At 41.7% G+C, this 62867-nt stretch overlaps 2 protein-coding genes and 1 pseudogene across 2 annotated transcripts; all 3 read right to left on the bottom strand.

Moving 5' to 3' along the window:
* Positions 1–11784: 11784 nt before the first annotated feature.
* LOC121167614 (zinc finger protein OZF-like) lies at positions 11785–14350 on the bottom strand. Its single transcript, XM_040997154.1, has one exon. It carries the CDS (start codon positions 13625–13627, stop codon positions 11933–11935), a length of 1695 nt encoding a protein of 564 aa, XP_040853088.1. The 5' UTR covers positions 13628–14350; the 3' UTR covers positions 11785–11932.
* A 690-nt stretch (positions 14351–15040) lies between these two features.
* Positions 15041–52805, bottom strand: LOC121167615 (zinc finger protein 334-like). Its single transcript, XM_040997155.1, has 5 exons — positions 52363–52805; positions 19829–19882; positions 16085–16211; positions 15764–15856; positions 15041–15221 (listed from the first exon to the last, which is right to left on the bottom strand). The coding sequence occupies exons 2-5, from the start codon at positions 19862–19864 to the stop codon at positions 15133–15135; spliced, it is 345 nt and encodes a 114-aa protein (XP_040853089.1). The 5' UTR covers positions 19865–19882; positions 52363–52805; the 3' UTR covers positions 15041–15132.
* Positions 52806–56687: 3882 nt separating this feature from the next.
* Positions 56688–57486, bottom strand: LOC121167612 (annotated as a pseudogene).
* Between the last annotated feature and the right edge of the window lie 5381 nt (positions 57487–62867).

Genomic DNA, 62867 nt, shown 5'->3' with positions numbered 1-62867 from the left:
AAGGTGAGAGAGATGGCCCTGGTCAGTCCATATTTTGTTGGAGCTACGTGACTCCTGCCCTGGCTCATGCCCAGGGCTCTCTTCTTGGCTGCCATCTTGCCTGCCAGTGAGCTGGACTTAGTCACCATCTTAGTGACTTAGTGACCTCTTTGTCCTTGAGCCCCACACTGGCCATAGAGCAGTGAGCTCTGCGGTCTTGGGATTGTGGAATTACTGCCTAGGGACATCCATGCATAAGGCTACTGTGCATGTAGGTGAGGAATGAATTCTGAGGGACATCCAATGAGACCACTGTACTAGCAGGTAAGCAAAGGAACTGAGACCTTGTGATTTGGAGGAGAGGACCAGAAGATCTGTATGGGTCATACTGATGCATCATCCCACATAAGAGTCATGAGTTGGACTTGTTAGCATGGAATATTGTTCGCCACCACAACGCAATTGACACGAAAGCTAGGACTGGGGACTTCCCTAGCAGGGCTAGATTGCAGTACCTGATTGAATGCTTGAACAAGAGATGGTCACATTAGGCATGGCCATGACACTAAACACCACATGAGAGAACCAGGTCTGGGGGTAGATTCTGTGGGGGATGTGTGGGCCAAATCTTGTGGAAATACAAGTCCTGCTGGTTAGCTCAAGAGTTGGGGTGGTGATGGACTGAGCTAGGTGTGACCATGGAACCTGCCAAAAATTACAGGAAAGTGCGAATTACCTAGGCAGATCCAGGCTGCAGCACCCACATGTGCATCCTATAAAAGGTTGTGGGGCAGGCTGGGCCCAACATTCAGCAGCTTATACAAAACAAGATGGAGGGGCAGACTATGCCAAGCAAGGGCCAAACACCCGCTGGCATGCAGGAGATCTGCATCTGGGAGTGGGCTAAGTGAGGGAATGTGGGAAACTCCCCTAGTAGGTCATAGCTCTCACTGATAAGCACATGGTCCAGGCCCCGGGGTCAGACAGATTTGGCAAGGTAGCTCCAACTGCTGGCCAATTTGTGGGTTGGTTTAGGAAGGGGGCAGACTGGGCAGGGCCAATCTGATGAGTGTGAGGGCCATAGTAGGGACTGCTGTATTTTCTGGGCTTGGTTGCAATGTCCTTCATTAAAAGTGTGGGCTGGGTGCACCAGACTAGGCTAAGCTCTAGCACCCACAGGTGCTATTGAGAACTGGGATAGGTACAGGATAGGCTTTGTGGGGCTCAGGGGCAAAGAGGTCACTAAGCCAATAAGATGGTGACTAACAGTCAAGGTCGCTGGGTACAGGTGGCAGGCAAGATAGTGGCCAAGGATAGAGTCCTGCATATGAACCAGGGCAGGGGTCATGTTGTTTCAAAGAAAAATTCATTGGTCAGGACTATTTCACTCACCCACCTCTGGCCTATGAAAGGTGGCTTCTGTAGGCATGCTCCTAGTAATTGGCTCCTAGTTTCTCCCCTCCTGGAATTCCTGGCCTGGGGCTATCCCTTACCCTATATAAGAAATTGAATTTCCCCAATAAATCAGAACTGCTTAGACAGAACCCTGATCCATCTTTTTGTCTCTCACGGACCTGGAGGCTGGGTGGTGGGCAGCAGGCTCATCCCCTCTAGCAATGGGGTACTAGGCTTGGGTAGGTTTCTGCCCCTGCTGAGCCATATGTGAGCTGTATCGGGGGTGGACCAGGTTTGGCTGGGCTGTAACACCCAACCTTACACACTAGAATGGGTTTAAACCAGTCAGAGAAAAACACTGTTTCTGCTGGGCCAAGAGATGAACTAAGAAGGGCTGGCCCATAGACTCACTGATGGGCATGGCATCTTGCATTGGAGAGGTTCTAATGGAGGAGCTTGGAGAATTCTTCTGTCTGAACACAGTCCATGCTGTTGAGAGTAAGAACCAAGAAAGAGCTGCCCAGGCCAGGCCAGGCCAGGTAATTGTACCCACAGACATACATTTTGCTCAGGTCTGGGATGAACCAGGCTGGGTCGGCTCATATTACCCAATGGCAAGTCTGAATAGCAGAATGGAGTGTCAGACAGGCAAGCTTAGGTTTCAACACAAGCCAGTACACATGAAGCCAGGATTGGGGGCTGGCAGGGCTGGGCTAAGGCTGTAGCAATAACCAGCATGAACTGGAACTGGGATTGGGCTGGGCCACGCCTGGCTACAACACACACTGCAGATGCGAACATGAGACAAGCCATGTCAGACTGGGCTACACCACTCAACCAGCACACACGGGGGGAGGTGGTGAACCAGGCAGGAAGGCTGCATGGGACTCCCATGCTGGACAACCTCTCACTGTTGAGCATGAAAGTTGGGATGGGGCCAGATCAGGCTGGGCAGAGCAATAACACCTGTGGGCCTCATGTGAGCTAGATCAAGGGAAAACCAGTCTGGGTTGACTGTTCCTACTGGTGCATGCACAAGCCAGAGTGGGATTAGGTTCATTGGGCTTTACCGCAGCATCAGTTGGCACAGGGAGCAAATCCTGTCAGGCGGAGGCTATGAACCACCTGAGAGTGCAAGAACGACCTGGACAAACAGGGTTTCGGTGGCCCATTTCCCATCTAGCTCCCTGGTTGTGGCCTAGGAAAACAGTAGAGGATGGCCCAAAGCATTGGTACCTGGCACATGTGTGGGAGACCTGGAAGAAGTGCCTGAGCTTCTTCAGAATGGCTCAGCTCCAGCCATTTCAGCCACTTTGGGAGTGAATCAGAGGATGGAAGATCTTTGTCTCTTCTTCTCTTTATATATCTGACTTGTCAATAAAAATAAATCTTAAAAAAAGAGAATTTTCATTTCCTATGGTTATTTACAACACATTATCCTGTGGTTGTTCACAACAAAGTAAACAATTCTGGGAGACAGTCTTTCTGGGCTCATGCAGGGTGATAACTGAGCTGATACACAACATTCTGATGTTAGGAAAGAGCCTTGTGGGTGTCAAGGATTCATCCCATTCAACATGGAAATTCCCTCTGAAGCCACCCTCACAGCAACCTCATGCCTTCAGGTTTCTGCTGACGTGGCCACTCACTGGGTGGTTGCATGCCTGTATCTTCAACTCTAAAGGGAACATTTAAATGCCACAATCCTTCCTTCTTGATTCTCAGTGACCACCATCTGTCCAGCACATTCTGAATTTAACAGCTATTAGATAATAGATAACTTGTTTCAATGTTATTAACCAACACTTTTTATCACCTTCAACTTTGTTCTATTTTCTCTCTTAGAGCCTAGCCTCTGTGCCACACAATACTCAACATGATATTGGGCACAGAGTAGGGACCCAATAGTTACCAACAGGACTCACCAAATCTAAATACAATCCCACCCCAAGTATTTTAGAAGCCTTAGTGTTCAGGAGAATAAAACCCTGTGAAGGCAGAAAAGATACAGAAGTAGCCAAGGAAGCCCTGAGCTGGGAAAAATATCTGATTGAAGGCCATGAGCCTTCAGAAAAAGGTATGGATGCATTCAACTGAATATAGCTTCCAGGTCCACAAAGATTTCCTTCCCAGGGCCCCTCACCCATCCTCAGAAAGACATACATTGTGACTAAAACTAAAAGGCATCCATCCCTCATCCATCCATCAAACAGCCAATGAAGACTTGGTTCCATACTAGATAATATCTTGTTTTTAGAGGTTACACCACAATTAGCACCATTCTGTTCCATTGCAGCTGTGCCAGACTTGAGGTCAGTTCATGAGCCACAACACTCTTCTCTGTCTCTATTCCTTCTTCAGGTGATATGAAGCTAATTTGTTAAACCCAGTCAGAAGTCAAACTCATTGTGACTTTTTTTTCTTTAGGTTGTTAGAGTGTAGGTAAATGTAAGAATAATAAAATGCTATGATAGTATATTAGAATGCTAGAATGGAATGTTTTTGTTGGGCAGTGTGAGATTCCTTTGTGCTGAAAAACTGCTACTTTGCTAGGCCAGGAGGCGCCTGGACTTTGGGAGGCTTCCACTCTAGCTATAAACCTGCCTGCTGCCTTGCAATTTTTTGAACCCAGGTGCAGTGGGGTAAGGGTGCAATTATTCGGTCCCAGGAACCGGAGGAAGATAAGGGTGTGAGAATGGGATGAGCTATAAAGATAGTGGGTATGGAAAAGGAACAGGCTCCCTGTGCCTGAAGATCATAAAAATTAGCATGTCTAAGGTTGTTATTTTGATGTATTTCCAAGCCCAAAAAGGCCTATATAATTTGTCTTGGGCTCATTCAGGGTCCCATCGCCCCACTTGGCTGTCCTGTGTGCCCAACTGCGGTCTGACCCCACCACGTTGGTGAAATAAACTCTGTTTGCTGTTTGCATTACCAGCGAGACTCTGTCTTTCTCTGGGGGTTGTCTGGCTCACACCTTAACTTATGGGGGCTTTAGCCCGGACTCTAACAAGGTTAACCCTGACAAATGTTCATAGCTCAAGTTTGAAGCACACACATGCAGATGTGCATGGACACATTCAAACAGGCACCCTTGTGTGCACAGACTCAGATGTCCATGCACGCCTGCCACCTGCTGCTTACATAATGTAACCACTGCTGGCTTGCATAATATACCTCTGCTGCAGTCAGCTTGCCAGCTCTCAATTATTAGTGCAGGCTTGGAGATGTAACTGCAGGGGTTGTGAACATTCTTACCTCTGCATTTACCACCCTCCCCCACCAACCAGACAAAATACAAGACACTTCATCCAGGAGCCTTGTTCCTTCTGTGACCATGAATTCTATCCCAGGTGCTGCCTATTAGTATTTGTTTCTGTGTGCTAACACTAAACACAGGAACAGGCAGCTGGCTCTAAATAGTACCTCACAATTATCTGAGAACAGATATTTTTGAGTGAATTTCCTGCCAGCAGGCCACAAGGTCACATATGGGTGAGGCAATGGTGTTCTTTAGCCACAGAACCACTGGGGACAGTCTGGTGAGCAGTCTGTTTACTACTGTAAAGCCAGTACAACTTATATAGATTAGGGAAAAGGGCTGTCTCTGACAATTCTCCCACCCAACAATGACACTGTAATTGGCTAGAAGGCATGTCTATCCCTTTAAACTCTCCAATCATATTACAAATAATGTTCTTCATGCACAGCTGGAAACTGGAACAAGTCATCGGCAGGTTAGCTAGGAGTCACGCCAACCCGGTAACAGGCAGAGATCCAGAGGTAATCTCTCACAAGCTATTCCCCCTGCCCTGGCAGCTTTGGGGACCACAATCTACAAGAATAAATTTTGGGGGTCTTATTAAGGAAATGCCTCCTGCATATCTTAGGCCACATAGTGATGTTCGCACCATAAGCATCTCATTGTTATTGATGAAGAGAATGGCACTCCAGTGAAGCACTAGCAATTATAACAGCACAAGGTTGGCTGTATTTTCAAATTTCATGCTGAAACTCTTAATACTTTGTTTTTAAGTATGTATACTCACTACAATGCAGTATAGGCACAAGACGCTTGCGCTTACTTGATTTTGTACCATGTCCCAAACAGGCTTTACTGATTCATCTAACAGATATAAACCTCACATTCTGGGAAGAAATTCCTAGCACTTGATACACAACTGAAGCATCCTGCACATTGTATGCTATCATCCCCAGTGAGTGACTCACCCATTCTGATCATATACCTGAAGTTTCCGTGTTTGAAAACAGACTCAGATGTGCAGTATTATTCATTCCACTATCATAAGCCTGGCTACACCCAAATGTTTTCTCCCTATCAAATTAATGATTTTCCTTGGAGCTCAGAACCCAACCTGACAGTCTGAACAAGATTCTATGAATCGTAAAAAATGTTACACAGCCTGAAAAATTTTTGTCTGCTGCAAAGATCATAAAAAGAACTTCAAGCTATATGATCCTACAACTTTTCCCCTGAGACAGCCATAGTCAGGCTCCCAGCAAGCCATTATGTATTTCTCTAGCATGAAATTAATTGTCTACACTGGGAGATCATTGCTATGCTTTCAGATCATTGCCCAGGCTTAGAAGAAGAAAAAAAAATCAGTGAAACCGGTGTTGTGAGAGCTCTGCTTTGAATACTAATAACTGATAGTGGAAATTTTTCCATATCACTTATTGCTTTTATTCTCTTCATGCCTTACCTGTATTTCCACATCTCACTTCCTTTCTAAACTTAATAGAAAGGTTACTATGTCTGCCATATTACATATGCCTATTTGATTATACTAGAATTTTCACGTTACATGTGGCTCAGTGAAGTTGGGAGAAACACAGACATTAGAAATTATTACATCAACTTGATTTATTGACTCCATCACTTCTAACTGTTCTCTCCGCAATTTTTGAAATTAAAACTACAGCTTGGGCCTGGCACAATAACTTAGTGACATAGTCCTCCACTAGCATGCAACAGAATCTCATATGAATGCTGATTCCTAACCCAGCTCTGCCACTTCCCTTCCAGCTCCCTGCTTGTGGCCTAGAAAAGCAGTCAAGGACAGCCAGTGGCACCATGTACCTGCACAGGATACCTTGAAGCTCCTGGATCCTGGCTTTGAATTGGCTCAGCTCCAGCCATTGTGGCTACCTGGGGAGTGAACCAGTAGATGGAAGAACATTCTCTTTCTCTCCTTCTCTCTATAAACCTGACTTTCAAATAAACAAACCTTAAAAAACAAACAAACAGAAAACAAAGGATTTTTTTTTTTACATTTACTTTCTTCTTTCTCCCCCGCCCCTTTCTTTTTCTCTCCTTTCCTTTACTAGGGAAAGCCTTGATGACCTAAACCCGAACATGGCCAGGGTCCCAGGGGTGCTTGAGACCAGAAATCCACAAGGTAAAGTAGTTGGCCTGATCTACAGTGAGGGACCAGGGCCAGGGGCCGTGTCACCTAGAAGCAGGAACACATAGAAGAGAATCCTTCCTATTCAAGCAAACCAGTTGAAGATCTCAAGTTCTTCTTGAAAATGAGAGAAGTTAATTATACCCATCACCTTTCCTGTGTTAAGGCTGTGGCACCTTCCAGCAGACAAGTTGTACTGACTTCATGATTCTATCTGGAAGCTGCTGTTCTCCAGAAGCTGACACTGATATTAAACAAAAAACCAAACAAACTGTACCTTGATTTTAGATAATTTCCACTACACCTAAGTACAGCCTCAACAGCAAGTGTCCCAGTATGTAGATGCTTTGTCTAAAGTAATCGTGGATAATCGACAGGCCCAATAATCTATTTTCACCAGAGTGGTCAGCCATGGATCTGGCTCATGTACTCTAGGCAGGCTGCACTTGTGGTATGATACCATGTCAATCTGAGAGCTGCCAGCTAGGGGGTCTAATGCTGGCATCCTACAAAATGGCTGGACCTGTACTGAGACAATTTGGGAGTGTGCAGATCTGAGGCCTCATAGGTAATAAGGAGGTGGTGTACACAGTCTCTCAAAATGTCATGAAAGTGGGCAAGCCAGAGCCTGTTGCTGGAGTTTAGCATGCTGTGGTCACTGTTATTGCATTGATCTTGAAAGGCACGGCAGGAACCTGATGGATTCTAGGTGCTCACAATTGTGTTAGGACAGCACCCAGAGAATAGAGTATGAGTGAGTAGAACCCCACTGATGGTCTTTGGCATCACAGAGGAACCTGGCCTCTCATGTCCTAGAAGCAACAGGAACTCTAGTCTCAAGGACCAAAAAATTTGGTGGAGTCTTGGCATTGGATAACACTGTGCATGTTGTGCTACTCTGCACACCAGTTGAGGTTCTTGGATGCCACTTTAAATGACAGAGCAATGCCAGTAACTTTTTTTTTTTTTTTTAGGTCAGTAACTTCTTAGAGTGACTAAGATGATATGGGGATCATAGCCACCAACAAAAGCCACATATTGTATGGCTTGTGATATACATTCATCAGATATGGAGAGATTTCTAAACCCAGGACTTGTAAGGTCTAAATCTCTAATAAACAAGAAGCAGCTGCAAAAGATTAAATGAAACTATATCTTTGAGCAACTTATATGAATAGCAGTTGGAAATCTCAGAAGGGAATGAAAAAACAGGCAGATAGCAAGCTCAGACACACTAGTTGGAGGCCATTTATCTTATATAATACAGCTTTACTACTTCTCAGCCATATACCCTTCCCCAGATTTAACTCACACTCATCAGGGATTGGAGAGTGATGTTCTGTAACTACTCCCCTTCCCAGGCTCATGAAAAGCCAGGCAAAGCAGAAGGTCAGTCCCTGTGGATACAAGAGGAAAGTAGAAACAGCTTTCTTCTACTTTTCCTCTCCTGCCTACTCTAACCCTGAAAGTTTTTTTCTGTGATTTCCTCAAATTCCAAATAAACTTGACAGAAAAAAATCAGCCAAATTCTAAAGCATTCTTTGACTTATAAATCTGAGTGGTTGTATGAGTGAGCAGTATACATTTAGTACATGTTTTCTTGTAAATCTTTAAAAGTTTCTGGCATAAACATGACTATTTTACCTCATTTGGGCTACTTTTCAACAAAACATGCATAACAATTTATTTCACTTAAATTCTGTTTATCCTATTGGTCAGTTTAATCACAGATTTAAGGTAAAATAACCGAATTCTTTTAAGTCTTTTAGAGCCCACCTTTCCCTAAGCAAATAAAACTCAATTCGGCAGAGAATACTTGAAACATGACCAAAGACACAAATTCATTGCTTAATAAAACAGTTGAAAAACCTAAGAAAATCCTTGTATAAAATATCTACCACATGACACCTTCTCTTGGGAAAATTTAAATATATTAAGAAAAATCAGAGGTAAGGAACTAGATAAGAATTGATTACAAGTTGAACAGGTGTAATTAAATTCAACGCAAAACAAAAATGCCTTAGAAAAATGATTTGAAGAATTTTTAAAAATTGATTCTCAAAGTAGTCAAATTTTAATTTATTAACTATTAACATAAAAACATGTTTAATGCTATGGCATCAAATTCTAGCTACATTGGAGTGTACCTTTGTCATTTATGATCAATTTTTAGATAATATCAAGAATGTTTTTCTAATTTCAATAAATTTAATTCCATGTAATATTCATCTTTCATAAACCTTGAAAAGCACTCTTCAGTTGTTTATTCTATACTGATCCTATTTTATTTAACCTATAGTGCATCTCCTTTGTAAAATTACTATCTATTACAATTCAGATAAAAAACATCTCTCATACCTGTCTTCAATATTCATGACATTCTCATGCATGTGGCTTCAATTACATTTCTCTCTCCACTATTCTTGGATTTTTTTATTTTACATTAAAAAAAATTAACAAAACAAAAAACTAGGACTATCAATGATGGTCTAGCAGGCTAATCCTCTGGTGCAGTGCCAGCATCTTATGACAATTGGAATCCAAGCTGCTATATTTTATGTTTAACTCCCTACTTATAACCTAAGAAAAAAGAAGATGCCTGTAATTTTTAGGCCCCTGTACATGGGAACACTGGAGGAGACACCTTGGTTTCAATCAAATCAGCTATGGCCATGGCAGCCATCTGGAGAGTGAACTGATGAATGGAATATCTCTCTGCCTCTAGTGTCAATGTATCTTTCAAAGAAAAATTTAAAAATAATGAAACACATCTAAATTAAGAAGAAAAGATTTAAAAGATTCAGAGTTGTTTCTGTAATTATTTTTAAACAATTTTTGAAGTTTGAAGGAATTAAGTGGAAAAAAAAAAACCAGGTATTTTACCCATATGGATTTCCAGTATGAAAAGCAAGGACTTTAGCATTTCATACAGGGATCCCATATGGGTGCCAGTTTGTATCCCTACTGCTCTTCTAGCGTACCAGGCCCCTGCTTGTGGCCAGGGAAAGTATTCAAGGTGGCCCAGGACCATGGAACCCTGCTCCTGGCTCCTGGCTTTGGATCGGCTCAGTCCTGGCCAGCTGTTTTGGCCACCTGGGGAGTGCAGCAGCAAATGGAAGATCTTTCTCTCTGTACATCTGATTTTCAACTTAAAAAAAAAAACCAAAAAAAAAACCCTTAATTTTACATTACATAATACCTTCTTTAGTGTTGTTACACTCAAGTACAGAGCAATGTTTTAAGATGTACAAACCCAACAGTTTGAAAAATTATTAGATAACAACAGCAATTGCACATGAGAAGACACAATAGGGAGATTTAGATTAAGTCCCTGTTGCTCATATGCAGGAGGTGGAAAGATACAGAAAGTGGATCCAATACTCTTGAAACTTGCTTCAACCCATGAATACTGAAGCAGGATCTATAACCTGAATACATAAATACTATTTTACCTGAACCCCAACAAATCCCTTCATTTTCCATATTCGGCCTTCCTAGGAGGCAATGAGAAGAATCAAAGCACATTAGAATGCTATCAGAGGGACTGGGAATGTTTGTGAAGGAAAACTGGAAAACATTAAATAAATCTCACTGTGAAATAGTCTCTCTGCGGTGTGTTCCCAAGGAAGACCTTGGCAAGGATCTCTTCAGCACCAATATCAGAGAGATCACAGCTAGGGGTTCACATGAGAATGCTGGTGGAAATCCGTTAGATATGCACAAACTTCACTCTGCAGTTTAAGGCATGGATTATATCATAAATGACACATTCTTCAGAAAAAGATGCCTCTCTTCTACTTGATGCTCAACATTTTGGAGCTTGAAAGGCTCATGCCTCTAAATAGTAAACAATAGAACTAATCAAGGCTGTCACAGATGGAAAACATGTCAATGTGCTTAATACTAAAGATTTGACTTACCTCAACTTCAGTAATGACGCCCATGCTTAAAATAATTTTTAACTTATTTAAGCATGGAATTACAATTAAGAGACAGAGGCAAAGAGGCATATTCATTCCATTAATTCAAATCCCAAATCATTCCAACAGCAGTTGCGGAGCTGGTGTGAAGCCAGAAGCCAGGAGCTAGATCAGAAGTGAATCAGCTAGGACATGAACCAGTGGTGCCCTAGGTTACCATAGCAGGGTAACCAGAAGTACACCCTATTCTTCCACAGTGCTGGATTTGATTCATCATTATAGTTGAAAGACTTTAGGCACAGGTTGGCATCCATTGGCAAGAAACTTGCTTTGGGAAGCCATTGTGCATGAAATCAGTGTGACCATGAGCAGTAGTTATGGCAGCTGATATTTAAAATCCAGTGGCAATTACCAAAATCTGATACCAGAAAATTCTGATGCCTCTTGCATATACCTTTAAAATCATACACTGAGACAAGGGCCAAAAGTGACCTACAGTTTGCCAGATGTCAATGAATCACTCCCTCCACTGAACAAAAGATCCACCGTTCAAAGCTGGGTGATTAGCATTACAATTGCCACATGCATCAGTTGATATTTGTGAGTCCCACATTAACCTGTAGTAGAACACTGGTGATTTAAACTGTAAAAATAGCTATACAATAGATAACTGTATAAATGATATATGGAATTTTAACCAATGTTTTACAAAGAACATTTATTTTGAAAATTAAAATCTGAAAACAGAACTTATTTACAACAACATGAGATCAAGTACGGAATCCATCTCAAATATTTTAGCAATGCATAGCCTTCTTTTAAAAATTTGACACTCCTCATCTTTATTGTTTGACAAATGTTGAGACGTTCAAAGTGTTTTTCACAACCTACTGCAATTTTAAAATGTGTCCTATCTGTGACCTTACTAATGCTTGTTTCAGACTTTACAAGATTTGGCTATGACAATAAGGTTGTAGTAGCTAGTTTTTCTGTTTACATACCTTTATTTTTCTGAGATTCACAGGATCTGCAGAGGATTGTCTTCAGAAAAATGATTGTTGATAGTCAATGCACTATTTTTGTTCCTTCCTGTGGGTATGCTACTGCATTGTAAATCCATGTCAGTTTTTGCTTTCTATTGCATTTGATGCTTTGTGTACTAATTTTTCAACGCTTGTTCAGGCATGAGAATTTGCTCATGTAATAGCTCTGCTAGCAAAAAGATTTTCCATACTCATCATACTGAAAAAGTTTCTCCCTTGTGTGAACTCTATGATGATTGATTAGGTCTTTTTTATGGCAAAAGGCTTTCCCACACTCAATACATTCATAAGGTTTTTCCCCTGTGTGGGTTCTCTGATGTATGTTCAGCGATGACTTTTGACAAAAAGCTTTTCCACACTCACTACATTTATAAGGTTTTTCTCCTGTGTGAATTCTCTGGTGTATGATTAAGTATGACTTTTGACAAAAAGCTTTCCCACATTCACTACACTTATAAGGTTTTTCCCCTGTGTGGATTCTCTGATGTCTAATGAGAACTGACTGTGTGCAAAACACTTTTCCACACTCATTACATTTATAAGGTTTTTCCCCTGTGTGAATTCTCTGATGTGTGATTAGGTGTGACTTGTGACAAAAAGCTTTCCCACACTCACTACATTTATAAGGTTTTTCCCCTGTGTGAATTCTCTGATGCTTAATGAGACCTGAATGCTGGTAAAAGCCTTTTCCACACTCATTACATTCATAAGCTTTTTCCCCTGTGTGGATTTTCTGGTGTATGACTAGGTATGACTTGTGACAAAAAGCTTTTGCACATTCACTACATTTATATGGTTTTTCCCCTGTGTGAATTCTCTGATGTGTGATTAGGTATGACTTATGACAAAAACCTTTTCCACATTCACTACATTTATAAGGCTTTTCCCCTGTGTGAATTCTCTGATGTACAATGAGACCTGACTGCTGGCAAAATGCTTTCCCACACTCAATACATTCATAAGCTTTTTCCCCTGTGTGGATTCTCTGATGTGCAATTAGGGATGCCTTTTGACAAAAAGCTTTTCCACACTCACTACATTTATAAGGTTTTTCCCCTGTGTGAATTCTCTGATGTACAATGAGACCTGACTGCTGGCAAAAGGCTTTCCCACACTCACTACATTCATAAGGTTTTTCCCCTGTGTGGATTCTCTGATGCATGATTAGGTGTGACTTCCGACAAAAAGCTTTTCCACACTCACTACACTTATAAGGTTTTTCTCCTGTGTGGATTCTCTGATGTATGATTAGGGATGACTTCTGACAAAAAGCTTTCCCACATTCATTACAATCATAAGGTTTTTCCCCTGTGTGAATTCTCTGATGTTTAATGAGAACTGATGGCTTGCAAAAGGCTTTTCCACACTCATTACATTTATAAGGTTTTTCCCCTGTGATAATTCTCTGATGTCTAATGAGATCTGATTGAGCACAAAAGGATTTCAAAAGTTCATTACATTCATATGGTTTGTCCTCAGTGGGAAGTATCTTATCTCTAGCGAATTCTGACTTCTGGTAAATGTTTTTTTTACATTCATTGCACACATGGAAATTTTCTCCTATATCACTTCTCTGTTTGGTGGTAAACCTAGAATTACAGCTAAAAGACTGTTTGCAGTAGCCACATATATAGTGACTTTTTGCTGTTTGGCTTATCTGATTTACTTTGACATCTGTTTTATTCATAAGAGGTTTCTCACTCTTGAAATGTTCATGAAATTTCTTTCCTGAGTGTGTTTGTTGATGCATGCCAAAATACGGATTGCTATGGAACATTTTCTTTTCAACCTGAATTGTTTCTCCTACAATGACAGGGTCATTACATGGGTCTTTGATACAAATTTTCTCACACTTAAGGAACATCTTCCTGCTGAAAGTATTTTCTTTCCTATTGTGTTCAAAAGACTGCTTACAAGTGTACTCCTTGTCATGCTGACTGAGATTTTCCCCACATTGGAGTTTGCTCTCAGGTGCATTAGAGGCATGCTGTTTCCAAATTGAAATTTCATCAGGATTCCTAGGGGAGAAAAAAAAAGACAAAACTCATTTTGAAGTAAATTATGGTGTGTTCCTCTCTCTTTTCAAGAGGCACCCCATCTTTGAGATCTTTCCTGGGGCACACTTTCAACCTCTCCACTTCTTTCTAAGTTCACCTGGCCAATTAGGAAGCAAAAATTCTGTAAGCAATTGAGTCGGAGTTTCTGCTCCTATACTAAGCTGCAGAAAGAGCCACAGAGATTTCCTGGTAACATTTTCTCTCGTGCCCAATACAGGGCATGAAAAAGTATAAGAAGTTACACCAGAGTCATGCGGCTTGACTCAGCAGAGAGAAGAATTCACAATGTTGGCATGCCTTCCCTCAAGTGGGACCGAACCTGTGAAAATGATTCTTGATACCCCATGGCTCTGCATAAACATGGACCACTTCAACCCATCCACTGGCCACCACCTTGCTCTGGCTGAAACTCTAGATGGGTTGTTTTCTTTAGGGGGATGAAGTTAGGAAGTATGGCTGTTTAGTACTTAAGAGTCTCTAATCCCCAACTAACTATTTGTTTTTTTCCTGTCACCTCAATTTCCCTTTTGGAGAAAGGCTCTGAATGCATGTTTGAAAGAAACCTGGTGGAGGACTGACAGTCCCTGTCAGAGGCTACTTTTCTGCATGACTGGAAACTCCCTAGGTGGATTCTGAATGCTGACCACCTGGCATGGTACCCAAGTGCCAACCTCCTTTTTCATGTTTCATTTTGGTTTATTCTTAGTGAAGGAGGAGTGAGATTCATGACACCCCCACAGGTATTCTGCTTGGGTTTGACCATTTGAAATGACTTACTTGGATCTTTGATGGCCCCCTCTACATTCCTGAGATGAAGTGAGAGAAGAACAATTCCTTTATTTTGTCTCCTGGCTCAATTCTATCACCATGTGGCTTGCCACATCTGAGACCTGAACAACCAAAGAATGGGAGGGGTTCATTTGGAACTACACAGTATGAGCCTTTTTCTGGTAGAGACAACCAATGGGAAATGTCTTCCCACAGGTTCCTGCTCAGACAAGGAAGAGTCATGGAACACTTAAAAACCCAAGACCCTTCTGAAAAATGTTGGTGTATCTCCTTCTCTCCACTCAACAGGTATCCCATTTCCTGCTCTCTCCCAGGTGGTCCTTTTCCATTCCCTCTGCTTTCTACATTCACCTGGTAACTCTGCAAATAAAACTTCTCTGTCTGCAAATTAAAAAAAAAAAAAAAAAGAAAGAAATTAGATTTCAATCTTCCTTTTTATAAGAATTTCCCTTTCATATCATGTTTCAATTATGGCCAGAGCTTAAACTAAGCATCTTTGGCAATGCAACTCTTTTAGAAGTTATTATACAACTTTTGTGATTACAACTTGCCTGAAGGTGGTTTCCTGATTTTCCTGATTAGTTCTAAGCAGCTCATTCTTTCTGTAAGGATCTGAAATGAGGAAAAGGAGTAACCATATCTGTGAATCACATCTAAGTATTTATTTTCAAATGCTCAAGTGAGACAATGATGTTTCTTGCCATTCTAGGTATAGCAGACTTTAACATTAGGACAATGCACATATTTATGATCATTACACTTTTTAAATTAATATATTAATATAATAAATAGGGTTTCTTTTTCCATTTTCAATTACTTGGAATTTTGTATTTTAAGTTGATGAGGGTAGAACAGAAAATATGGTACAGAAATTCAAACTATTACATCACATAACAGTTCCAGTTTGTCTTGTCTTGCTGGGATCATGTAAAAGATCAATATTAAGTTCTACATTTTTTGTTTCAGGTTGATAAATTTTAATATTTGAAGGTATTGTCAGAATTGACCTGCACATGGAGACTGTAGAGTGCCTTTGTCTCATGCATGACATAAGCTGATTTTGGAAGAAACATTTTTTTAAAAATAAGCATGAATTCCAGTGAATATTTACTGAGCTATGTATCAACCTCTCTGCTCAGTATGTACTGACCTACCTGGAAGTTGCTGGTTTACAGATTTTTCCACAGTCCATGGTACTGATTCTTGTTCCAACTTGAAGATCACATCAGGTTTTGTTATGTAGTACCCTGTTAGTTGGAAATAATAGAGACTTTGTGAAATCACTCTCTTGGAGCTTAAAGAAGAAAAGATTGGATCTAGAATCTATGTAACAAAACCGATATTATAAATGATTATAAATGATTATAAATAGTCTCAAATACTAGTCTTACTAAGTACTAAACTTTATAAACTCTTCTTTAATTTGTCAAGTATAAAGAAAGAATTCTGCCTGGGCATGACAGAATTTCACTCACCCACGGACAGCAGATTGCTATAGGTCTCAAGCATGACATCCCTGTACAGGGTCCTCTGAGTATTGTCCATGTTCTGCCATTCCTCCTGGGTAATGTCCACAGCCACATCTTCAAATGACACCAACACCTGCAACAGCACATGTCTCCTCAGTTCTGCACCATGAAATAGAAAGACCAACAGTACATTCTTCTACGTATGTTTGATTTGCAACATCTATGGATGCAGCTTAATTTATAATCTATATGGCATTATAGAGTAAAAGCAAAATAAAAATACTCATTCTGCATTACTTTTGCAATTCCAAAACTACAACAGAGTATCCCTTATTATTCTGTAGCAGATTCTTTTCTCTAATGACTCTGATTTTGAAGAAATGTTGCAGGCATTGTTAGAATAAACTCACAAGTAGAAGGTATTTCTCTCAGTTTGTCCCTGTTATTGCCACTCTGCTTTTCAATTAAATTAAGATAAATAAGCATTTAAACATTGAGCAAAAATATTAACTCAGTGCCTGTAATACTGAGTGTTTTCCAACTGGCATGTTCCCCCATATTCTCTTTTGGTAGAATTTCTTCTTATTAGAATGGTATACTGGGGGCTTCTCTACTGATTTCTCAGCTTTCAAAGGGAAAGTTTTTTGGATCACTCACTTAAGACTTAGGATTAGGAAGTGAGTCTGTTCTCTGTTGAAAACAATACATTAGAAACAGAATCTGTATCCAGGGATGTTTCATGTGCAGTCTCCTGAGGAGTGTGACTATACCCTTACCTCAGGAAAACTAAACAGAAAGATGACAAGGCATTATTCTTTGCATATTTAATTTGCAACTTCTAAACACACAGATTAACTTACAATCTATATGGCAACATAGGGTAAAAACAAAACAAATATATCTTCTATATTGCATTTGCAATTCTGAAGTTATAAAGGAATTGTTTTCTCATCCTGTAAGATTATTTTCTCTAATAATTATAAAATGAGTTCACTGTGTAATCTGTAGATATAAATATGAACATTGAGCTAAATAACATGCTAGATTAGATAAGAAAGACACATGTTTAATACTGGATAGGATAGTGAGAAAATTTTTGAATAATTCATGATATTTTTCTCAAACAAGCTGATTTTTAAAAAATCTTATAAAGTGACATTAATAAAATTCAATCTTCTTATTTTAACTTGAAAAATGAAATATTGGAAAAAAATTTTAGATTAAATTTGCACAAATGGGTGAATACTTCCTACAGCTTATTCTGTATTTAAATATATATATATATATGACTTTTTCTCTTTTTTTTTTTTGTTTTTTTACTTTGGAGTATGTATATATTAAAATCCTTTCTGCTTTCTATTTGTTTTACATTTTATGAAAAAAATATTTAAATTAAGCTAAAATTTTAAATACAGTGAACTTCAAACTTAGTAGGGAAACAAATTACAACCTTATTCCGAACTACCTTCTTGTAACAAGTAGCTAAGTCTCAGCCAGTCATAGGCTGCCAATTGTACAGAAAATATACATACAAGGCAAATGCCATGCTGTTATAAATCAACTTGCTTCTGTGCTTCGGACGCCCCTTAAAATTAGCCAGCTATCTCTTTTATTTTCCAGCTATTTATTTATTTACTTGTTTATTTTAATATAATGCTTCACCATTTGTTTGAGAAGACTGCATTTGCACCAATACTGATAAACACAGGTGTTTCTTCCTTTTGTTTTTGTTGCTTGATTCTTCAAGGTACTCTATATAATAGAATATGGGATATTTATATATCTGTAACTAGCATATTTTACTTAACCCCTTACCCTCTAGTTACACTCATTTTCATGCAATCCACAAAATTTTGTTTTCATAGCTGAATAATAGTCTATTGTACATATGCACATTTTCTTTATCCCTTCATCTAATGATGGACACCTCAGATCATTCCATATATTCTGTATTATGAACACTGCTACAGTAAACAAGATGGCTACAGATATCTCTTTTATACAATGTGTTCATAGGTTATAGGGCATACAACTAGTAGATGGCTCAATCATACACTATAATCATTTCAGAAATTTTATGAAGTGACTGAATTAATTAATAACCCCATCAACACTGTGTAAAAGTTCTCATTCTCTACATTTTCACCAGCATTTGTTACTCTTTCTTCCAAATAATATAATAATAACCATATGGACAAGGTTGAGGTGATATTTCATTGTGATTTTGATTTACATTTCCCTAATGGCAACTTTTTAAGAACTACCTACTGAGATCTCTAGCTCACTCACTCTCTTTTACATTTTCTCCATTCCCAACTCTGTATTTCAAATAAAAACCAAAACACATGCCACTGGGGTTAGCCCTTTGCTTTAGCAGATAAAGAAACTGACATACTACATGGGCATTGGTTCATATCCTGGATGCTCCACTTCTGACCCAACTCCCTGATAACAGGCCTAGAAAGGAAGTGGAGGATGGCTCAAACACTTGGGTTCCTGTAACCAAGTTGGAGACCTGGACAAAACTCCTGGCCCATGATTTAAGACTTGCTCATCTCTGGACATTCTGGTTATTTGAGGAGTGAACCAGCAGATGGGAGATCTCTCTCCACCTCTCTCTCTTTCTTAGTAGCTCTGCTTTTGAAAGAAAGAAAGAAAGAAGAAAGAAAGAAAGAAAGAAAGAAAGAAAGAAAGAAAGAAAGAAAGAAAGAAAGAAGAAAGAAAGAAAGAAAGAAAGAAAGAAAGAAAGAAAGAAAGAAAGAAAGAAAGAAAGAAAGAAAGAAAGAAAGAAAGAAAGAAAGAAAGAAAGAAAGAAAGAAAGAAAGAAAGAAAAAGAAAGAAAGAAAGAAAGAAAGAAAGAAAGAAAGAAAGAAAGAAAGAAAGAAAAGAAAGAAAGAAAGAAAGAAAGAAAGAAAGAAAGAAAGAAAGAAAGAAAGAAAGAAAGAAAGAAGAAAGAAAGAAAGAAAGAAAGAAGAAAGAAAGAAAGAAAAGAAAAGAAAAGAAAAGAAAAGAAAAGAAAAGAAAAGAAAAGAAAAGAAAAGAAAAGAAAAGAAAAAAAGAAAAGAAAAAGAAAAGAAAAAATAAAAACCACCCTGCAAAAGCAAATGGCACTGTGGCATATCAGGTTAAACTACCAAACTCCCCAATTCCAATCTAGCTTTAAGCTAGATTCTGCAGTGGAATCAGAAGATGGCTCAAGCACTAGATTCATCTAGAGACACAGTTGGACCTCCTGGTTCTTCTCTTTGACACAGTCCAGCCCTGACCACTGTGGACATTTGGAAAATCAATCAGCAGATAGCAGACATGTCTTAAATCAGTTTTTAAAATAAATAAAAACCTCCAAATGCTACTAGGCACCAAAAAAGCAAAACTGAAACCATAACAACTTTTTTTTTATATTTGGAAACTCTTACTACTCCCAAATGTTGAGTGCTTATTTTTAGGTTGGTACTGAATAATTTTCATTATATCATCTGTAAGATCAATAAACACCATTTCAAACTTGATATCCCACAATAATTAACAAATTCTTACTTTCAATTTGAATCATGTAATAAATATGTCTTGGATATTCCATCAGAAAACGTCGAGGGAAAGTTTGAATCAGATTTAACTGCTCCAGTGTCTAATTATGACAATCTTACCTTCTTTCTCTCATGCTTATTTCTTTGTCTTACTTTAAGAAAACCATAACAAAGCTCCTACAACACAATGTAAAACAAGCTGAGACATAAACATGTAACTTACTGAAAGTGTGGTTGTGTTCTCTAGACTTGGAAGCATGTAGTGGGTTTCTTCCACCTAAAAGAAAAGGTGGATAGAGGGAGTTATGAATTGGTTTTGCTTTCCCAAGTTTCCTTATTATTTCCTATTGTGTAAGTAATGTCAAGACAGGAACCAGACACAACGGCTAGAGAAACAAAGACAATCAACTTTCCTGGGCATGAATAGTGCATTACAGATGACAAGTGCCACAAAGGCTTCCTAGAAACAGCATAAACAAGTTCAATAATTGGCAGTGATTAAACTCAAGCTATTACTAGGTTAAAGCAAACATTTTATACTTACTTAAAAATAAAAAAAATATATATTACTGACTTATTTTTTTAACTATTGTCCAAATTACAGCATACCATAAAATATATATATTGTCACTAAAATTTATGCTACTCAAAAATAATTGGTGGTATTAAGTATTTCTCTATTTCTACACATGAGCTGCACAGGACTCCATATAAGGACTTCCATTAGAACATTTCTTGCTGTTAATACTAAAAACTGTTGAAGGCAGACATTTTTCAATTAGAGTAATTTTATCTGCACTTATACAGGAAAAATTGATATAATGCATATTTATTCTATTATTATATTAGTAGTAGTAAAATGGTTTATATATTTTTAAACACTTGAAAATGGGACTGGTGTGGTAGTCTAGTGGCTAAAGTCCTCACCTTACATGCGCTGGGATCCCATACTACAGCTGGTTTGTCTACTGTCCAGCCAGTTCCTGTCCCATCCAGTTTCCTGCTTGTGGCCTCAGAAAGTACCCGAGGATGGCCTAAAGCCTCAGGACCCTGTTCCTACATGGGAGAATCAGAAGAAACTCCTGTATCCTGCCTTTAAATGGGTTCATCTTCTACATTTAGGCCACTTTGGGAGTGAACTAATGGATGGAAGATCTTCCTCTGTGTCTCTCCTCTTCTCTATATCTGACTTTGTAATAAAATTAAGTTTTTAAATACTTGAAAACTGAGTCATGCTAAAATCTGAAGCACTTTTACCTGTCAGTAATGGATAACATACTAAGTAAGAAAAACTGCATTATAAATTGATTGTATTCACACAATCCAAAGTATTGAAAAAGGATTTGCAGAGAAGAGACAAAGACAAAGGTCTCGATCCCTGCTGATTCACTCTTCAAGTGGCTGCAATGGCTGGAGCTGAGCCGATCTGAAGCCAGTAGCCAGGAGTTTCTTTTTGGTCTCTCACACAGGTGCATGTTCCCAAGGCTTTGGGCCATTCTCTACTCCTTTCCCAGCCCACAAGCAGGGAGCTGGATGGGAAGTGGAGCATCTGGGACATTAATTGGTACCCACATGTGATTCAGGTATATCCAAGGGTTTAGCCACTAGGCTATAGCACCAGGCCCACTAGAACTCCACTGGCAGATCAGAGACACAGCTTGCAGGAGGAGCTGGGGCTGTCCGCAACCAAGTACGCTGCAACACAAACCATGCTGGAACTGTGAGCACGCTGGACTGACACAGGCTGAAGCACCCACTGGTTGATGCCGAGGCAAGGCAAGTCATGCCAGTCTGGGGTGGAAAGGCAGTGACTATGAGGCTTGGGAACAGTGGTCTGACACGGTCCTTGGGCCCATCTGTGTGTTGGATGCTGGGTTTGTGAGCCCTGGGGGAATGGGGGTTTTGGTGGAACCAGCATCACATGACCAGGGTCTTTGGGCTCACCTGTGTGGCGGGTACCTGTTCCAGTGGTGTTCAAGTAACCTGGTTGATGTCCTTGAGCCTGCCTGCATGGTGGGTGCTGCGTCATTGAGGCTCAGAAACAGGAGGTTAGTGGGTTCAGGCAGTCTAGCCTAGTCTGTCCTTGAGCCCACACGCAGGTGGATGCTGGGTTCATGAGCCCTGGGGAGGGGAGGTCTGGTGAGATCTAGATCATCTTGGACCCACCTGCATGGTGAGTGCCAGGGCTGTGAGCTCTAGGGGGAGGGGGTCCAGTGGTGTCAGGGTTGAATAGCCCAGTCCTTGGGTCTTCCTGCAAAATGGGTCTAGGGTCAGGCAGAGGCCAAGTCATATGTTCTAGGTCCTTGAATCTGCTTGTACAGTGGGTGCTGGGTCTTGGGCCTCAGGGGCAGAGATCCCAGTGGGACTCAGATCACAGGACTCGGCTCCTGGGGCCCGCCTGCATGGTGGATGCTGCTCATGTGAGCCCCTGGGGCGTGGGGTCAACTACATGCCACATCTCCTGGCCTGGATCCTTGAACCTGACTCATACATTCTTTCTTAGAAATAAGTAAATTTTATCGGCCTATTTCAGTAGCCTAGTGGCTAAAATCTTCATCTTGCACATGCTGGGATCCGATATGGGTGCTAGTTCATGTCCTGGCAGCCCTGCTTCCCACCTGGCTCCTTGCTTGCAGCCTGGGAAAGCAGTAGAGGATGGCCCAGGACCTTGGGAACCTACACCTGTGTGGGAGACCTGAAGAAGCTCCTGGATCCTGACTACAGATCAGTTCAACTCTGGCCATGGCAGTCAGTTGGAGAGTTGTCAGTGGATGGTAGATCTTCCTCTGTCTTTCCTCCTCTCTGTATATCTGAATTTCCAATAAAAATAAGTTAAAAGATAAGTAAAGCTTATTTTTGATGATATTTACATACTTGAGAGGGATGCATGCCCATGAAGACAACCAATTACAGTGGGGAGGTTGAGGAATGGAAGAAAGTAGATGAGACGGATCTTTGGATGACACTGGGTGGCCTTGCCCCATTCCTGGGTAGCTGTTAATGGATTGCCACAATAGCTGATGTTCAGTATACTCAAACATTGGAGGCTATAAATGAACTCATTATAAATGAACACAGAACTCCATCTACTGTGCCAGTTTATCTGGCATGCTCTGTATTCTTTCTTGTGTTTCAGAAACCTATACTAACAAGTCTTGTCTGTCTCCTTCTGTATCCAGCCCTATGTGCCTCTGGCTATGCCTGCTTTTATGTATCTCAGATCTTGCTCATGGCACTGTACGTTATCTACAGTTTGAACACGTCACATGACTGGGACCCATGTTCATCCTTGCATTTACCCATTTTAAAAATCTCATTTAAACCAGATCATTAAAGTCAATTGTCCTTGTGCCTACAACATAAGCCAGCTGCTTGTAAAGAATCATTCACTCTGTTCAATAAGCAGTATTATTAGATATTCTATACCTTTAGAAAAAATTCTATCTATTCATTACTTTATTTTAAGGACTGAATGGGACAGTGGCCACTAAGGCAGATGTGCCACCTTAAATACCTGCCACTCCTAGGTCTTGAACACCTTAGGGTGTCATAACTGTAAGCTTCATGCCCTTTAGGTTTAAATTGAATTCTCTGCCAATCCTCTGTACTTTATGACATGGTACCTGACAGCTCTATTCACCAATGCCCTGTGGTACTTATCCCCATTGTCCACTTACATCTGCATCTGCCAAGCCTGCGTCCCTGCACTCCCAATACTCACGTCTATACTATAAAGTTACCTTTCCTTTATTCTGCTCTCACTCACTGCTTTCTTGGTCTGTCCCTCATTACACTCCCATTCCCTATCTCTTATCTTTGTCTCTTTCCCACCTATCATGCACTCACTCGGGTAGGAGATAAGATAAAAATAATTAAAAAATTAATATTTACACATTCGTTCAGTAACTTGCTATAACAGAGACCTCCAAAAGCAATGAATATTCAACTAAAGATTTTTAGAGTTTAAATTTTATTTTTAGGTTTCTTTATTTATCGGAAAATCAGATATACAGAGAGGAGGAGAGACAGAGAGGAAGATCTTCCGTCTGAAGATTCACTCCCCAAATGAGCGCAACGGCCAATGCTATGCCGATCCAAAGCCAGGATCCTGGAACTGCTTCCGGGTATCACATGTGGGTGCAGGGTCCCAAAGCTTTGGCCCGACCTCAACTGCTTTCCCAGCCCACAAGCAGGGAGCTGGAAGGGAAGTGGAGTTTCCGGGATTAGAACAGGTGCCCATATGGGATCCCAGCGCATTCAAGGTGAGCACTTTAGCCACTAGGCCATAGCACCAGGCCCACAGAGTTTAAACTTTAAGATTTTTTTTTTAAATTCATCTTTATTGGAAAGTAAGATATACAGAAAGAGATAGAATGATTCACTCCCCAAGTGACCGTGATGGCCAGAGCTGAGTTGATCTGAAGCCAGGAAACAAGAGCCTCCTTCTGGGTATCCCACACAGGTGCAGGGACCCAAGGCTTTTGCTGTCCTCCACTGCTTTCCAGTCCACAAGCAGGGAGCTGGGTGGGAAGCAGGGATGCCAGGATTAGAACCTGTATGACATCCTGGTGCATTTCAAGTGAAAATTTTAGCTGCTAGCCCATCACACCAGACCAAGAGATAAATATTTTCTGAATATAAACTTAATACCTAGCCTCTTGTACACTATGAACAATATTTGTGCATAACTAAATATAACACTAAAAGCATTCCCTAAAAAGTACAATGTTTATATCAAGGATAAACTGGTATAGAATTAAAATCTAATCAACTCTTAAACTGTTTCAATGTATGAGATGAATTCATTCTGATAGTTAATATATTAAGATGCAAAATAGTTACAAACATGGAAATGTGTTCTTGATGAGGAAGATTATAAAAGAAAAATGTATGTGATATAATTGATTATAGTTTTTTACCATTTGCAACATTTTCTAAACATTTATCATTGATACATGTGATAGAAATCTGATCCTCTGTTAAAGCAAGTTTTAAAATACATATGTTATTGCAACATCTTTTAAATGGCTAAAAGGCTTTTACCACAATTAATAACAAAACTTTCCACCTAGCTCCAATAAACTCTAGCTCTGTTGAATTGTCTCAAAATATAAGACATGTGAATGTACCACCTCTTATATCCAAGTGCTTTTTTTATATAAAAGTAATATTTGTGTTTCTGCCTTTCAATAGGTTTTCATTGCTTAAGATTAGCAAATGGCATGACATGGTAACCTAGTGGTTAAAGTCCTCACTTTGCCCACACTGGGATTTCCTATGGGCGCTGGTTCTAATCCCAGATGCTCTACTTCCCATTCAGTTCCCTGCTTGAGGCCTACTGTGGTCCAATGCATCTTGAAAAAGAGAATTTATTTCCTAAATTAATCATGTACACCCACTTAGCACACCATCATAAAAATCTACTCCTTGAGGGCCCAGCGGCATAAATTACCGGCTAAAGTCCTCGCCTTGAGCGCCCAGGATCCCATATGGGCGCTGGTTCTAATCCCGGAAGCTCCACTTCCCATCCAGCTCCCTGCTTGTGGGCTGGGAAAGCAGTCGAGGACTGCCCAATGCTTTGGGACCCTGCACCCACGTGGGAGACCCGGAAGAAGTTCCTGGATCCTGGCTTTGGATCAGCATAGCATCGACCGTTGTGCTCACTTGGGGAGTGAATCATCGGACGGAAGATTTTCCTCTATGTCTCTCCTCCTCTCTGTATATCTGACTTTCCAATAAATAAATAAATCTTAAAAAAAAAAAATCTACTCCTCGAAAGAAGACTTTATTTCTGAAAAGTGATGTGAACATTGGCCCTGAGGAACCCAGCCATTTTGGAATCAACACAATTTTAAATTTCAGCATCCTCTAAATGTCAACTTCCTTAAAATTCATATGCCCTGGGCCCGGTGGCATGGCCTAGCGCCTAAAGTCCTCACCTTGAATGCGCTGGGATCCCATATGGGCGCTGGTTCTAATCCCGGAAGCTCCACTTCCCTTCCAGCTCCCTGCTTGTGGGCTGGGAAAGCAGTTGAGGACGGCCGAAAGCTTTGGGACCCTGAACCCGTGTGGGATACCAGGAAGTAGTTCCAGGATCCTGGCTTCAGATCGGCATAGCATTGGCCGTTGCGCTCACTTCGCAAATCATCGGACAGAAGTTCTTCCTCTTTGTCTCTCCTCCTGTCTGTATATCTGACTTTCCAATAAATAAATAAATCGTAAAAAAAAAAAAAAAAAAGATTCATATGCTCTTCAGGTTCAAATTTTGTTGTCTGCTCATGCACTATAATTTCATAACCTTATTCCCACCAATCCACTGCAACCTCACCATTCTGGAATGTCCTATCTGTCCAACCAATGCTGTTCCTCCCCCCAGTCCTTGCTCACCATTGTACCTATCAATTCCCTGTGGCCCCAACAGTTCTATCCACCAAGCCCTTGTGGCCTACTCACGGCCCTAGGTAGCAATCCTTCATGGCCCCCTGACATCTGCCCTCAGCCCTAATGGCACATTCCCACATGCTTGCCATGCTTCTTCTTGCTCTCCCCATCTAAGCTACTTCCCTTGGAGGTCTGCCACTATGGCAGATTTCTTAGTTCCCTCTTTCTGCCTCTGCACTTGTCCCAATGGTCATTTACCCTGTTTGAATAAAACCTGCCTGGCGTGCTACATCTGGTGTTTTGGCTTGTGGCAACAAACTGAAAAGAGCTTATACTGAATGAAATAATACTGGAAAGGGTTAACAATATTTCTTTTCATATTTGGAACTTGACACAGTAGATCCTCAAAGAGGTATTTGTTGAAGGAGCACTGAACACAAAACAAAGCAAGGATCTGTGCCTCCAACAATTAGAACCCACTGTTCATCAGTTGAGCATCTTGCATTGTGAAGGAATGAGGTCCATCCCATAAATCATTCAATGACAGGACAATCTAACACATCACAAATGGTTTGGATACACTTCAATTAATGCATCTGAAGGCTCTTGTATCTATCTCTAACCTTGGGTTCTATGATGAAACTGACAAAAATTAGGAAGAGGACAGACAGAAGGAAAAGAGAGTTGCATAAATGAGTGAAATTCCAATACTCAATGGTTTCAGGGGGAAAAAAAAGGCATAGCAAGTGTAAGTGCTTTGTTTTATTATTGGAAAAGAGGTTCTTTTTTTCATAGATTTATTTTTATTAATTACACTGCATTATGTGACACAGTTTTATAGGTACTGGGATTTCCACCAACCCCTACCTGTCCCCAAACCCTCCCCCCATAGCGGATTCCTCCACCTTGCTGCATTGCCACAGTTCAAGTTCTGTTTTCCAGCATGTAGTAGACATGGGAGGCTCTGAATTACATATGCGGTGGATCAAAAGGGATGTCAGATCTGTAACGTTAACCAACTGTTTGATCTCTACTGTTTCTTGCTGAGCCTGGTCTTATTTCTAAATTGAGATTCAGCTCAGAAGAGATTCAGACTGAAGAGCCAACCAGAAAATTGTGCTAGTCATTTTGACTGTTTTCTAAGCTGCTTCCTAAGAAAACAAATTTAACATTTTGTCAGCCTCATTCCTGAATAATAAAAGCAATGTCACTTTCTCCCAAAGCAAGACAAAAGTTGAGGTTTGCCACTTGTCAATGCAGAATGGAGTTTAGGATGATGGAAGGCTGACAGTTTCCTTTATAGTCTTTCCACATGGTCACATCAAGAAACTAAATTAGTTGCCCACGCCTGTACTTGGAGCACTCCAATAGATGATCCCTCCAGGAAACCTCTCTCCAGATCTCTCAACACTTGTCTTTTCACTTTGCCAGACTCTTGCCTTGAGTCATAAATAATTCATTTGTAGAATATAAGAATGACTGCGATGGAAATACAGATGAAGAGGGGAATTGTAAAATTAGAACTACATAGCACATGTTAACAGGGAACCACAAGACAGTTTGTATTTCTCTGCCCATTTAAAATTCCAGCTTTATTTTGTATATTAGTAAACATGATGAGGTTACACATTACAGAGTATGCTATCACATACCATATTCTTTACACACATGGATTCCCTGGTTTTCACTCATCGTAGAAGTTATGCACTATCATCCCTACTTAACAGGTTAGGAATTCATTCTCAGATAAATTAAACATCTTACCCAAAGTATTATATTCCATGAGCATTAAAGCCAGGATTCAAACACAGATTTATTTTCCCTCTGACTCCACATCCAGATCTAATCATCACTCCAGCACAGTCTCAAAGAGTCAGGGACTTCCTACTAATAAAGACCTTGTAAGCTTAACTTAACCAGGCAATCTTGCTACAAGGAGACCATTTCAAAATATCTAGACATTTTAACATTTTAAGCTGTCACAAATGGGCAGGTGCACTGGTATCTATTGGGCGAAGGCCAGCCATGTCCCAAACATCCTGTAATCCACAGAAGACACTGCACAAAGAAAGAATAGCAACTCTAAAGCATTAATAATGCCAAAGTTAGGAATCTTTGCATCAGAAGTTCCCATCATCATGTAAAACAGAATCTCTGAGTCCTGGCGCGGTGACGCAAGTGGTTAAGGTCCTCACCTTGCATGCCCGGGATCCCATATGGGCGCCTGTTCTAATCTCGGAAGCCCCACTTCCCATCCAGCTCCGTGCCTGTAGCCTGGGAAAGCAGTCGAGGACAGCCCAAAGCTTTGGGACCCTGCACCCACGTGGGAGACCCAGAACAGGCTCCTGGCTTCGGATCAGCATAGCATCGGCCCTTGCGCTCACTTGGGGAGTCAATCATCGGATGGAATATCTTCCTCTCTGTCTCTCCTCTCTGTATATCTGCCTTTCCAATAAAAACAAACAAACAAACAAAAAAACAAAAAACAGAGTCTCTGCTCTTGTAACCTTCTATACAGAAGAGAGAAATATCCTAACTTATTTGGGGGGGGAGGGGGAGTGTCAAACCTTATTAAAAAACCAAATGGAAAATCTCTACATAAGCATATGTCAATTTTTGTTTCCATGTTGTTGTCCAAACACAAACAAAATTGAAAAATATCCTTTTGCTGCATCTGTAGCATTTGACTACAGGAGCAGCCAGACCAACTGATCTGGTTATGGAATTGTACCATAAACTTAAAAATAAAATAGAGGGAAAAAATACTAAATTTACAAAAAATGAGAGAATATAGAGAATATATTCATTAGATTGAATAAAATGTAGAATAAGTTTGAAGATATTTTTTCTTACTGTCAATTATTTTCCTATTTTCATCTTTCAGTTTAATAAAATACATAAAACTATTATTTTATTAAATGTATTATATTTTTTAAAATAAAAGAAAATAATAAATCTCTACAAAATTTTTTTTTTTGTCAAAACACTGCCTTCAACTGCCTACTTCCAGTAGTCCAGACCAGGCCAGTTTACACTGCCTGCCAGCACACATGTAGGTTAGGTCTGAGGGTAAGCCAGGCTGGCCAGTTTGTAACACCCACTGGCAGATCTGAGAGTCTGAAGAGTACAGAACAGGTCAATTCAGGCCACAAGATCAGCTCGTTTACATTAGGACAAGGCCTGGGGGCTGGCTGGGCTGGGCTGGGCATATGTAGCATCTACCAGCACGAGCTGGAACTGGGGGCAGGCCAGGCCAGGCTAGGCTATAGCATACACTGACAATGCCAGGTTAGAAGGGTCATGCCAGAAGGGGCTACAGTACCACCACCAGCACATGTGAGACGCATGAGGGTGCGGGACAGGCGTGAGCCTACTAGGAGAGCTGTCCTGGGCCAGTATTCCTGTGAGAGCTGAGACTGGGGGCAGACAAGGCCGTGCAAGGCTACAACTAGTGTTGGCCTGCATGTGAAATGGGTTAGAGAGCCAGGCTATGCTAACTGCATCCATTGGTGCATAGTAAGTATAGGTTGGTTTGGCTTTGCCACAGCATCAACTGGCAAGTGCTGGGACTGAAGGCAAGTCCTGTCAAGCTATAATGCAGAACCACCTGGAGAATTCAAGATCCACGGTCAGGAGAGGGTCCAGTAGGGAAGATGTGGGAACTTTTCTGACAGGCTGCAACTGTCACAGGTAAGCATGACAACCAAGACTGGGTGTGGACCTGGCTAGACAGGTGGTGGCACTTGCTGGCATTAGTGAAGGATGGAGGATAGAGTCAGTAGGGTTGAGTTAGGCTTCAATGCCAAATGATGTGTATGAGAGCTGAATGAGATGTGGCACAGACTAGACCAATCCACTGTACATATTAGCAGGCACAGGAACCAGGGTTGGGAGACATCCAAGGCGGGGCTCTTGGACGTTGTTACAACTGAGCCACAGCTTCCATTATGTACATGACAGCCAAGAGTGTAATGGGCAGGGTTGAGCTGGGCCACAGCATCCACTGGTTTGCATGAGAGAAGAGGCTGTAAATGGATCTAACCTAGCATTTGCAACTATCAGTGAGTGTGTGTGGAGGCTGATGTGGATGACAGAATGAGCTTGACCCTGTACTGGAAGGCACACATGAGATCACCTTAGATAAGATTTCTTTGAGGTCCCCACAACTTAATCATTGGACTCATAACTCCAACTATGGAAGAATGGCAGGACCTCTGATCTGACACTGGAGTGCATTTGTCAGAACTGGGTTTCCTCAGTTCTGCATATGGAGGATGTGCTATTCTATTACAGCCTGCAAGGACATCTGGAGACATATGGCATCTGTAAGCCATAGCAGAGGAAGAAGGGTGGAACAAGTTCCTTAACTACCCCATTGAAGCTTCATAGCAAATTTCTAGGTAATTGGAGACTAAGAGAGACTATGACAGCCGATGGACCTTGAAAATATTTCTTCATCTTTGAATCCATGAGATTGACAGCAAGTCAGAACTATTGAAACAATTTATAAAGAACCCTCAGAACATGCTCCACATCAGAGACCCTAAGATGATGTTGATGGATGTTCCTCTTCCCTGGGTACTGAGGTGGCTAGAAAGCTGGGTGTGGCTTCTCCCCTTATTTTGCCCTTTCTTTCAGAATCAGGAAGAAAAAAGAAAATGGTCTCAACTACTTTCCCCTAATCATTAGCATAATAAACTATGTATACATTAAACATTTTTAAATGAAGTGTGTAAGCATTAAAAAATATATATAGATAAACATATATATCTAATTTTTTGTAATTTTATTTATATATATGTGTGTGTGTGTGTGTGTGTATTTGGAAAACACAGAAATTAGATGAAAAGTATTAAATTAAAATCCCATGTAATTAACTATGTAAGCATTATAAAAAAATTAAATTATGCATACACACATATATATGTGAAAGTACTCAGAAAATACAGAAATTAGATGAAAAAGATTAAATAAAATCATTCACCATCTAAAAAATTGAAAAAGAAAAAAGCACTTTCAAGTGTAGGAAGAGTGCTGTACAAGCTAATTCTCCAGCTGAGGCACAGGAATCTCATATGAATTCCAGCTCTGCTCCTGCCTACTTCCTGCTCATGGCCTGGCAAAGCAGCAGCAAACGACCACGTTCTCAGGCCCCTTTATCCAAGTGAGAGATCCAAGAAATTCCAGGCTTTGGCTGGCCCAGCTCTGGCCTTTACAACCAGCTGGTTAATGAACCAGTGGATGGAAGATCTCTCTGATTCTCCTTCTTTTTCTGTAATTCTTTCAAGTAAAAACTAATCTCAAAACAATAAAGGATTTTGACATATTACCAGTGCGTGGTGTTTGTCCACTTTGGTTCATTCTGGCACAGTAATATCTACTTACCACTCAACATTTGTCCATAGAAAATTTCCTAAAATACACTTCTTTGCATCTTTTTTTTTGTACAAAAAGCTTAACAACTGCTGAGCCTTGACAGAGCTATCAAGACACATGAGGCATTAACATTATCTCCAAATATAAAAGATGATGATAGACAAAGTCTCAAGGAGAACCATTTCTGGAAATAATGAGGGTAGCATAAAGTAATGGAAATGTGCTAGGGAGTGATGCAGACTCTGATCTGAAAGCTAATCTCTTCACTGAGGATAACATCATGAAGAAATTTTCAATTACTTTTCTAGGCGCGTGTTTATCCTGCTCAATGGACTCATATATTTAAAAAAAATAATTTCACTTTTGATGCTATTTACATACTTGAGAGGGTTGTATGCCCATGTATACCAATTAGGGTGAGGAGGTTCATGGAATGGGAGAAACGGGATGAAAGAACTGCTTTCAACCTCCTTTTCTTCATTGTTCCAAGCTTGAGGAAATCCTTCCAAGGTCCGTTAGCTCACATAGCTCACATAGTTCATCTTAGAGTTTTGATCCTCTCAGATCTTGTTGGTCCAGGAGAACTGTCCAATTTGTTCTGCCCCCCACTGATACTAGATGTCCTCTCGACTCATACATTGTTACAAAATTTCTAATATTGTCAGGTCATTAGAAGCCTACAGATGAGGAGATGTAGCATTGCTCTAATCTGATCAGTCTGAAAGAAAAAAAACAGGGGTGGGGTTGTTCAGGCAATGCAAGCAATGGTTGCTTTGCTGATCAGTCTGAAAGAAAAAAAAAAGGGGTGGGGTTGTTCAAGCAAAGCACCTCTTCAGGTCTCCCTTGCCTCCACTCTGAAGCACTAGACAGTTTCTACTGTGAAGCGCTATTTAAAGTGAATTCCATTTCATAAAACTTATTGTTTCCTTTGGCATGTTAATTGTTAGGAAGGAAACAGGATTTGTGTTATTGCTGTGGATAAGCAGAAAAATCTCTGCCTGTAATGCCAGGATTCAATATTGGTGCCAGTTGAAGTCCTTAGCTTCTCCAGTTCTAGTCCAGCTCCCCCTTCGTGCATGTGGGAAAGCAGCCCAGAACTTGAAGCCTGCACCTGAGTGGGAGAGGGAGAACAGGACAAATTCCTAGTTCTGGCAATGGCCTGACTCAGCTCTGAACATTATAGCCATTTGGGAACTAAACCAGTTGACAGAAGATTGATCACTCTCTCTCTAACTCTGAATTTCAGATATACAAATATTTTTAAAAAGGAAGGAAGGAAGAAAGATCTTAATCCATACTCTAACAGCCATCATAAACCCCTTACTTCTTGTGAAGTGGGTTTTACATAAAGCTCTGTAAGCTTAAAGAAAGAAACTGAGAAGGTACACCACACAGCAATGTAAAAAACACTTCATTTGGGCCCGGCGTGGTGGCACAGTGGTTAAGGTCCTCACCTTGTACGCCCGGGATCCTATATGGCGGCAGGTTCTAATCCCGGAAGCCCCACTTCTCATCCAGCTCCCTGCCTGTGGCCCGGAAAAGCAGCTGAGGATGGCCCAAAGCTTTGGGACCCTGCACCTGCGCGGGAGACCAGGAAGAGGCTCCTGGCTTCGGATCTGCATAGCACCGGCCCTTGTGTTCACTTGGGGAGTGAAACTTTGGACAGAAGATCTTCCTCTCTGTGTCTCCTCTCTGTATATTCGCCTTTCCAATAAAAATAAAATAAATCTTAAAAAACAAACCAAAAAAACCACCTAAATTCACCTGTCCAATACTGGAAAAACAAAGATCCAAGGATCTTGCTGGATATTTGGAGATTTATTTTACCAACATTTTGAAACCAAAGAGATAAACCAAGGCCTTATAGTTGAGTAGCAACACCCTTCAGTGGCTGAGTTTGAATCAAACCCATACTGCATACTTTCTCTCTCATTTAGTTTAAGCATTCCCTTTGTCTAAAAAATTACAGAAGATTAATTCAATTCTGTATATTTTCAAGAATTTCAAAACAGATGAAGCCTATCACTAAAATGTAGAGCAAAAGGTCAGAAAAAGATGAATGTCTACAGTTTTGTAAATGTATTTGGGTTGTTCAATGCATATCTCTTAGGACAATTTGCATTAGTGCGAGACATAAACTATAGGTCTTATGTTGAATGGATATATTTCACAGTAATAACCATTGTTTCATCTCAGGGTCAATTCAAACTGAATTATCATGGTGTCTTTTCACTTACTAATTTCTAGTGGTTACTGCCATTGCTAAGCTTGGCTAATAAAGACTTCTTAGTCCATCCTATACTCATCTGACATGATCTCCCTTACACACCCTAGCATTTTGGAGACCCTAGTCAGAGGGTAGTGGTCATCCTGAGCTCCAAAAACAGGCTTAGCGGTTGGGGCACCGTGAAGATTAACACAGCCCTAACACTTGCTCCCAGCTTCCTGGCTCACAGAACTTGCACTGACCTTTAACCATAAACGTGTATCTCAGAAACGTGTATCTGTTTCTGTTCTGAGTACTCATCTTGCACTCGGGAAGGCTGCATGCCTTACAGCTTTATAGGTCAGGCTCCATAGGAGATGCTGTTACAGGCCATCAGGTTGCTGAATTGCTTCAGTGTGGTGGTCACTTGTGTATCTTGATGTTTATGTTTCTTTACTGTTGAATTCTACAGGTGGAAAGATAACGACTGTTTAACAAAACTCTATTCTTATAGTCCTCTACCATGTATTTTACAAAACAAAAAAGGGTGTTGCTTTACAGTAACACTACTTGGCCTCTACACTCTTTAAGATCAAATAAAAAATGGCTTCATAATAAATTTTAGTTTTATGCTACTCTTTTCCAGTCAGAGTTATTTTAGAAATATTTTAAATTGTTGACACACATTACGGTATGTGCTTACTGGCCAAAAAATATTATAATTTTCCAAAATATTATACCTTTCACCTATTGTGAACCAATTTTTGGAGTTTTCTATAACAAAAAAAATTAAAGAAAAAGATGTTATATGTTTCCTAAGTCATCTTGGTACAGTTAAGTATAAACTGGACAAAGCTAAGAGAATTAACAGCTGTCTCATTCATTAATGAGTTTTATGGTTCCAGCCACAACTGTTTAAAATCTGACTCTACCTATATTTGTAAGCCATCTTAAAAATATTAATAAACTCATGTTACTAAAAATAAACATAAATCTAAAGATCTTAAACTGATCCTAAAATTAATTTATTGTTCTGCCGTAAATAAAAATCACAAAGTCAACACAAATTATCTCTGGTTCATATAATTTAAATTTTTAATAAAAACTGTTTTTAGGGCCCGGCACAGTGGCGCAAGTGGTTAAGGTCCTCACCTTGCACGCCCGGGATCCCATATGGGCGCCGGTTCTATCCCGGCAGCCCCGCTTCCCTTCCAGCTCCCTGCCTGTGGCCCGGGAAAGCAGTTGAGGACAGCCCAAAGCTTTGGGACCCTGCACCCACGTGGGAGACCCGGAAGAGTCTCCTGGCTTTGGATCGGCATAGCATTGGCCCGTTGCGCTCACTTGGGGAGTGAATCATTGGACAGAAGATCTTCCTCTCTGTCTCTCCTCTCTGTATATCTGCCTTTCCAACAAAAAAAATAATAATAATAATCAAAAAAACTGTTTTTAAAATATTTTAAGTCATTAATACATTTATGATCAAGTTTGCCAGTCTAACAAGTTACACATGTTATTTTCTAGTTAGTGTCTATAAAGCACAATTCAGTTTAATTATTAACTTGTACTCTTAAATTAGTAGCAAACATCAAATCTTTGGGTAAATGTCTTCTAAAACTGTTATTTAATAGTTTTCACTTAATATTGTTCCTTAGAGTAAGCACCCTGGTGACTCAGACTTTTTCTTCATTTTTCCTCTACGCTCTCTTAAAACTCAAAACAAAAGCCTCTCTGGATCTCCATACCCTATAGAAACAATGAGCAATTCTTTCTGTAGTAATGCCTGAACACGTATAAAAGAACAGGTAACAGTCATCTCCTCATGCACATTACCTCACAGCATCTGTAAATTCCTCTAGACAAAACCTATGAGTTATAAATACACTTTAACTATTAAATCTTTCCTTTTCACCTATTTTCCTATCATAAAAGCTCCCCGAATATTAATACAAACAATAAACTTACATATACTAAGCAAAAATTTCAAACTGTCTTACAGTAATCCATCCTATACATCACAAGCATGCTTTATAACTTTAAAAAACAAACTATTATTAAATGTACACATCACATCACACCCTAAAAAAGTCAACTGGTAAAAAATAACTTAAAAATAAAAATAAAAGGGGTCATACCCCCCAGAGACACCCTATGACTAGCATTTTTAACATTTAATTTTTTTTGGGCCCGGCACAGTGGCGCAAGTGGTTAAAGGTCCTCGCCTTGCAATCCCATACGGTTCTAAATTCCAGCTCCCTGCCTGTGGCCTAAGCTTTGGGAACCTGCACCCGCGTAAGAGGCTCCTGGCTTATAGTATCGGCCCGTTGCGCTCACTTGGGGAGTGAATCATCGGACGGAAGATCTCTCTGTCTCTCCTCTCTGTATATCCGCCTTTCCAATGAAAAAATAATAAAAATAAATCTTTAAAAAAAAAAAAAAACATTTAATTTTTAAAATTTCACTCAAGAAGACTTTAATACTCCTGTTAACAAATATTCTCTAATATGGCCTTATAAATCACTGCCTTGGTAAGACAACTAACTGACTAGAACACTACTGTCCCTGGGCAGAGGTTCTGCTCTTGTCCCCACAGGATTTCCTGATTGATCCTCTGAAGAACTGCAGGTTTCTCTGTTGCTCATCTGGCTTGAGAAGTGCAGCAGTTCTCATGGAAACATCCCTGTCCCTGAAGAAAATGGATCTTCCTTTAAAAATGGGAATTTCACAGGATGTAGCTGACAGCCAAGGCACCATTTATCACATGACAACTGCCAAACTGCTGCCATGGGGTCAACTTCAGAAGCTCTCACGTGAAGCTATCAACATGGTGCAATGTAAGGGGAAAATGTCTGTCTCCAGAGACATTGTTTCTAGCCATGGCTGCCATCACACTCTGCCCTCTGCTTCAGTTGTAAGCTGGGGTAATCACACTAACCGGACATACATTCCTCATCCCTTGCTAAATTGCTCTGTGACATGGTGGGATTCAAGTGTTCTGGCATATGTCACTGATTCGATGCAGATTCCTGAGCCTTTTGATGACAAGAGACCTCTAATAAAGGAAGAAGCGATACAGTTAAATATAACTAGGAGTTGGGGTCAGAAGGGATTCCCATTTGCATAGGTTCACATTCTCGCTGATTGTAACCAGAGCACAGGGCTTAACTTATTCTACTAAAAAATAAAATCAACAAGATCATAGGAAAACAACTGTTTTTTTTTTATTATTATTATCTGGTGTAGCTTTTCTTTTCTTTTTTTTTTTTTTGCTTTGAAGATTTATTTTATTTTTATTGGAAAGGCGGATATACACAGAGGAGGAGAGACAGAGAGGAAGATCTTCCATCCGATGATTCACTCCCCAAGTGAGCGCAACAGCCGATGCTATACTAAGCCAAAGCCAGGAGCCTCTTCCGGGTCTCTCACAGGGGTGCAGGGTCCCAAAGCTTTGGGCTGTCCTCGACTGCTTTCCCAGGCCATAGGCAGGGAGCTGGATGGGAAGCAGGGCTGCCGGGATAGAACCGACTCCCATATGGGATCCCGGGCGTGCAAGGTGAGGACGTTAACCGCTGTGCCACTGCACAGGGCCCAGCTTTTCTTGAGTCCATAGTTAATGCACAGGAGTATCAGGTATAACTGTCACACTCCAGTTTATGCTTCCATTGTATCATGGCTACTTTGGGTATCGTATGTGGGACCAGAAATAATACTTTAATATTATTTAATATTAATATTTCCTATGAAAATGTCATAGATCAAAACCCTGTGGGCTCTGCCTATAGCCAGTCCAATGGAAGTTTATTGTGATTGAATCAGATTAATGAAACCATTGAGATTCATGTTAGTTCATCTGATTCTATTGTTTGGCATGGAGGTGGCATGGCTGTTCCTTCCCCTTAGATTCCTGGATACTCCCATCAGGACCACATTTGGAAATCGGTCAATGCTGTGGAACCCATGGAGACTTGGATAGAGACGGTCTCCAACCAAACTGGACACCTATCAGTGTCATTTACAAAAATTTTAGCTGTTTATACTCAAGCTTGTGTTAGACTGCCCTTTGTGTTGATGGTGGGGTCTGTACATTGGAATCAATCTGTGAATTCTGTCATGCATGAATTGTTCTTTGTATACATTTATCTACAAATAACACTGCAAATTTCCCCCTGGGAAACTGTATACTTTCTCAGGGCTCATGTGGGGTTGAGGATACTTGTTAGACTAGAAAGAAAATGGGAAGAGTCAGCATCTGTGTTCATTCTTCATACAGATTCAAGAGCTTAAAAAAAAGGCTACTCGGTTTATAGGAATGTTAATTGCAGCCATACTGCGGATCATTGCGATCACTGTGGCTGCAGCTGTGGCTGGAGTAGCCTTGCATCAGGGAGTTCAGACTGTATGTTTTGTGCAAAAATGGCAAAAAGATTCAGAAGATTTATGGGTTTACCCAGAGACAAATTGATAGTCAATTATATGCTGAGACAGCCAGTTTGAAATCAACTGTTAGGCTGGGAGACCAAATAAAATTCATTAACCAGAAACTATTCCTAAGACGTGACTGGAATTATTCTGTATGCATCACTCCTGTGCCTTGCAGTAGTACACAATTTGACTGGGAAAGGGTTAAAAGACATATGACTGATCATGGTGATGTGCCATCCGAAATAAAGGAGCTTCAATCTACTATTATGACAGCTTTTCAAACCTAATTAAGTCTCATATCTGGAAATCCGTTAATGAAAGATATAGATAAGGTTTTTTCAATTCAGTCTCTTAATAACACTAAGTATTGAGGAAGAGGATTACTTTAATCATTTATACTTTTTTTGGATGTTTTTGCTCTCTATGTAGTCAGGAGAAGTGTCTCACCATTCCAGTTAACTGCACACCATCACAGGGTGGTTCAGCATATTATGCTTCAAATGATCAGCTAGAAGAGATAACAACAACAGGACCAACCATGAATTCAGCAAAGGTGCGAGTTCAGTTGAGGCTCTTGGAAGAGCCTCTGGCTTATGTAACAGCTTTTGCTGTTTTGTTTGTTTTTAAAGATTTATTTATTTTTATTGGAAAGTGAGATTTATAGAGAGAAGGCGAGATAGAGGAAACATCTTCCATCCACTAATTCACTCACTAAGTGGCCACTGATGGCTGCCCAGGGCACTGGAGACTAGGGGCGGGTCTGCCCTGCCCCACAGGAGGAGGGGCCACAGGAGCCAGTTATGTCACCTACCTGGCGGGATTCCAGTTGACCAATGGCACACCTGAATGGACATTCCTTGCATAGTTGGGACACGGACAGCCCCTTTGCCCTCCCACGTGTCTAGATGGGTATAAAACTCCCAGACACGTGTCTGAGAGGCCCTTTTCGCTTCCCTCTTCCTTCCCCTCTGCGCGAAGGGGGCCCAGGAGCGGATTTTCCAATAAAGCTTCCATCTCAACTCTGAACAACTTGCCGATATTATTTCACCAAGCGGGCGGGCGGTCGGTGGCCATTATCTAACAGCCACAATGTCCACAGCTGAGCTGACCCAAAGCCAGGAGCTTCCTCCAAATCTCCCACAAGGGTGAAAAGGTTGGGCCATCCTCAACCGCCTTCCCAGGGCAGAAGCAGGGAGCTGGATGGGAAGTGGAGCTGCCAGGATGATAACTGGAGCACATATGAGGTCCCAGTATATACAGGGCAAGGACTTTAGCCACTAGGTTACCACGCCAGGACCAGCTTATGAAATGTAATTGTCTGTTTGAGGGCCTGCTGACTTCAGTAACTTTCACTTTGCTTGAGATGTTATTGCAATAGAATTAACAGATAGCTACCAGTGACCACTCTGGTGTTGTTCACGTAACATGACTGTTTTGTATATTCACTTTGACTATAAAAACTCTGTTTTGCCTTCCCCTTGGTGCACTATCCAGATAGTTGCCACCTTGCTCCATAACAAACTCATTTTTTCTTCCTTGAAAGGTTGAAAACTCTGCGTTCTAATTTACAACTCACCACATCAACAAATTGAAGAGTGAAGACCATATTGCCATCTCAATCAATGCAGAGAAGGCATCTAATAAAATCCAGCACAATTTCATGCTAAAACCTTAAGCAAGATATTACCTGGAAAGAACATTCTATAACACAATCAAAACAATAAATGAAAGCCCAATGTCAGCATCACACTACATGGAGAAAGGCTGAAAGCTTTTCTGCTAAGATACGGATCTAGACCAGGATGGCCATTTTCATTACTTCTACTCCATATAGTATTAGAGATCCTTGCCAGAGATATTAAGCAAGAAAAAACAAATAAAAGGAATTAAAACAGGAAACAAAAAAGTCAAATTATCAGCGTACACAGATGACAGCAGTCTATACATAGCAGAAATATAAGACTATAAAGAGTATTGAAGCTCATGAGAGAATTAGGCATGGTAACAGAACACAATATTAATGATCATAAGTGAATTATCCTAGTATATACAAATAACCCCATGACTGAGAGTGAACTTGTAACCACAGTCCCCTTTAAAATAGTGGAGAGGAACCTCAAATACCTTGGAATTGATTAACCTAACTAAAGATGTGGAAGATCTCTACAATGAAAATTATAAAACATTTAAAGAAGAAATAGAGGAAGACATTAAAAATGGAGAAATGTATCTTTTCCTTGATCTTCAAGATCATTAAGATACCCATAGTACTGGGCCGGATACAGTAGACTAGTGGCTAAAGTCCTTGTCTTGTACATGCCAGGATCCCATATGGGCACCATTTCTAATCCCTATGGCCTACTTTCAATCCAGCTCCCTGCTTGTGTGGCCAGGGAAAGCATTGGAGGATGCCCCACAGCCTTTGGAACCTGCACCCTTGTAGGAGATCCAGAACAGGCTCCAGGCTCCTGGTTTCGGATAAGCTCAGTTCTGGCCATTGTGGCTACCTGGGGGATTGAATCATCTGACAGATCTTCCTTTCTGTCTGTCCTCCTCTCTGTATATCAAACTTCCCAATGAAAGAGAAACAAATTTTGAAGAGTATGACCGTGGAACCTGGGTAGAGAGAACTTCTGCTGCTGGGAGCACCAGGCCGGGTTGGACTCCAAGCTTGGGGCCCTGGATACAGTCACCTTAACCCTGTGGTGAGCCAAGCCTGGGCAGTCAGTGTACCATTTCGTACCAGGCCCCACCTGCTGGCCACCCAGTGGCGAGCTCTGGGGTCTTGGGGGTGTGGAATTGCTGCCTAGGTACAGCCATGAATAAGGCTACTGTGCGTCCTGGTTAGGAATCACTCCTGATGGAATCCCAACGACAGAGTAACTTTTCCTTGAAGGTCAGCAATGGTACTGAGACCTGGTGGTTTGGAGGGAAGAGATCAGTTAATCCGTATGTGTCAAACTGATACACCAGTCTACTTGTGAGTCCTGTGTAGAACTTGCTATCACTGAACAATGATGACCACCACATGCCAGTTCATGTAAAAGCCAAGGCTGGAGGCCTGTCTAGTAGGACTAGATACTACTATCTGACAGAATGTTGGATCAGGGGATGGGTCACATTTGGCAGGGCCATGACACTAACCAGCAAACGAGAGAACCAGGTCTGGGGGTAGATTTTGTGGGGGATATGAGGGCTAAACCCTGTGGAACCACTGGTTAGCTCAAGAGTTGGGGTGGTGATGGATTGAGCTAGGTGTGACCATGGAACTTGCAATCACTCACAGGTAAAGGATCCAACAGTCTGAGCAGGCCAATGCAGCAGCAGCCAAATGTGCATCCTAAAATAGGATGTGCGGTGGACTGGGCTACAATGTTAACTAGCTCATGCAAGACCAAGACTGAAGGACAGACTATGCCAGGCACTGGCCTAACACCCACTGCCATGTATGAGATCTGGTAGAAGTGAGTCAAGTAGGGGAACTTGGGAAACTCCCCTAGTAGGTCACAACTCTCATTGATGATTACATGGCCCAAGCCTGGGAGTCAAGAAAGCTGGGTAAAGGTAACTCCAACAGATGGCTAATCTGTAGGTTGGTTATGGAAGGGGGCAGACTAGGCAAGGCCAAGCAAACCTTAGTTCACAAGCAAGAACAGAAATCAGGATGGAGCCACAGGTCATGCCAAGCTAGGCTGTGTTACACCTACTGCTCTGCATGAATCAGGAATGTCAGGTCACAGCATCTAAAAAAAAGGACAAGACAGGTGAGGGGCTATGCCAAGCTGGGTCAGAGCAATCACTGGCATGCATGTGATCTATGGCTGGGAACAAGTCTGGTTGGGGAGCTAAGTAGACACACTGGCTGGGTTGTGGCTCCCACTGGTGAGTGTGGGGACCTGAATGGGGGCTGCATTCTGATCTGGATATGGCTGCAGTGTCCAATAGCACAAGTGTGGCCTGGGACTGGGGTGCACTGAGCCAGGCTAGACTCCAGCACCATCTGGTGCTCGTGAGAACCAGGGTAGAGGTAGGAAGGACTAGGCTAGGTCTCTGTCCCTACTGAGCCATTTAGGAGCTGTGTCTGGTCATGGATGAGCCTTGGCTGGGCTGAAACATCCAACAGTAAGAACCAGAATGGGTTGAAGGCCAGTCAGAAAAGGCCACTGTTCCTGCCAGGACAGGAGGTGAACTAGGTAAGGCTGGCCTATGGAATCACCACTATGTGCAAGATCTGGCACTGGGAGAGGTTCTGATGGAGAAGCCTGGGAAACTTCTCTGTCAGGACACAGTCCCTGCAGGTGAGTGCAAGAACCACAATAGGGAGCAAACCAGACCAAGCCAGGGAAATGTATCCACTGACATACACTTGACATAGGTCGGAGGCAGACCAGGTTAACCAGTTCACCCACTGGCGAATCAGCACCAGAAGAAAGTGTGGGTAGGGCCAGGTTCAGCCGTAACATATAACAGTATAATTACAGCTGGGATTGGGTGCTGGCAGGGCTGGGCTAGGCTGTAACCCTCACCAGCATCAGCTGAAATTGGGGGTGGGCTGGATGGGCCAAGCTACAATACCCACTGGCAAATGTCAAGGGGAGGGGGCAGCTACGCAGACTGGACCGCAGCACCCATCCAGCACACATGAGAACCAGGGAGGGAGGAGGCAAAGCTGGTAGGGGCAATGTGTAGGGCTCCCCTCCAGGACAGCCAATCCCACTGGAGTGTGTGAGTTGGAATGGTGCAGACTAGACCAAGCTGGGCTACAACATATGTGGACCATAAGTCAGCTAGATCAGGGAAAAGCCAGGCCAGGCTGACTGTTCCTATTGGGGCAAGCATAAATCAGAGTGGGTGAGGGTTGGTTGGATTTTGCCACAGTATCAACTGGCAGAGGATGGCAGTGGGGGCAAACTCTATTAATCTCAACTGCAATACCACCTGGAGAGTGCATGATCCAGGAGTAGGAGTGGCCCAGTAGGGAAATAATAGGCATCTCCCTCTGGGGTTATCACTCCCATTGGAGAGCATGAAAACCAGGACTGGGGCAGTGGTTGCTAGACAGAACGGCACCTGCCAGTATGTGTGTGGGCTGGATAGTGGGCCTTGTTTGGTTGAACTAGGCTTCAATATCCATTATCATGTAGGAACCTGAGCGGGATGTGGGACAGACGGGACAAGTCAGTGGTGCATATGGGCAAGCATGGTATACAGAACAATGGGCAGGCCTGGTGGGTGTTACTGTGAGTTGCTCCAACTAGGCTGCAGCTCCCACTGGTTTATGTGAGGACAGAGTGTATGCTGGATAGAATCAGTCTGGACTGCAACACCCATTGGTTCAAGTGAAAAACAGGGCTGGAAACAGAACTGATCCAGCAATTGCAACCACTAGCATATGCATAAGCTGATTGGGGTGACAGACTGTGCCAAACCCTGTATTGATATGCACATACAAGAATCTGATCTGGGATCACCTAGGATGAAGTTTCTTTGGGAATCCCCCGTACTGAATTGCTGATCTCAGAATCCCAACCATGAAGAGAAGTGCAGATTACATGGGCTGACCATGGAGTGCATGTGTCAAAGCTAAGCCTCCTCAGAGGTTCAGATGGAGCAGGGGACAGCATATCCAAGTACATAGGGAGGATATGGCAGTTCATTGGAACCTGCAGAGGATACCTAGTACCACAACAGAGAATAGAACTAATCGATCTACTATTCCAGCCATGTGTTGGCAGTGAAATCTAGGCAAACGGAGACTCTAAAGTGAACTATGTAAGCCAGTGCATTCTGGAGAGATTTCATTGTGCTTAGAATGGCAAGATTGGCAACAATTCAGAACTGGTGAACTATCAAAACCACTTGAGTAGGACCCTCAGAGCATGCCCTACACCGGGGACCAGTAATGGCTGGGAGGCTGGGTGGGGTTTTTCCCTTTAATTACCCCAGATACAGAAAAAATATTGTAGAAACAATGGTCTTACCAACTTTTCTGCGGGCCCTGACCCTTTGTTCCCTAGTCAACTATGTAAAGATTATAAAAATAAAATATATATATATTAAATAAATAAATAAATCTTTTAAAAAAATCCATACTATTGAAAGTAAAATACAAATTGAGGGTGATATGAATAAAAATCCTGAAAACATTCTTCTCAGAGATAGGAAAGATCATACAAAATCCATCTGGAAACAGAGAAGACCACAAATAGTCAAACCTATCCAGAATAACAAAATGAAGCTGGAATCACAATTCAGATGAAGACATATTACCAGGCAGTGGAATCAATAATGCCTGGTACTCGTACTAGTACTGGTACTGGTACAGAAGCACAGACAAGATCAATGGACCAGAAAGCAATAGCAATTAATTCTATCTACATCCACATGGAGGGCAAGGATCCAAATCACTGGACCAAATTCTACTCCCTTCCCAGGCACATTAGCAGGAATCTGAATAAAGAGTAGCCATGAATCAATCTGGCACTGCAGTATTCTATGCAGTATGACCATCACTGATCTAACACACTCTACCACAATGCCAGGCTCAACCGTTAGTCTTTTTAATTCATTACTACTAAAAATAATTTAATTTAAATTATTTAATTAATTTTAAAAATTAATTCATTTTATAATCCCATTCTTAAAAGGACAGGCACATTAATGTCACCTTTCTCCAAAAGCTCTTAGCTCTGAAATAATCATTGTAATTCATGTAATTTATGTGTGACCATCCCTTACTGTTACATTTATACTAATGTCAACATATAAATATGCAGCATAGCTTATAAAGGAAATCATATTTAATGTCTGTTGGAGTTAGAGATATTAAAATATAACCTATCACTTAAAATGTTTGAAATAATTCATTGCATCCTTTTATGTCAAAAATGATGTAAGTAGAACTCACCAGAAAATTTGTAAATTTAACTTATTTTTTCAGTTCTGATCACCACCACCATCAATTTTCAAATACTTTTAACTTCAAAAAACTGTTGCCATAGTGATTTAGTTTCTGTTTGGCATAAACACAACTCAGAGTGCCTGGCTGAGATGCAACCATCATGCCAGATTCAATTATAGCTGACTGCACAAGTCTGCTTGGAAAATCACTGAAATATGAAGATAAGCATCATTGAAATAATCCTATAGAAAACTTTCAATAAAATTCAATATTTTGTAATACTTACATATATGTAAATTGTACAAATCTACAAATATTTATAGATATATTCCAATATACCTCAATTGATGTATAAATACACCTTAATAAAGTATCTACAGATGACAAATCTATAGCCATCATACAACTGAATGCCAAAAAATCAAAAGCTCTAAAATATGCAACAAAATAAGAATGCCAACATTTCACTGTTATGCAATTTAATATTTTCCCAAAGGAGGTAGGCAAGGGAAGGAAATCAAAGGCACAGAAACAGAAATGAAGATACTCAATCCTTTTTGTTTTTAGGTATTGTTTCTCCTGAATGTATTAGTAGTGAAACCTAATGACTGCCAAGATGGCATTCAGCCATTAAAAAGAATAAAATATTGTTATTTGCTGAAAAATAGATGCATCTGGATAAAATAGGGCTCAGTGTGGTAGCCTAGGGTCTGAAGTCCTAACCTTGCATGCACCAGGATCCCATTTAGGTACCGGCTCGTGTCCCAGCTGCCCCACTTCTCATCGAGATACTTGTGTGCTCAGAAAGCAGCTGAGGATAGCCCACTGCCTTGGGACCCTGCACCCACCTGGGAGAATCAGAAGAAGTTCCTGGCTCCTGGCTGCTGGCTTTGGATCAGCACAGCCTGGCAGCTGTAGCCAATTGGAGACTGAAGTAGCAGATGAAAGATCTTTTTCTCCTTCTCTCTGTAAATTCAACTTTTCAATAAAAATAAGTAAATCTTAAAAAAAAAAAAAGAAACTGGATATTATAAAATGAAATAAGCTGAATGTAGAAATAAATCTAGCATATTATAATTCATACAAACATCAAAACATAATGGCTGCAAAATTAGAATGGTGATTATTATAGGTTAAGAAGAATGAGGATTGGGGATAGGAAGGAGGTGGAACTGGTGGCAAAAGGACGTGTGATAGAAGGAACAAGATCCAGTGTTCCATCACAGTGCGCGGCGATTACAGTTTACAATATGACAAATTTACACAAGTGGAATGAAGGATCTGGTATTTCTAACAGTAAAGATAAACGGAAAGCCTGGCTACCTGGCTTACTCAGCTTACGCTGTGTGTGTGTATATATATATATATAAATATAAATACATATATATATACAAATAGTGCAGTGTACCTTATGTCAGCATTCATAAACAAGTTGATCAAAATTTACTAGAATTTTCAAAAACCAGAAATCACCCCTTCACACTAACAATGGACTATCTAAAAGAAATTTAACAGTTCCCATCTACAGAGTATAAAATATGGTTAGTGCTTTTTTAACTCTTTATTGCTTTTTTTCCTTTTCTGTATTTTTTTTTATATATTCATGCAAGGCAAGGATTTTACCCACTAGACTATCACCCCAGGCCTTTTAAATTTTTTTTTTAAAACAATTTATTTATTTGCTTAAAAGTGAGCATTAGAGCAAGAATCAAAGCCAGACAGACCGAGAGTTTCCCTCCATTTGTTCACTCCCCATGTGGCCACAATAGGCAGCAAGGTGCAGGCCCAAACCAGGGGCCTGGAACTCCATTCAGATCCTCCACAGGGGTGCAGGTGTCCAAGGAATCGGGACATTTTCTGCTATCTTCCAAGCACATTAGCAGGGAACTGGATCAGAAAATGAATGTAAGACCATGACCAGTCCTTCCATGGACTGCTGGCATTGCTTGCAGCAATGTAACATGTGACCTCACAACACCTGTCACAAAATCTGCTAATCAAAACTCAGGGTTGCTTTTCCCATTGAACCTCTTGCTCACCCCATACTTGATTTACAATGGTGTGACCTGGCATTTTGTAAATGTCACTGTTGGAAAACTAACCTTGAACTTAGGTGGAAAGATAGTTACAATGTCTCTATTCACTTGAAAGGAAAAATGACAGAAAAACAGATGTTTCATTCACTGGTTTATTTCTGAATGGCTTTAACAGCTGTGGCTGTGTCAGACTGACTCCAGGTGCCCTTCTCCCATCTCTCATGTGGGTGGGAAATATGCAAGCACTTATGCCACCACCAGATGCTTCTCAGATGCATTAGTAGGAGGCTGGATTGAAAGAGAGGACTAACCAGGACTTGAATTATGTGCACTGAAATGAGATACATCCATTCCAGCAAACACATACTGTCTTACCCTGTTTTACTCATTTTTATATTGCTGTCAAATTACAGGTACAGTATTCAAAATTTAATTAATGTATCTCAGTTAACAACAGTAATGACAAAAAAACACAAGATGAGTGTCAAGCCCAGCAGTTAAGAAACTTCTAGATTACATTAGAGTACCTGAGTGGCACTCCTAGTTCTGATCTTGATTCCAGCTTCCTATGAAAGCAGACCAAGGGATGCAGTGATGGCCTTAGGCACTGGGTTTCTGCTACCCACAGGAAAAACCTGCATTGGGTTCTCAGCTCCCAGCCTAAGCACTGAGACATACTTGGCAGTTGTGGACACTTAAGAAGCAAACCAGTGAATTGGAATTCTGATTTTCTCTCACATTCTCTTAAACAAATAATAGAGAAATTAATCAGGTAAAAAGTTCAACATGATTTTAGATGTCAGGTCATTCAAAACGAGTGTTTGACATCAAATGAGGGTACAGACATTCACTTTCTCTATTCACATATCATTTTTTAAATGTTTTTTTAAGATTTACTATTTTTATTGGAAAGGTGTATATTCAGAGAGGAGGAGAGATAGAGAGGAAGACCTTCTGTCCAATGATTCACTCCCCAAGCAGCCGCAAAGGCTGGAGCTGAGCCAATCCAAAGCCAGGAGCCAGGAACTTCCTCCCTCCTGGTCTCCCATGTGTGGAGGGTCCCAAAAGCTTTGGGCTGTCCACAAATGCATTCCCAGGCCACAAGCAAGGAGTTGGATGGGAAGTGGGGCTACCAGGATTAAAACTGACACCCATATAGGATCCTAGCATGCTTAAGGTGAGGACCTTAACCTACGTTATTGCACCAGGCTCCACATATCATTTAATATATACACCTTTATTCAAAGTGATATTACCAATAATGAGCAACATTGTTTCAATTTACACTAACTAAAAGCAATGACAGAAATTATACAGAGTAGGTGAAAAATTTGGGACCATAACAAACCTGAACTTCTCAAGGAATAGTACAGTGTTATTTAAAATTGGGTTTAGATTATAGGCAATGAACATTGCAGACTCTACGTAAACTATACAAATAAAAATTTAGGAGACACATATCCTTTATATCTTAATAAATGAAAGAAAACAGAATCATATAAGATGCTCAATTAAAATGAGGTGTGCGGATCTGGAGGAGGGTTTGAGAAAATGCTCAGCAGACACTCATTCTACACTGGAATTGCTGTGTTTGTCCTATGATTCCACAACAAATTCCATCTTGCTGCTAAGACACTCCCTGGAAGCAATCAGGGAATTTTTGCAAGTGAGTCTTTGCAACTGCTCTCATGGACACGGACGGAGTTCCTGGCTCCTATTTTTGGGCAGGCCTTGGCACAATTTTGCAAGAATTTATGGAGTTAACCAGAAAATGACAAATCACTCTGTCTCCATGACTTTTATAAATAAAATACCTGAATAAAAATATTTTAAAAACTATGAGAAAAAGAAACAATTTGAACACAAGAATTGGCATGGATGTTTGGTGCAGCTTTTCACACATAATTTTAATGGACCACAGGCTTCTCCCCAGTGATCCTAAACAGAGCAACATATTATGTAGAGGAAAATCTTATAAAATGCAAGTCAAGTGCACACCAACTTGCAGTATCAGTACAAGTTCATGCTTACAGAATAAGTTAGTGGCAACTATTTAGCAAAGTTATCACACAGAGAATTCAGTTAATACTAGATGAAAAAGTCAAACCAACTCCTAGAGAATCACAAAATAAATAAATGTACATGAAGGAACTGTTAAACTCCAATCCTTCTACCTTACCAATGCTTTATACAGCATCAGAATTTATCCACGATTTGTAACGTGAGAATATTGTCCCATATGTGAAACACTTGCTATGAATCAGCATATGAGAAATAAAAAGCAAGAAAAATATTGTCATCAGTATAAAAACATAAAGCCAAGGCCAGCATTGTGGTATAATATGTAAAGCTATCAATTACAACACCAGTATCCCATATGCAATCAGCTGTTTCATTCCCAGCCCAGCCCTCTGTTAATCAGCTGGGAAAACCAGTGGCAGATCATCCAAGTGCCTGGTCCCTATAACCCACATGGATTCAGCTTGGTCCAGCACTGGTCATTTTGGCCACTGGGGGAGTGAAGCACTGGATGGATGATTTTTGTCTCTTCTAATTTGCAACTTTCACTGAAAAATAAATGTATATACTAAGGTTTATTTATTTATTTGAAATGCAGAGAAAAATATTCCATCTGCTGGTTCACTCCATACATAACAGTATATATGGCTGACTCATGCCAAAGCAAGGAAATTAGAGCTTCTTGTGGGTGTCCCGCAAGTGGCAGAGACTCAAGCACTTGGAACACATTAGGCTGCCTTCCCAGATTTATTAGTGAGGAGCACAATTGTAAGAAGCAGCCAGATCTTGAACTGGCACCCATAGGCAGGTAGCAGCTTGATTTGCTGTGCCACCACATCAATGAAAAAATAAATTTTAGACAATCAAACACATCAGATAGAACCAGGACTTAGTCACCTTTGCAGACGTAGGTAAAAAAGACCAAGACTTGAACTCACAAATGCTTTTTTCCTCACCCAGTCATTAGGTTTACATTGCCAAGAATTGTCTTTTCTTTCTCTGAGATTACTGAATAAACCCATGTTTTATGCAAGAGAAAGAAGATGTAACATTCAAATCAGGGCACATAAATCCTACATAAATGGGCCAACTGTAAATCAAGGCACCTGGACATGACAGAGAATGAGCTCTAGGAAGCAGCATGCTTAACTTCACAAGGAGTTCCAGTCAGAAACTTACCCAAGTTCCCAGGCCTTGGGGATCACTCTCACTGAGGACACAGTGCCCAGGGGGGCTCACTGCACTGATTGATCAAATTCTAAGCAGCCAGAAATGTGACAATCTGGTCCTGGAAACTCTTCACAGCCTGGAGTGTCCAGCATCTTAGCTCTCTGCTGCAACCACACATCCAAAACCAAGTGATGGTTGTGACCGCTGAGATTTTTTTTATTACCAGATGTGTTATGTTTGCTTAATACCAACTTACCACCAATTACAAAACAAGTCAATTATTTCATCTAGTGTTACTAGGGGCCACGGAGTCAAGGCTCAACCTCTATACACAGGTGCAGGATAATATTAGTGGATAGCAGGTGTTAGCTCTTTCTGGTTTTTGTCACCTTTAAGAATTCAACAGGGACGCCACCCAGAGCTATCTCCTTGGCTTATCTAGGGTCTGGTGGGTCCAAGTTCCATGGATCAGGTGACTCTTGTCTCAGTAAACCTGCATGGTCTTCAGATCCTTGCACCAGATATTGAGCACAAAAGATACTTTTTATTAAACAACTCAAATACATTCACAAATGTATAAGTACTCCAGGCCACCAGAATTTCACTTTAACAAAAATCCTTTGTTGGTACCAACTGCCTCTGACTGAATCAACTTGTGAATGTAAAATGAAGCTGCTGTGTATCCCAAGCACATCGTCCTAGGATTCACCGGGGTCTTTGCAAAGGTTTCACTCCTAGGCAAGGCTGAGTGAATCCAGAGTGCACTGATCATTTCTACATTGTCCCTTAAGTATCAATATGTCAGCAAGCAATGGAACAGAGGATGGGTAAAGAAAGCATTAATGCTGCAGGGGTTAACTATACAAAACAGAGGGAACACAATGGATGCCCTCCAGCTTTAGGGCAGCATTCTACCATTCTACTGCTATCTTTCAGGGGGAATGAGTGAGCCAAGATAAGTTGGTCCTGTTTGTTACAAAGGTTTTTCAAACTCAGCAAAACAAAAAGAGAAGGGTATATCATGAAACAGGCAATTTCCCAAGGGGAATCACAAAGTGACGACATTCTGATAAAGTGGCTGCACTTCAGTTAGGTAAAAGGGAAATGTACTAAGACGTTTAAGCTTCATCTAATTTTATTTACTGTGCAGAGAGACGAAGGCAGACTTTTTCATCCAATGTCTCACTTTCCTCACGCCTGCAACAGGCAAGGCTGGGACAAGGCTGAAGCAACAAGACTGAAAATAAATCAGAATTTTCAAAACCCAAGCCACTATGTGCATTAACTTCACACTGCATTTGAACAGAACTGGAACCTACACATTCTGATAAAACCACGTGAGTCCCGCATGTGATCTTAAGCACTGTCACACTCACCCAGACAGGGCGATGATATCTTACTATGTGTGTCAGGTGGGTAGCCACTGCTCTTCTCTCATGCGTAGTGTTCACAGAAAACAGTCCTTTTACAGAACTAATGATTATTTTGCGGGGGAAAAACAAAGATAAATTACCAAAGTTGAATGAATTGTGTCTTGGGGGAAACAGTGGAGTGTGTTGCAAGTTTTCAGGGCAGAAGTCAGCTCTTGGCATTATGAGCAGTTCTGGACATTTGGGGATTTATCCCCTGTCTTAATGCTCTCTGGAGAATGTGACTTAACTCCCTCCAAAATTCACGGGGACATTTATTCCCAAGTATGAGAACGTAAGCAGTGGGGACAGGTGGCACCATATCAAAAGCCATCAGGATAAATGGAACCAGGCAACTTGTACCTTAATGGTTTATTCCTCGGTTCTTCTATAGAAGCCCCTTTGGGGTAGTCCCTGCTGCACCCCCTTATTTGTCTGCAAGGTCTCTGTGCCACCCCTGGCTTCTGCCAACCAGAAGGCCATCACCCGATGCTGCCCCTCAACCTTGGAGCAAAGCTGTGAGGTAAATTGCTGGGGTCTGTGCTGGTCTGACATTGGAACAAGGTGACTGTGAGCCCCTTAGGAGGAGCTACACTGAGGACTTAGCTGTGGGCTCCAGACGCTGTTTCGCAACAAAATTAGGACCAATTTTTAAAAAAGAAAATCCGGCCCAACATGAAGTTCGAACTGTCCCTGGACACTCTCCCTTCCCAATGCACGACTTGGAAAAATGTGAGTCCTGAAGGTTCAAGGTCAATACTGCAGAGTGAGGCCACCAAGGTCTCACTATTGGAACCCCTCCCGCCCTGGGGACCTGAGGAGATGCTCTCACACACTCACCACTTCCCAGCATCTAAGGAATCGGGCGTCCTTCCGAGGGATCCTGAGCTGGAGCACGGTCACAGGCAGCAGGAGCTGCAGATCCTGGAGCGTCTTCTACGAGCACAGTAGGTCTCGGGGCGGCAGGGGCTACACTGTCTCGGGCCTCTCACGAGCAGAGGAGGTCACGGGCAGCAGCGTCTGCACTGCCCAGAGCCTCTTTCACGAGCAGAGCAGGTCTCGGGGCGGCAGCGGCTGCATTGGCCCTGGCTTCTCTCTGTCCAGGGTCTCTCACAAGCAGAGTAGGTCTTGGGGCGGCAGGGCTACACTGTCCCGGGCCTCTCACGAGCAGAGGACGGCCATGGTCACGGGCAGCAGAGGCTGCAAAGCCCGGAGCCTCTCATGAACAGAGAAGTTCTCGGGGCGGCAGCGGCTGCACTGCCCCAGGATTCTCTTGCAGCAGAACTAGGAAGGCCAGTGTGGCGGCTGCAGGTATCCCGTGTGCTTCCGCAGGGCTTCCTGGGCGCGCGCGATTGGATCGTTCGCACAGACCTTGTACGTGCTGCGTCAGAGGACGCGCAGCCAATCAGAACCACACAGGTGTGAGGGCGGGAGGGGCAGTGAGGCTTGGCCTCTCCGTCTGCAGCTTGAGCCTCCCCACAGCAGGGGGCGCTGTCGGCTCAGAGAAGTCCGCCTGCTGGCCGCTCTCCTGCCCTCTCTGTTCCCCAACTCCGGAAAGCGTGCCAACCTTCACCAGCTACAATTCATTGCGGGAAATGCCAAATGCCGACTAGATGACTGAAATAAAGATGTTGAAATGCAGACTTCCTGTGTGCTTGAGTCACATTAGGTACTGCAGGTTCTGGTTAGAGCCCTGCGCCCCAGGGAGACGCTGCGGCGCCGAGGCGGCCTGGGAGACGGGAGGGCCCAGGGCCGCTGCCTGGGAGACGAGAGGGCGGAGGGCCGCTGCCTGGGAGACGGGAGGCCCCCGGTGCTGCCAGCGCGGCTCAGGGTCGCTATGAGAACGGACAGTGATGGCGCGGGAAGGCAGCGACCACAGGCGGGCGGATTTCCTCTCTCACTTTGCTGCGGGAAATGCACAGCAAGAAAGGGCCGACAAGCAGCTGTGCGCCTGCGCGGGGCGGGCCTGGGAAGGAGGTGGGACGGGGTGGTGGGATGCTAGGCCGGTGCGGGGAGAGGGATGGGGAGAGGCGGGAGCGGGGAGAGGGGTGGGGAGGAGGACGGTAGGGGACAAGGGGAATAGCTGGGGAGCGGGGGAGGGAGCAGCGGAAAGGGACGGGGAGAGCCGGGGAGAGCCGCGGGGAGGCGGCCTCGCCCTCTGGGAAGGCTGGGCCTGGGAGCGGCGGCGGTTCCGCCCTCGGCCCGGCGCTCGGCTGCGTCCCTTCCCCCGCCCTCGGCCGCATCTCTCCCTCCTTCTGCTGTCACGCCTCTTCCCCCACCGCCTGTCCCCGGCAGGCCACTGCCCGCTGCCGGTTGAGGACAGCCTGGAGCCCCCGTCCCTCAGGACTCGGGGCGGGGACGAGCGGCGAATTCCTGCGGGCCTCGGGGCTGCCACCTTCATCCGGGCATTCGCCGGATGCCGCCGCCATCTTCATTGTGACGCCAGCGTACGGGCGGAGGGAAGGGCCGAGATGGCGGCCCCGGGGGACGCTGTGGGCGCTCTGGGCTGTGGATGGCCTGGCGGAGGGAAGGGCCGAGATGGCGGCCCCGGGGAGGCTGCGGGCGCTCCGAGCTGTGGATGGCCTGGCCGAGGGAAGGGCCCAGATGGTGGCCCCGGGGAAGCTGCTGACGGCCTGGCAGAGTGAAGGACCCTGGGGAAGCTGCAGGCGCGCTCGGGCTGCAGACGGTGAGCTGTGCCCTCGGACCCCTCACCGCTTCGGCCTCATCCAGCATGCTGTGGCGCCAGCCTCTGCGCTGCCCGGCTGGCTTTGTAAAATGCAGAACTGAAGAACATTTGAAAATACAGTATACATTTATCTTTTCAATCTCATTTATCTTACTGGTGTTAATTTCCTGGTCTGTATTTTGTATTTTAATGTTGTTCCATATCTGTTTCTTATTAGTACATAGTAACTTGCTTGAATATGTCATCATTTTTGGTTTTGGTTTCTGTGGATTGCCTCCATACATAATACAAATTGATAGTTCTTAAAACTTGACCACTATGCATACAATTTCTTTACTGCGTTTAATTTTCTGTGTGAGATTGAGGAACTAAAATAACAGCTAAGTAGTACTGAAGTGTGCTGATAGATGAATTAAGAAAATAGTGTGTTAAGCAATAGATAATTAGTACTTCAGTGATGCTAATAAGGAATAGTATTAGGGAGTAGTATTAAGAAATGGTTAAATGAATGCCTGGCAATAAAGAAAATCAAGTTAATGGCAAAAATGTACAAGTGTTAGAAGAAAACATTAGGGATAGCATTAAATGAGTAACTAGTAATAAGGTAATTAAAGCACATATGTGTTAAGAGATAGCAGTTAGCAGAGGGTTGGATAAGTAATGGTAATTAGAATACAGGTTAGTGATGTTAAAGTGATGCTGATTGATTAATTGCAAAGCTAACCACTAATTCTGGCTGCTGTAATGAGAGCTTCGCTTGCTGTAAGGAGAACCAAGGTAAAGTCATGACAGGCCTTGAGCAGGCCTCAAGACAGGCTAGGCCTAAGTTTCAGTCCCTAGAATTGAGGCAGCAGATTCCCCAAAGTGGGCCACCAGACACCCTAGACTCAGCCACTCAGCCAACCAATCAGAGGAGACTTGAAAGGTCCCTAGTCATCAAGTGGTCATGACAATAGAGGCTGACCACTGGGGTGGGCACAGATAAGAGAGACCGACCACCAGAATGGTCATGGGTGATAGAAACTGACCAATTACAATCTTGCCAATGTCTTTATAGAATCAATGGCCCATTCCTAGAATTGCAGCCAAAACCCTATATGAACTGTGTGAAACGTATGGTTGGGATGCTTGTTAAGACTCCACTGTGTCAGATGAGACTTGGACCCTAGCGCGCTAGCAATAAAGTTCCTTTGCTTTTGCATTGTCTCATGTGGAACTCCTCTGTTCAAGGTGGTGCGATAAATTCCAACCCAACATCTGCGCATTCACAGAGACAAAGTGAGAAGACATCATGTCTAAGGTTCTATATTAGCAATACTGGTTATTATAGATGCATTGTATCCTATCTTAATTGTAAGGAAATCACTCTTTTTTGATAAGTTTCCTTCATTAGAAGCTTAATTTTACTATAGCCTTTGTAACATTTAAAGTTAATCGTCTATAGTGAGGTACGCAGCTAGTTCAGGGTCGCAAACTTGGAAGCCACTCCCCCATCACCACCTAGGTGTTCCCTTCTGCCCAGCTGTGATGCTCAGCTATCACCACCTGGAACCTGAGAGGGAGCAGTATTCCATGGTTGTATAACCACCTCCCACACAAGCCCCTTAAAGCCCCTCTCATGATAGGGAGGGGCTCACTCTCTTGGTTGTGTGTCTCGTCACTCAGGCACTCCCCAGTACCTACTTGCTCTCTGGCTTCCCACGGACAGTCTCTGAGGACAGGTAGCGCCTAAGCGTGGGCCCTCTGTGTCTACAGTTATCACCCTCTGTTCACTGTTTGGGCAGGACAGTGAAGATGTTAATGCTAAGATGCTTTGTATTTCTAATTGTATACTTTTGAGAGTTCCAGGAGAGGTGAGACCTGACAAAAATGGAATGTGGACAGAGAAGCCAGGGAAAGGTGAATGTCTGCAGATTTGTAAGTGTGCCCAGGTTATTTGTTGTATGTCTCTTAGGACAACATATTGTTGGGGAGGCTGAGATACAGGTCTTCAGCTTAGCGAATGGACTTCAGGGTAATGACCACTTGTTCCTCTTGGGGTTACGGTTGCCTGGATTGCTGTGTCTGACTTTTCAATAAAAATAAATCAATCTTTTAAAAAAATTATACTTCTGGTACTTTCAATGCTGGATTTTCTGTCAAGGTTGAAAGAATAAAATTAAAATGCTAGAACTGCAGTCAGAACAGGATGAGAGCTGAGCACCCTGTCCCAAGCTCTGGGGCTGAAGCCCCCAGAAGCCTCCAGGCAGTTAGCTTCATGTCTGACCAAAAGTAAAATTGTGAAACTGAAGCCTCCAAGAACCTCTGACAATGCCCATTTGACTACCAATGAACCCATCTCTAGAAAATGCAACTTGGCAAAGGATCTGAGCTTGATTTTTTTTTTTTAAAGAAAAAGACCACTTTCTTAAATATAACGTGAAAATATGAGATTAAATTCAAAAGTCTAAGTCATTGCAAAAATTGTAATTTTGAATATTTAAATAGAAAAATGGTTCCAAAGTTTCAAACCGAACATGAGAGTAGATTTTATCCATGCCTGATAATGCTTCACAGGTGAGCACATGCTGTTCTTGGGATCCAGCATCACCATCACACAGACTGACATGCACAGTGATGGTTGTGGGCCCAGCCACAGGCTCACCTGCTGGCACTGCTCTGGGTCCCCATGGACACCAAGGCCATTGGGCAGGCTAGGATACAGGGATTGGCAGAACCACTCTCTGCTCAGGCTTGTAGGCAGGCTATCATTTGTGTGTAGGTGTCTGGGTTTTTTTCTCCACATGTACTGGTGTGTCCCCAGTTGCCCACAGGGGACCCCCTACCTCTGCTGCCCACAACTTCTAAATAGCCATGAGAACTTTTCATGGATAATTTCATGCTGTTATGCCACTTACAATACAGATGCACACTGGACCGCAGAGTGGAGGAAGTGGAGGAGATGATGAGTGATGGACATTCAATGAGGCAGCCCCTTTGACAGCAGATTATCTACAAGCAGCTGCAGCCACTGCAAGAGTGAGCAGATGTATGGTGAACCTGGTCTCGTGTTTGGTTACCACAATCATCATTCTGGAAGGCATGGACTGAGGTTTGCTATGGGATGTCAGCTAGACAGTGGTTAATTTGGCCATCAGAGAAGTCGATGCTTGTTTACTGAATTGATAAGCACTAGATGTGGTAAAAGGCAGCATGTCTGAATCAATGTTGTTTCCAGAGAGAGACAACATAAAAGGTGCAGAGGAGTTGAAGAGAGAAGCGGGGTTGGACAGATAGAGTCAGGCACCTGTGTGGAGGGTGACCTTGCTTCCAGTTCTGGGCCTTAACTCACCTGTGGTAGATGGTCACTTCCTTTGTGACTCATGATTCTTCCTAAAGTACTTTCTAAATAGGTAGGGGTGGGATCTCATAAGTGTTGACATGACATGACCAAGAACTGTGGAATTACAGGTTGGCTGGGAGGGCAGAGACTCCAGAAAAGAGGCAGAAGACCTCCTTGCCCAAAGTAACTTTTTCCCTAGTAACACCTTGGAGGTGCTTTCATCCTTTCCCAATAAGCATCAGTTCTCAAGATAATAAATTAGCCTAGAAGAAAACTATACCCCAGATCAGAATACCTTTGTTAACTTTCCTGGAACTTCCTGCCCATATGAGAAATGTAAATGACTAGCCAATCAATTCTTGTGACAAAATTCTGAATTTGAACTATTTCAATTAATCCTAGCAACATAGCCTAAGTTTAAACTAACGTAATATAACCTGATGATGGTAACTAATGTTTTGCAGAAGTTTAACCTGTTTGAACTAAGTTTGAACTGTTGCTTTGCCTAACATATGAAAACAAACCCTGGAAATAAAGCTTTTGTCAGTTTCCCACAAGACTGTCTGCATCTTTAGACCCCTTCGCTCCCTGAGTACCCGCAAGAAAAAATTACAGAGCATGACGTAGGTGAATTGAACACTTCACTTCACCTGCATGAGCTGTAGGAGTTCCTACCAACATTGTTTGCAGCAGCAGGGACTCCTTAGCACAGCATCCTGATTGCACCCATGGGTCATGGCTTTCAAGACCTTGGTGATACAGACATCTCCTTCTTTTATCCTAATACTAATTTTCAAGTAATTAAGATTTCTTCCATAGAATTCAAAAAATTCTATGAGAAGCATTCCCAGGTTCTCATTAGGTCTCTGGGCATTAATTCGTGGATGCAGCTGGAGAAAGCTAACAGCCATCAGAATGAGGCTGTACGAGCTGACTCCACCTGTCAAAACTTATCGGGGGGTCCTCTCGTCCCGCAGAAGAAATCACCGGACACTGAAGAGAGTCTCCAAGGCGCTTTATTCTGATCTTCCGTTGTGTCCCATAACTCCGTTGTGACCTTTATGACCGTTATGACCTTTACGCTTCATCCCCTCCCCCGCCAACCACCCCCCACCCCCGCTTATCTGTCAAACCTGACCAATCAACTTAAAGATAACCAAGGCACACCAAACAGGGCAAAGGGCCAATCACAGGGCAGGAAATGGTTAGTACCCCCAACAAAAACTCATTCAGGTCCCTCTGAAGCAGGAACTGTTTCAATACTAAAACCAAATAAAGCTGCAATGAATATTTCTTCTTGCAGTCCTTCATGGCCTCTGCTGCCCATCCATCTTAAAGCTGCTATTCACTTGAACTTCAGCCACATGAAGTATAAGTTTAATTATCAATATTGAGGTTTTGTAAAGGAGCTTGATGGAGCATGTCTCCACCATGCTGTGCATCTGCAAATGACTTATGGCCATGCAGAATTTTTAAACTTGCACCAGATTTCCGGAGTCCCTCAGATTGTCCCTCGTGCTCCAGGATGGGTTGAGAAGGTCTGGGGAGGAAATTAATTATGCCCCTTCATAGTTTTTAAATTCTAAACTTTCCTTCATAGGTCCATGGGCTGGCAGCTCCTCTTGCCATTTAGCACCTGGTATGTACCCTGAAGCAATTGAGGATTGCTCAAGCCCTTAAGATCCTGCAGCTACAAAGAGCTCCTCATGGAAGCTTCTGCCTGCTTGCTTCTGCTCTCAGCTTTCACTGATGCATGGATTTTGAGGAGTGATCATGCAGACATTAAATCTCTGTGTCATGTCTGCCCTCTGAAATTTCTCTTCCAACAAAGAGCAGCAATGTATACATAGCAAAATATATTTCAATTCTTGTGTATATTCATTTGCTGCATTACATTTTAGTTATTTACTTGCTGGTGTATGTATTTATTTCCCTATTCATTTATACTAAAGTAAACCATTTCCTGCATTGATTTAACTTTTTTTTAAAATTATTTTGCTTTATTATATGGCATAATATGTATTGGGGTTTTCCCTCTCTTCCCCAAGTTCCCTCCTCACTAATTTCCCCTCCAGTTTTACAATAGCTATCTTTCATGAACTTTCATGTGTCCATCATGCTGCAAATAACGTGTTTTGCAACATTGTAGGCATGGACAACTTCGGAGAGTCCAACAACCAGCTGTCAGGACATTATCAGCCATTTCACTGGAGTCCATTCTTGGCCATTATGCATAAAGACATACCATTCTATGTCTCCACCTCTGAATATATCACTTTCTACTATACTTTCCTGTAATGCACTTTGCTTAAATACAGAGTCATTGTACACAGTCCACAATGGGAAGAAAAATATTGAACTTTGATCCACACGAAGTTTGCAGGCATGCAACAAAAATACCAACATGTGGTTGGTATGATGAAAAAGCATCAAGACTCTTTGTATAGTAATAGATATCAGCATCTGACCCACATGATACTAAAGAAATTATAATAAAGATTAGAATAGCATTACTCATGAGAAGTAGCAATGCACAGTGACAAAAGAGACATTAACAATCAAAGGTATTTATAAGCAATCAATCTCTTAAGAATGATTGATTAATGAATCACACCACAGTATCTTATTGAGAAAGAAACAAATAGCTATGAAGTATGAAAAGGTAAAATTCACAGGTAAAATCCTTAGATTTGACATTGTAATACTGTAAATTTCAAACAGGAAAGAGCCATTTCCTGAGATGATGTACAAAAGCTTTTCAGTCATGTTAGCACTGAGCATCATTAGAGCACAATCTCTTAAAATCACATATATGTCTATCTGCTTTCCTTAGTGGAAATGCATTCCATTGATGTTCCTTGATTCCTGGTAGTCTGATCTTCATTACATCCTTCAATTGTGGGGTTACATGTGTTTATTTGTTCTCATCTTTGTTGTTGTTTTTGTGTATATATTTTTTTTAATTGATAAGAGAGCAGGAGAGACAGATTGGAAGATCTTTCATCCTATGATTCACTCGCCAAGTAACTGCAAAGGTTGGTGCTGCACTGATCCAAAGCCAAGAGTCAGGAACTTCCTTCAGGTCTCCTGCACAATTACAGGATCCCAATGCTTTGGACCATCTTCAACTGCTTTCCCAGACCACAAGCAGGGAGCTGGATGGGAAGTGGAGCTGTTGGGATTAGAACTGGCACTCATATGGTATCCCAACATGTTCAAGGTGAGAATTTATTCCCTAGGCCACTGTGCTGGGCCCTTTGTGTGTATCTTTAATGCAAATTATATTAAAGCAAACATATGATACCTGAACATTTTGGATTGTCTCATTTCGCTTAGCTTATTGGTTTCCAGTTCAGCCCATTTGGTTGTGAATAGTTGTTATTTCATTCTTTTAAAAGTTGAGTGTTAGAGAATAGATGAACCACAGTTCCTTTATCCAGTCCTCTGTTAATGGGCATTAATGGGTAGGTTAATTTTCAGTTGCCTGAGTATTCTCCATTCTGACTTTCAGACGAGATGGGCGTGTTCAGTGTTGCATGGCCATAGACTCCATACTGACTTCCATAGTGACTGCACCAGACTGCAGTCCCACCAGCAATGGAGTACACTTTGTTTCCTCCCACATCTTCACCAGCAGGTGTGGTTGGTACTTTTCTGTATGTCGACTGAAGTTAAATGGAATACTGTGATGGATCAATTGTCTAATGCTTCCCCTGCAGGTGCTTTTATTCCATATGGGGAGTTTGTGTCGCAGTTGCTCCACTTCTGCTCTCCCTCCCCATTTTGAGTAGCATAAGGTCTTAAAAGCATATTAGGTTTTACAGTTCTTTGATGTAAATCATAAGCAGTCTGACTCACATTGATTGTTGGTTCATTGGTTATTTCACAGTATCTTATTGCATGAGATACCTAAAATTGTTCTGCACTTCAACTGTTGACATATGCCTTGTTAGAGTTATAAGCCAGTTTAGACTATCCCAAAATCTGCCAAGTTCAGCAAAATTAAGCTTCAACACTATAAACTGCTGAATGCTAAAATGAAAATAGACACAAGACAGCTGAATAGTACCCTATAGCCATTTTAAGGTGTATAGCAGCTGGTTGTGTGTATAAATTGAAATGTCAGTGAAGTAGTCACAGGATGTGGTTAAAAACTTGCATTTTTTTAAACATATTTGTTACTCAATACCATGTCAATTAATTCCATAATGTTGTAAATTGATGTTGATGTTATGTTGTGGCTTTTAATTGATCGGGATGATATTCTGCCAGCTCTGCTTTCAGACCAGAGATGGTCTCCCCAGGAAACCGTTGAATTTATCTGGACAATAAGATTCTGGACTCAATGCTTACAATGAAAGAATCTTGACTGAATTTGAACTGTAATACTACAACAAGGTGGAGATATCCAACATGGGGTAGGGTATGGGGAGGGTATGGGGGAATCCCAGAGTCTATGAGAAAGTGTCACATAATGCAATGTAATTAATAAATATATATATATATACACACATATAATTATATATACTTATATATATATAATATTTATATATAATATAAATTATAATTATATATATATATAATTAGAAATAGACTTGTTACATGATCCAGCAACCCTACAAGTGGGTATTTTTCCCGAGATATGAACTCATTGTATCAAAGAGACAACAGTTCCACCATGCTTACAGCAGCCCTGTACACAATAGCCAAAATGTGGCCTCAACCAAGGTGTCCATCATCAGATGAATGGATGAGGAAAACACTATACATATATATGTGTGTGTGTGTATGTGTGTGTGTGTGTGTGTATACATATGTATATATATATATAAAGTTTATGTAGTGTATATTTATGATGGAATATTATTTGGTTAAAGAAGGAATGAAATTTTATCATTTGCAACAAATGGTTGCTACTGGTGAACATCAGATTGAATGATATCAGCCCAGCACAGAAAGACAAATACCCTATGTTCTTTATTTGTGAGAGCCAAAATTAAAAAAAAAAAAAAAGTAGGGGGGATTTGTAAAAACAAAGACAAAATGCCCTTATCAGTATTGTTACAAATACAGTTTTGTAAGGCTTTCTTTTCTATCTATCAAACCCATGGCTAAGAATGTTGTACTAGATACTGGCATTAACATCTAACAGGTCATGGAACTGCCTGTTGTGAGGGCACACAATATGGTCCTAGTCCTAGTCCCAAGTGAACCGCTTCTGATCCAGCTCCCTACCAATGCATCTGGGAAAATAACAGAAAATATCTTGAATATCTTGAGTCTTTGGGCCCTTGCATCCTCTCGGGAGACCTGGAAGAATCTCCTGGCTCCTAACCT

Source organism: Ochotona curzoniae, unplaced genomic scaffold, assembly GCF_017591425.1.
Source record: "Ochotona curzoniae isolate NIBS_2020 unplaced genomic scaffold, NIBS_Ocur_1.0 patch400, whole genome shotgun sequence".
Lineage (NCBI taxonomy): Eukaryota > Metazoa > Chordata > Mammalia > Lagomorpha > Ochotonidae > Ochotona > Ochotona curzoniae.
Note: the sequence above shows the minus strand (reverse complement) of the source record. Positions and strands in the feature narration are given on the sequence as shown.

Coding starts and splice junctions, on each gene's coding strand:
- LOC121167614 (XM_040997154.1), bottom strand. CDS start 13,627: ATGTTCCTTAAGTGTGAGAAAATTTGTATCAAAGACCCATGTAATGAC.
- LOC121167615 (XM_040997155.1), bottom strand. CDS start 19,864: ATGCTTCCAAGTCTAGAGAACACAACCACACTTTCA. Junction 16,212..19,828: donor AGAACACAACCACACTTTCA/GTAAGTTACATG, acceptor GTGCTGTTGCAG/GTGTTGGTGTCATTTGAAGA. Junction 15,222..15,763: donor TGTAAACCAGCAACTTCCAG/GTAGGTCAGTAC, acceptor TCCTCATTTCAG/ATCCTTACAGAAAGAATGAG.